This window comes from Amphiprion ocellaris, chromosome 19, assembly GCF_022539595.1.
Source record: "Amphiprion ocellaris isolate individual 3 ecotype Okinawa chromosome 19, ASM2253959v1, whole genome shotgun sequence".
Taxonomy (NCBI): Eukaryota; Metazoa; Chordata; class Actinopteri; family Pomacentridae; genus Amphiprion; species Amphiprion ocellaris.
The window spans coordinates 4,737,145-4,798,092 of NC_072784.1; the positions used below are offsets into that span (position 1 = coordinate 4,737,145).

A 60,948-nucleotide genomic window follows, 5' to 3' on the forward strand; every position below is an offset into this window, starting at 1 on the left:
TTGGAGGAAAATTAATAGTTTAGATTAGGAATGTCCGATATTGGTGCTATTTTTGCCAATAACCGATACGGCGACATTAACTCTCAATTTCTGATTCCGATATCAACCGATACAGATATATGTGGGCTATTTAACTAATTTTAGGGAACATCACATATCTCCTGTGGTGGAATTAACACATCAATGGTTAATTTTACTGTGATGCCCCATTGGATATATTCCCAAATGCAACAAGGTTTTCCAAATGTAAACATTGTCTGTGCAGAATAAGAAAACTACTTCAACTTAAGGTATGGAAAAAATGCCATATTTATGCCTTATTTATTTGTTTATTTGTTTATTTATTTATTTATTGTCTCAAACAACAGTTCACACTCCCTCTCTCTCTCCCTCTATGAGTCGGGTAAATACCGGCGAAATCCAGGCATTATTTTAGCAGTTTTCATGGTAAGCAAAAAACGATATTGACCGAAATTACACTTTTATGCCAATATCGGGCCGATATTATCGGACATCCCTAGTTTAGATAAAATACCTGATGAAATAATCAATAGAAAAAATGTTTTTGGCGGCAGTCCGAGATGAAAATGGTATAGAAGTGCTACTAATTCTGATCTAGTATCATTGCTGTAGCAGTTGTTATGGAAAGTAGACCAAGGTGCTCATTCAGACATGAAGCCGACGTGTTCAGATGCTGTCAACTTAACCGAAAAGAGTGCATTTAAATCCATGCATCACTTTCAGAGGTTGATTGTAGAAAACATAACCTAGCTAATACTGGGAAAGCATACTGTCCCAACTACATTTGAAGCATGCATTCTCCACTTCTAATGTGAAACCTGCCCCCCTAGAGCAGTAAAATATGAGTCACATACTGACAGTGGTGACAGAAGTGTTGCAAACAGCAGCAGGGCCTCAGCATCACTGCAGTTTACAGAGGAAAGGAGATATGGTGGGAGGGAAGAGGAGATAAACCTCTGAGAGGGGTCCCCCAGTGAGATAACTCAAATATGATCTGAAAGCAGAGAAGTTAAACTTCATTCTGTGGCCTGTTACATAACAAAGTACAAAAAGGACCTTTTGTGTTCTAATCCTCGGTGGCCTTTACATAGAAAAGAGAGATCAGACAGACAAATGCAAGACCTCAGAGGGGTTGTTTATATTGTGCTTGACTGGTTAAAGAGCGCTTCTATTGCTCTGCTGAAGCATTACATGTTTTTCTGCCGCCTCTTATTCAACTCTTGTGCATAGATAACACCGTGACCTCCATCCAGTGCACACATAACCTGGCAGCCCTGTTGACATACATCTTTTTCTCCCGTTGTCTGATTCCTTCTCTCACGTTGTCGTCAATCTCACTCACACATCCACTCCCACAGCTCCAGAGTGTGTCACGGTGTTACAGATGCTTCTTCCCACACACAAAGCCGCTGAACCTAATTTCTTATCCAGTTCGAGCTAGTTTGTCATAAAGCGGCAAGCGACAGGCCTCAGGTGAGCGAGACATGTGGGGATTGTGAGCAGACATCCCAGAGAGAGTCGTGGAAGATTGTTTCTATGATCAGATGTCAGAAAAATAAAGGCGGCCAGATTCAGGGGTCGAGGCTAACCCACACTGGGAGACAACCTGGCCAAAAAGAAGAGAAACACACAAATACAGAATGTACCGTTTGTGCTTTGTAGCGTCTCTATACTAAGAAATCATGGATGAAATTAGTCTGTGCTAAAACGCAATCTAGAGTTCAGCCAAATCTAACGACCCCAGGCCTCAGAAGTCTGAGTCAGACGAATCAGGTCAGTATCGCAATCAGAATCCTGTATTTTATCCACAGCTAACAGAATGTATCCTTCCTCTGCAGCTCAGCACAGAAACACAGAGACTTTTATATTAAAGCAATCTTGCCTCATGTAAACTTTGGATGAACTCCAGAATGTGTTCCCACTTCTGAACAGTGCAGTCGCGGCGTGCTGTCACAAGGATGAGACAGGAAAATATTAAAGCAACTGTTGATGGGAAGTAACATCTACTAAAATATTTAGGTAGAATTTAGAGGTACTTTACTTGAGTATTTACATTTTATATTACTTTATACTTCCACTCCACTATATTTCAGAGGGAAATATTGTACTTTTTAGTCCATAATATCTACCTGACAGCTTTAGTTACTTTAAGATGATTTTACGAAATTAATTACAACAAATTTATACAACGCATAAAGATTTAACCAGCAGGTTCAACCTTTTTGGCTTCTTCCAAAATCCGGTGTGTAATCTGTCTCACATGTCAGATGTCTGAGTTGGGAATCCCTCCATTTAATGAGCATTCTCTCTAAATTTCTCATATTTTCATTCTATTAAATGACTAAATTATGTAGTTTTTCTGCTGTCTCTGCATATAAAACTGAGCTACACAGGGATGAACATTTTAGGGAATATTATCTCAGTGCATTTTTTAAAAAAGATATTGTGATTTGCAGTATAAATCTTTAGAATTTCCGTTAAATATTTATTAGCTAATAGATTAAAAACATCTGATCGATCATTGCCACATGAGAGACAATCACAATATGAACCGCTCTGTATTTTAATGCAACTCCCGCAGGACAACACGAGGGTTGAAACTGTTATTTCAATTAGAAATACATTAAAGTTTCAGACCTAATATAAAGTAGCTCAAACTAGCTTCACCTGCCACAGCTACAACAGAACTCCAATTGTAATGTACACATGCTATGAGCTACTGAGCTCAATCCTAAAACAATCAACCATTGGTTTGTGGACTACCTTTTTAAGCCTTGAGTTTGGAATTTGGCCTCTGCCATCTTGGTCTAGTGGCAAGCGAAGAGTGGATCTGACAGAGAATTTGAGGACACTATACACACCAACATGATCTCCCTAAGAAATAGGCTGCTTTATCATCTATTTTACTTAACTGGCACCACAAATTGAACATCATGTTGTTTTCAAAAAGTCTTAAAACTAGCAACTGAGCCCATAAACTCTATTTTGCAACAAGAGGAGTCGCCCCCTGCTGGCTGGTAGAAAGAATGCAGGTTTAAGAGAACGCTGCATTGACTGATCTATCCTTTGCAGTCATGCTAGCTAATCTAGAAGCTCACATTTAGTCACTGCAGTGTTTAAAACCAGAAGCTGCTCAGAAGTAAAACACTATCATGCAGATGTTTTTGGGTATACGATTTGTCATCCTAACCTTTATAGTTTGACATTTTAGCATGCAAATATTGGCTAATTTGTACTACATGCAAAGGGCACAGAATACCAAAGTTATTGGAATTCATCTTGAAAGGAAACTTCATGGAAATTCAACCAGTAGTAAAACCACAAATGTCAATGTCATGGTGTTGAAAGATGACAAGCCTGCAAATTAAAGTCATGAGGCTTAATCCTCTGGGCTCTTTAAATGTCTATACAATAGCTTCTTGTGTGGATGTGCAGCTGTGCACGTCACGCCACTACAATGGCTAAAACCTTTTGTTGGGCTGTGATGAAAAAGTACAAGAAAAAGACGCCATTACCCTAAAAATATTTCTATTGCATCTAAGCATGGTGAGTCAGCCATCATTCCAAATACAGTGATTTTTCGGATGAATTTACAGATACTTGCAGGGATTTCCGACTTTGCTCATGAATCAAGTTTCCCTATCCTATAAACATATGATGGATGCAGGTGCACAGAGTGTTGTCTAGACTGGCATGTTTCAGGATGTTCCATCTCTCCCCTCAGTGGCGATAGCTTCCTGCCACAGACAAAGAACTTGACCATGAGTCTGGATTCCTCATAGGCCTCCATGCGGATCTGGTTCATTGTGCCAGCCGGTCACTTGCTCTCAGACAATGGCAGGCCTTGTATCTCAGTTTATGTCTCTGTTGGTCACCATCGTTTTCCATCACATCGCATCCCCACCAACACATCTTCCCCAGCAACACGTGAGTCCGTGAAGGTGAATGAAGGACTCACTGAGAAAACTGACAGAGCAAATTAAAAGGGATTTAATTGAAATAATGGCCTGCTCATATTAATAACACTTCTAAGAGTCAGTCAGTTTACTCAGCGGAGCAGTAACTGCAGTCGTCAGGGCCGATAGTAGAGCAGTGGAGGGGTAATCATATTCTGTTCACTGTTACAGAGAGACATTTACAGTTAAAGGCTTACAGCAGCAAAGTAGGACAGTACAGTGAGTTACAGCTTACATTAGGTACACTGGTATGCTGTTAGATCAAGCATTTAGGTCAGGGGTGTCAAACTCATCTTAGTTCAGGTTCCACATTCAGCCCAGTTTGATCTCAAGTGGGCCAGACCAGTAAAATCACAGCATAATAACCTATAAATAGCAAGAACTCCGAATGTTTCTTTTTGTTTTAGTGCAAAAAAGTACTTCTGAAAATGTTCATATTTAAGGAATTATCTTTTTGCAAAAAATTATGAACAACCTGAAATTTTTTTAAGTGCAATTTCAACAATGTTATGCCTCAGTTTATCATTTATACATTACATTCAGTCACAGGTATCTGGAACTGAACAATATAGTATTTTTCTATATGATCTAAATTACAAAAGTCAGACAAAAAAAGAAAAAAAAACAACAAAAACAAGACAAAATATTTCAAAAACAAGAAACAAAATGACAAAAAAATGAGACAAATGACACAGCAACACAAAAGAGACAAAAAATTTGGAAAAAAGTTACAAAGCAGCAAAAAATGGACAAAAACAAGACAAAAAATAACATAAATGAGACAAACAATTACAAAAAGAAACAAAACGACAAAAAATAGACAACACAAGTGAGACAAAAAAAACACAAAACGAGAAAAACGATACACAAAACAACGAATAAAGCAAAACATAAAATGACAAGAATAAGATCAAAAACACAGGCGAGACAAAAAGGAAAGAAAATGAGAAAAACGAGAAACAAAACAACAAAAATATGAGACAAAATCAGACAAAACAACAAAAACAAGACAAAATATTACAAAATATTATTCTTATAGTGCCTAGAGATAAAAAGTAATATACTCAAACATTTTTCGCTTTCATTTTAAAATTAACATATATAAAAACACATATAAGTCACATCGTTAAAGGTTAGTATCTATTTACATTTATCACACCTTCATATGCATCCAGTGGTTAGAAACTCCTCAAGGGGTGGAATCTGTCTATTTTAAACCCCTTATATGTAGGTCCTGCTGTTCTCTATGCTTTTTAAGTGTTTGGTGTCATAATGCCAAGATCTAATGAGTGTTCCAAGACCTTGAGAAAAAAGGATGTGTCTGAGTCTGCAATAGATTTAAAAAGATGCCAAAGTTATTTGAAATCAACCATTCCACTGTAAGGAAAACCATTTACAAAAGGTGTTCGCCCCAGCAAACGCCTTCCAAGACTTCAGCATCTGATGCAAAAGGAAGTCTCCAAGAAGCCCAAAATTTTATCACAGGATGTGCAGGTAACTCTAAAGCTCCGCGTCTACAATCAGAGACAGATTCTACAAATTTGACTTGAATGGGACGTGAGCCAAGAAAAAGCCTTCATTGTATAAAAAGAACATTAAAGCAAAACCACAGATTTCCAGTGAACACAGGCAAAGAGCAGGCCTTTTGGAATAATGTGCTCTGGAGACGTGGATCAAAGATAGAGCTGTTTGGCCACAGAGACAGCAGGCAGGAGAACGACCTCTTACTGTGAAGCATGGTGGTGGAAATGTTTTAGTTCGAGGCTGTTTCCTTCGGGGACTGAACAGCTTGCAGTCATTGATTCAACTATGAATTCGGCATCATATCAAAGAGTGCTTGAAGGTGGTGGAATTGAACCAAAAGTGGAGCTTTCAACAGGAAAACGATCCTCAGCACACAGCAAATACCTGAGGGAATAGCTCAAAAGCAAGAAATTGAGGATTATGAAATGGTCCGGTCAGACCCGCATGTGAATCCCGTTGAAATGTTGTAGAGGATTTAAAACAGGCAAATCATGCAAGAAAATCCCCCCGAAATCTTGCAGCTGAAGGAATATTGGAGGAATAAAGGTCAAAAGACTGATGGACAATTATACAAAACACCTACAAGGAGGCAAAAGTGGCTTCTGTTGCTAAGGGTGTTACTTTTCCACAGACAATTATAGCATCTTTTAATATTTTAAAAGCTAATTTTCAAAAATATAGCCTTTATCTGTAGGCACTGCTTAAAGAAGATTGAATGTCTGTCTGTATAAATACAGTCATGGAAAAATTATTTGACCACCTTTATATTCTTCAATTTCTTGTTCATTTTAATGCCTGGTACAACTAAAGGTACATTTGTTTGGAGAAATACAATGATCACAAAGAAATAGCTCAAAATAGTTTCATTTAAGAGCTGATATCGAGACATTTCCCATGGTTTTGGACACTCCTAATTATATAGCACGTGTATTTTCGTCTGTTCCTTGCTCTGCAGCAAGAATCTTAAAAAAAAAAAAAAAAAAGACACTGCAGCAAAAGGTCATTGTTCACAGATGTGTGCAGAACCTTGAAGAAGGGACACGAGTCACTGCTTTTAAAGAGAGAAAAAAAGAACAATGTAATACTAAGGGTGCAAGGACTTCTTGTGAAATATGCAAAAGATCTCGTAAATATCTGGTTTCCTAATTTTGTTTTCAGTAGGTCTGTTATGCAAAAGGCTTTTACAGCTGAAGTACAGCAAATGTGGGTTAAATGTCATCGCAGTGGCAATCAGTTGGAATATACAGTAAAACACGGCTGACATTTGAACATTGCTGTAAGGTGTTTATAATAGAATATCTCTAAATAAATATGTTAAGTTGACCACACTACAAATGGAGATCTTACACTTCTCTCTGTAGCTCACTTCAAATGTGAAAACAGTGAACTTGAGTGACCAGAAAGCATTAAAACAGACAATTTTTATGAGTTGTGGGTGATCAGAAATTAGATTAAAAGTAAAAATTGGACAGGTTTAGCCTTCCAACCAAGCAGCAACCACTAGGACCGAAAAATTAAGCCAAGGCAGAGGTGCCAAAACCAGTTGGCTCCAAAAGCCAGTCAGTCTCCACAGACACCCATGTTACAACCTGTAACTTCACAGCAGAACTAAACATGTTTACAGCCTGGTACAAAAACTTTCTTTTGTCCTCTATAGCTAACTTACTCAAGAGCCCAGAGATTTTTTCTTGGCCTGCCTCAGCTCCACTCTCACTCCACCATTTTGGTCATTTCTGATTATCCAGGAGGTAGGAGGAGTGAAGTAGTGCAGGATGGCGGCATCATCCTTACAGTCGATGCTTCGAAGCAGTGAGCTGGTGATCTACACCACTGATGCCAGATGATCTCCTGAACAGACACACTGCTCCTGAAATCTCACTTCATCACAACAGTCTGATGCATTTACATTTAGTGTAAAGTTCCTAAATAGTCTTGGAGCTGTGAGCTATACTTGCTTATTTTCCATCTTTGTTCTCCACATAGTTTGGATCACAAAAAAATGGTTCTGAAACATGGAACGAACACAGTGAAAAGTTGCAGATTTGCATTGTATGAAAGCCTTCATATATAATGAAATATCACTTCATTATAAATCAGCTTAAGGAGTAAAATACTATAATTTTCAGATGTTTGTCTTCTAAAGTTATTTCATTATTAGTTCTTTATAAACACAGACAATATTCCACCTGTTCTTTTTAATATTCCTTCTCTCTCTGAAAAACAACTGAATCTTTGCATCAAGGTCTTTCACACATCTGTGTGAACAATGAACACGTCGTATATGCATGATTGTTGGAACAACACAATAACCTCGGTGTTGTGATGCCAGTCATCGTTTTGTGAAGAAAACAAATAGAGTAAGTACTTTTTTATCAAATCGGGGAAAAAAAACTTCTCTGTCAGGTTAGACGGCTCTTATATGACAGTGGTATGGAAGTTTTCTATTGGTATGGTGTGGTTACATGGACATATGTAATTAAAGTAAAAAACTGGTGAGATGTCATTGGTTCAATCTCATTTACACTTGACATAAACATGTATTCTGGGCTGCACAGTGTCCTGGTGATTTAGGACTTTCGCCTTGCAGCTAGAAGATCCCTGGTCTGCGTCCCCACCTTCCATCTTTCTGCATGGAGTTTCCATGTTCTCCCTGTGCATGTGTGGGTTTTCTCCAGGTTCTCTGGCTTCCTCCCACAGTCCAAAAACATGCTGAGGTTAACTGGTAATTCTAAATTGTCCGTAGGTGTGAATGTGAGCGTCATTGTTTGTCTCTATGTGTCACCCTCTGATAGACTGTTACCTGTCCAGGTGTCTCCTGCCTTCACCCTCAGTCAGCTGGGATAGACTCCCGCCCACCGTGACCCTAAAGAGGATTAAGCGGTGTATAGATAATGGATGGATGGATTAACATTTAATCTGAATCTGGAGATCCAAATTCAAACAGAACAGACTGTGATTACAAAGTAAGCCAGAGGTGTTTCCCAGAGGCTAAATCCTACTTTGGTGGTCCTCTTTTTCATCTAGCGCCATCAGGAGGTCAAAATTTAACCAACTACAGTAGTCACCTGCCTAACTGAACTGTAAAACACAACAGACATTTGATTTTGAAATACACTAAAAAGCACTAATGTAGCTGTCCAGCATTCCAGGGTCCACAAATTATAATAATTGTAACTGTGACATTTAGCATCTTTCTAATATTGGAGACAGGCTGTTTTTTTGTAAAGTAATTCCTGATCAAATAAATCAATCTGAATATGCCTTACTTTGGTTCTATTGCAGCTTCCTCTCTACATCTGTGGTCTTGAGCAATGTCCCAGTTCTAGCACAATCTGATTGGTTACACATTGCAAATAATACTTCTCTTATACTTAACATACTGAAAATAAACAAAGGCATTTTAACAAATAACAAGTTCAACAAGTTTACATTATTCTAAATTTTGACAGCATAATTGTTACAGTGGAAAATATATCACAAAAATCAGTTATTGGTCTCCTTGGTTACATACCGTGGAGGTATAAATACATCAAGAAAAACACCAGTACATATTCACAGCAGATGTGTGAGCACTGTGCTACAACTTCCTGATGCAATCTTTGCTTCAGTATAAGTAAGACTAACTTCCTGTTCTGGGTTACTATTTATATATGCTACTCGGTTTATGAGCGACCTATATCCACAGTGGCTGGTAATAATCCCTGTCAGCCAGAGAGAGTTCATAACATGCTCATGACTCAGCAACCTCTTATCATCAGAAGCTAATGGTGGGCAACGTGGACAACCTTATATCAGAATAATTACAGCTGCACTGTCCTATTTCCATTATCAACAATATTCAGTTCTTTTTCTAAATATATTCCCTCATTTTTAAGAGCAAGATTTGAGTCCTGCTCTGAGTTTTGTTCATTAAGAACAAATGAATCACTGCATGAACTTACCAGCCCATCCACCCACACACAGACACACATACACCTAGAATGTATTAACATCATTTCAGTGTTTTATCTCAACAACAGGTAAACTGACAGCAGAAGCAGCAGTGTGACCATCACGCACACACTCACACACACTCATACAGGTAAACAAACACATTATTTTATGGTCCCTTAAGCTTCTGGGAAAGAAACATCAAGTGTGTGCGCTTGCTAGGGTGCCACGTGAGTTGCTGGTTAAGTAGGTCAGTCAGTAAGTCAGGAGTGGCAGAGAAGGAGTGCACAAACACAGGCTAACTCCATTACCTCATACAGTGGATTAGTGTCAACAGGCCCATCCATCTGTCTAGAGCCATCCTGGTTCAAGTGACCGTAAGAAGAGCAGCAGGGACTCGTGTTCCTGTCTTCTCGTTTGGCCCACATAAAGCCCCACGACTACATGGAGAACCTGTAAGCAATGCATGCAAACAAACGCCCAATCTACACATACGACATGTGCACACGGACCATGTGGTCAACAGCACACCGAGTCGAGTCAGTCAAGTTACACCTGTAGCTCTGAATGCTGCATTAGTGCAAACAGGCAGCAGACAAAAGGAGCACTTCCTGTTTCTCGTATAGTGTGCCAAAGGACCAAGTGAACTGGGAGAAAACAACAAAAGAGAAGTGGGGAGGTGGGGGCTTCCTGATGCAATAACCTCATAAACAACCCTTCAGGAGTGTTTCGACTGCTGATGAAAATATATACAGGAAGGGTCTGATTGCGGCTTCTCTATAGTTGAGCAGTAAAAGGAAACAAAGTTGTTTTTAATCTGCAGCAAACACTGCAATGAGGAAGTTCTCTGGTTTATAGTTTATTTTTTTATAACTTAGAGATAATTTGAATAAAATAAAATGCCCATCAGATTACTCTACTACTCCACATAGAGATAGCCTTTTCTTAACCTCAGGCACGGAAACAGGTAAGGGGTAAAAGAGGATAGAGGAAACCTCCCCACCTCATTCCACACTAGCCTAATGTCAAATGTAGCATATCCTGGGTGTGGTTTTTCAAAACCAAGGAACACGTTTATGTTGTCTGTCAACATATTTGGAGCTGACATTTTCACATTTCTCCACCACATCACCTCAGCAACACTGCGAGCTACACAGTTGGCCAGTTTCAGCTAACGACAGCTACTAGCTTTCTTTCATGCCCAGGGAATTTAAGAATAAGATTTTTTTTTTTAAATTGGAAAAGTAGGCAATAATATGTTAATTCCACTGTAGAAGAGACTTGATATATTTTGTAATTAGGTGTAAAAAGTATGTGCATATATTGGTATCTGCATTGGCAACATGCAATATTGTCAAGAGGTAAAAATGAGTGCTGTCAAACTATGAAAATTTTTAATCAGATTAATCACAGGGTTTCTTCTGTGGATTAATTTTGATTCATCACGATTAAATATCATTAATTTTTAATCTAAATTACTCACGCTTCATTTTGCATGAGCAAACAGACTCAAAAAAAAGGGAAATAAAGCAACTCGTGAAGACGTGAATCAGCACGTTGGCCGTCTTAACTCTGGTCTTCACGAGTTGCTTGGTTCTGCCACGACAGGATCAACTGTCCATTTGTGCATGTGGACGGTAAGTCTGCTTGGACAAACTGCCCAAAATGGGCTGCCAGAGGTGTTTCAGGGATTTTGAGTCATTCTGCGCTGCCATTGGGTTAATTGTGTTAAAATGTTTAATCAGATTAATCATGAATCTGCATTAACATGTTAATTTTGACAGCCGTAGTAAAAATATAAGCATTTTGAATACTGGCAAAAAATGGAATATCGTGCAACTTTAGTAAGAGCTATGAAGGCATGCATGGCAGTCTAGAGTGTTGGTAAATGGGGTGGGTAAGACCAAAATCAACTGTGATAATATTGAGAATTTTGTGAATTGAACTGCTTTGTAGCAAAAGTATGTCTGCCAACGTATGAATCTATACCAAAAATAACAGCACATGTCTTTAGTCATACTCATTCTGTATGTCAGTAAGACTTTCCAGCAAAGAACATTACACCCGTTTTTGAGAAATAGCTTGATCACCAATGACACATAATATGAAGCATTCATAATGTGTAATTAATGGCTTTGTGCGACTGATAAAGCTTTATCAATTCAAAAACATGACCTTTGAGTCACCAGGTTGTGAAATATCCCTTTATCTAACTGGGCCAAATTGGTCTGAAGAGGACGTAGACCAAAATCTACTTATTATAACAACTTATTCAACATTTATTAATGCATCAGGGAAGCTTATACCTGCAGTGATCCCAAATGTGTTCTTTTATAACTTTATGAAGGCAATAATTAAAACATATACATGTATAAAGCATGCCTGACTACACAGTGGTACTTGTGCAGGGTGTCTTTGACATTGCCTTGATGCTTTGACGACAGAAAAACACCAATCACTATGACATAACTTGAAAGACTGAATCCGTATTTCGATCTCAAATGAGCAGATGTTTACCATACGTTTGGAATAAACTGCTAGGGCACTGTGAGCTGCTTTTGAAGATGCTGATGCGTTTGGCAGCACCGGATCTCACTGGCTGTCGAGAAAAAGTGGGAGAACGCTCGAGGGCTCGCTCACAGTGTGAAGCAACAGATAGCAAAACAGCAGAAATAAAAGTCAGCGCGGCGGCACAAACTGCACATGTAATTCTCCTCAAGACAGACACCACACCACCGAGGGAAAGAGAAGGAAGCAAAGCAGCACAAGTGGGCTTTAAATGACAGCGGAGGAGTCAGTTTACAGTACGGGCCTCCCTTCTCCTCCCGCCACTCAACCCTTCCTCCTCTAATCCAAACACCTGGAGGGGGAGGGAGAGGGCGAGCGGCAGGCCCCATGTGAGCCGCTGCTCACATGCAGTCAGGACTCAACGTGTTACAGTAACACCTTTACTGGGGCCAACGCAGGCAGTTACATAAAGCAGCTCCACGCAAACACACACACACACACACACACACACACACACACACACACACACACACACACACACACACACACACACACACACACACACACACACACACACACACACACAAATACAAACAGACTTTGCCAAGGACATGGGACAGGCTGGGGTGGTCAGGTTAGCAGGTGGGTACAGCAGCTAACTGGACAGAGGGTATTTCAAACATCAGCTGTTGTTTGTGTTTCGCTGCCTACATGCCGTGTTGAAGTGTGCCACCATAAGCTCAGCCATTGTTAGCACGCCGAGCGGGCTGCCAGAGAAACATAATGTGTGAGCAGTTTACATTCAACAAGTTTATTGGAAGTGTGATGATAGCAGAGGAGGTGACAAATCCTCTTTACAAGATTTTAGCGCGGATAAAAAATAAAAACTGCGGCGACCCAATTATGAGTTTTTGAATAAATGGCTTTCATGTTGTACTATAATATGACCGACATGTCTGGAGTTGTGCAGTCCAGAGAGACAGGCTGCATTTCCATAAGGCTTCTACAAGAAAGATGGGTTAAGCTGGGATTTTACTTATGTGGGTCACTGAACCTGTAACACCAGGTTTTTTCAGACCCTCTCATGAAACGGGCGATGACAATTAACAGTTCAAACGTTTCATTTAAGAGCGGGCGTCAGCGACGAGCAAATTAGCAAATTAGAATAGCAAAACCAGACAGGTCTTTGTTATAGTTTGAACACTCAGTAGCTGATGTGAGTACACGGAGAACCTTTTCGTTCTTTACACGATGAAACTGGTTCCTAAGGTCACGCATGTGAGCTGGGCGAGAGGATTCTCAAATGTGATCTGACCTCCTATCCTGCCCTCACTCAACCACTTTTCTAAGAAGTCCTCCCACTTCCTAAAAACCCACTGGGATTCGTGGCAAAGTTTTTGCTTTCAGCTCTTAAGCAACTCCTGCATAGACAGATGCGTATTAATAGCAGCTACAGCAGGAACGGTTGGGACATGTTTACATTAAGCTCCAGAAAGACGGCTGCCAAGAGTTGCAACAGAGGCATTGAAAATTCTCCAGCGACAAGCTATAAGCTCATTAGGACGGCAAAAAATGTAAATGTATTTTTAAAAAAACAACAGCAAAACGGCACTGATGTGAAATGTAGAAGAAAAAAATCTCCTCTCTTGCTTGTTCAGCTTGTTTTTCAGGAGAAATTAGGTTATCAACATGTACTTAAATCAGGGAATAATAATGGTTGCCATTGTCTGTGGAGCAACAGGCAGAGCTGAGGAAATGGGTGGGTTCTTGGTAGAGCAGAAGGAAAAAAAAAAGCAAAGGCTCAAAGACCGAGTGGGAGAGCAGAAAGAAGAAGGGGGAAGGACAGCACGTGAAGGCAGGGAGTGTGTTGTCTGAGAGCCATGTGCTTGGGCCAGGCGTGTGAGTGACTGAAGCCGTTCACGTCACCGTATGACTCACACCGGAGGAGGCGACTGCTCCACACGTCTCATTCACATACGCACAAACACAGAAATGCATCTTACAAAGGTAACGTGTACAAGTACGCCTGCTGTTTAAAAATAGACAAACTCACACAGGAACAAAGACACAATAAGCAACGCTGGCAAATGCACTGAATACAACAAAACCAAAGAAGCAGGGGAAAGAGAATTACAAGGAACTCTGAGTGAATGAGGGAATAATGATGGGAAGCGTATCGGGGTCAAAGCCAAAATAAGAAAGACCTCCTAACCTCTGAGATGCAGCTTTTCGGTCTAAATAAAGACATTACGGCTGAACACTTCTCCGAAATACTGGTCAGTGTGGAGGTGCAAAAACCAAATCACAGGAGCTGCATTTTACCTTTTGATGAAGGTAACATGTGTCACAAAGTACGATTATAAATGACAAGAAGCACTGTGGTTTTGGTCACAGTTTCTCTGGACTATAAAAGATATTATCCAGATTAAAGATACATCAACATGTAAATATTTTTTTTGAAGAAAGCAGTGCAAAAATACGGTTTTCCAAGGTACAGGGAGGAGGACGGGCTTTGACACAGGTATATTACTGATTATTTAATATTTGTTTATTTATGTTATTTACTTTCTATTTGGGGTACTGAATGAGTGATGGTCAAGATGGAGAAGGGGAAGGAATAAATAAGCTTATGCTTCGCCCTATTTCTTTTTGGATATGTTGGGTTATTTTTTGTTGCTTTGTTTTGTTGATGTTTTGAATATTTTGATTTGCTGTTGTGCCTTTTTTATATTTCTCACATGTCCGAAATAAAAAATCCATTCATTTATTCAAGAAGAAATCTAAAAATATTCACTAAAATCGGATCATAATTGCTTTACTGGTAAAAAATAAGAAAAAAAAGCTCAATAGATTGAGTTTTTTGAATATCACGGAGCCCTAATATGCAAAAAAAGGTTAGAATTCAAAACTTTATCTGGCTCAAATTTTCTTATCGACTCCAGGTTTTGCCGAGATGTCATTACACTGACTCACATAATCGAAAACACTTCCACTTAATCACAGGCTTAAAAATGATCAGTGTGGGTTGCACCAAAGAGCAGCAGGTCTTATAGTATCATACACTGACTAGACGCTTCCATGATTCAGAGTTTTTTCTGGCTTAGAACCAGCCTTTAGTGGGTGACTGTGCACGTCAGTGATCATGCCACATAGCGTGAAGGTAATGAGTCTGTGTTATGTGAGTTATGTTACTTGACAGAAATCTATGGATGTTTCTGTTATTTCTAACCAGTTGATAAAGAATAGGGTTGATTGTGTTTGAGGAAATTAAACTCCAATTAATACAACTTCAAAACATTTATAAAAATTCATTCATGCAGGAAACTGGCAGATCATGATAAAATGAAAAGCAGAATATAAAATGTATTTCATAGTTCTCCATCTAAACTGAGCCTAAACACACATCTGGTTTTGCTCAGAGGTGACACATCATTTTGGGGTGGTAAGTGTGCTGCTAAACTAAAATAATATGCTCTCAATTTTGGTTTACTTTGTACTTTTTCTGACCATTTTCTTCATAATTTTCATAAAACCCAGGCCAAAAATAAGTCACTTTTTGTTTACATCAGATCCCTGCAGCGTAATTCAAACTGGATAGACACAACATTTAAAAAGCTGCGTGGAAGAATTGAAACCAACAAAGGTTAAACTTAACCACCGCCAGAACCCGACCAGCAGAATCTGACAGGAGTCTGATCCATGTTTGAGAAGTTAAGTGGGTTAACTTAATTGAAGCCTAAATATCTGTAACTCTCCCAGGACGAAATTACAAGACAACTGTACCAACATAAAACACAAATTTACTTTTGGATATTCAACACTTTCTAAACTGCATGATTTCTGTTCTCTCTATTTATCTTTCCTTGCCATTCACACGCCGACATTGTAAAACATTTATCATATTTTGAAGATCACGATACAGTCACTGAAGAAAGAAAAGCAGAAAGCAAACATCAAAAAGCCCAAAGCCAACATCTGCCTGCTGAACTTTAAAACTAACATCATGATTTACTTTCTGTAGAGAGAGCTGGAGAGAGAGAAGCAGCAGCAGCACGTTAAATATAAAAACTCATAAAACATGTGATCAAAAATCTCCTCAAAATAGAGCAATTTAACCATTCCAGCTCCGTATATGAGCCTCCAGTGGGTGGAAACGGAGCTGCTTGTAGCAACGTTTTCCACGGTGACGAAGAGGTTAACAATCCTGATCAACATCCTACGTTCAATTCAGAGGTGAGGGTGGGAAACTATGAATAACTCATGTGGGCGGCAAAACATCTGTATATGGGGCTAAACGTGCGTGCAATCACATAAACGTCTGCATCGAAGTAGGGAGTCATATTTAGCCTTTCATGCATATTCATGAGCATGTGCACATATGGCACGAGCAATCTGCGCCCTGCCAAGAATATCGAAGGGTGTATGGGTGCAAACAGGCACGACTGTCACTCACAGCGACACAATGTTTGTCTACATGGTGCGTCTGTGTGGATTTTTTCTCTCTCTTTGTATATACTATATAGACAAATGTATATGAGGTCATTACATGGGTTATGGTCAACCTCCTCCACCCTACTTCCTCTTCTGAGAATTGGGAACAGGGTTGTGTTTATCAACAGTGTGCAGCACCGGCACATGCGTTCAATCTCACTTTGTTACAGCTTTTAAAGCAGTGGTGTCATTTTAGTTTAGGGGCCACATTCAGCCCAATCTGATCTCAAGCGACCATTAAAATCACAGCATAATAACCTATACAAAACCACAACTCCAAATGTTTCCTTTGTTTTAGTGCAAAAAAGTCCCTTCTGAAAATGTTCACATTTTAGGAATTATCTTTTTATGAAACATCATGAACAACCTGAAATTTCTTAAGAAAAATAAGTTCAGTTTCAGCAACATTATGCCTCAGTTTATCATTTACACATTACAACTTCCAGATCACAGAGTTTCTCAAAGGAGTAAAACATTTAGGCACAGGTATCTGAAACTGATTTATATGGTGTTTTACTTTATGATCAAAACAACAGAAGTCAGACAAACAACCAACAAAACAAGACAAAATATTACAAAAATCAGACGCAAAATGACAAAAATGAGACACAAAACAACAAAAAATTCGACAAATGACACAAAAAGAGACAAAAAATTACACAAAAAAGCTACAAAAAAATGGAAAAACGACCAAAACGAGACAAAAAAAATACACAAATGACCCAAACAAGGCCAAAAATAACAAAAACGAGAAACAAAACAACAAAAAGGGAGACTAACAACACAACACCAAAAATGATACAAAACATCGCATAAAGCAAAACACTAAATGACAAAAATAAGACAAAAACATAAGTGGGACAAGAAGGAAACACAAAAGACAAAAACGAGAAACAAAAACATGAGACAAACAACAAAAGTCAGACAACAACAAAAAGATGACAAAATATTTTAAAAAATGAGACAAAATGACAAAAGAACAATGATCAATCACATATTAGATTAGAACAATAGAAATTATTTTAAATTATAATTATACAAATTGTAGTTGATGTCTTCTCTGTAATTTTCACACTTTACAAAGCTGTCCTCCGGGCCAGATTGGACCCTCTGGAGGGCCGGTTTTGGTCTGCGGGCCGCACGTTTGACACCCTTGTTTTACAGCGACATGTGTAACATCTATGTGGACGCTAAAAGCACGGCAGTAACTCGCTGACCTCTACACACAGGCTATATAATAGAAAAACTGCCAGCACATGCCTCCTTTGCTCTGGTTCTGAGCAGTAAAAGCAGCTGCTGTCCTCCACAGGGGAGAACGAGGCAGGTAAGGCAGGGGACAGCTGTCCGTCATCAGCAGAGATCAGAGGAGTGACATTTTCACAGCTTTCCCACCCTCACATGTGCCTGCTGCGGTCAGTATGGTTATGATACAACTAAAGCAGAACATGTTTTCACAGGGTGAGTGCAAGGCCTGCTGTCACGGATCAGGAGCTGCTAATACTGCAAGTAAAGCATCCTCCTGTTGTGTTACTATTTGTATGCCACACTTCCTTATTACCCCGTAAACAGGATGTGACATATCACACTTTGTGCAAACAAAGCAGAAGCTCTGGATGTTGCAGATGAATTCTAAAGAACACGCTGATTCTCCAGATTTCAAACTTCAGATTTATAAGCAAGGGAAAAGCAAACACATCATCGCCACATGTGGATCTGAAATCTAATTTATTTAAAGAACAAATGCACAGCAGGCCAGCAACTGAGGAAATGACTTCAGATTTCACACCTCAGGCTCGGCTTGTGAGCAGATGTGAAGTGAAACCCCTTCAACTTCCTCAAACGCTCTTAGGGCAACAGAGGTGATACTCGTCGATTTTATTGACAACTAAACTCCATATCTCATCAATCCTCATTACAGACCTGCTAATACCGATTTCCTGGACAAATCCAGATAAGGCTTTGTTCGTCTCATCCGGCCTGCAGCGAACAACTCCTAAGGCAGATGAATATCATTTTTGATCTGTCAGGGCTCAGGGCAGAACTGATACAATAAGCAGCCTCGTGTGCAGCTCTCACACACAGCTGGGCTCACAGCCGGACATCACACGCATACATAATACATGAGAAAGTATGAGATGAGGGGCAGTGTCCTGTTTCTCCTCCAGAACTGCTGACCTACGCATCAACCCCCCTACACACAGACACACATCGTGAGGCAAGTCCTCATCTAATGAATCCAAGCCCACATCCCTTTGCTGAGTGTGCATCTCCTGCAGCCAAGTGCTTTGAGATGGTAGAAGGTCTAACAGCACACAACAGAGGACGGAGGCTTTGCAGGTCTGTCCTGACCTGTCCTGAGTCCAGCTGAGCAGCTGCTGAGGTTCAAGGCTTGGTGATGTGGGAATGTTTTCTATTTAGGAGATAATAAATCCGCCTCCCTCAGCAAAAGTTAAGCAAAACCTGCTGTTTTTCACTATTAAAATATGTACAGACACAGCACCTCTGTGGTGGTTAAAGCGACAAGAGCACTTAATATTTCAAGAATCCAAATGCTCACACCCTGTGGAGAGAGCTGCAGCTGCCAAGACACGACTGCAGCCATGTGGGGTCTCCATGTCAGTGCAGCTTCCTGGTGAATGAGCTCACCGGTGTGTGAGTGTACAGCTCTCTGGCGCCACTTAGTGGTTACAATTTTATTTTATTTATTTATTTATTTGATCAGGGACCATGCAGTTAACATAGAAAACATCTGATGTCTTGCATGTAGAGTGTGTGGCATTAAGCTAATTTTCAACTCCCGTCCCTGGTTGGGCTTTTCAGTAAAAGTAGTCAGAGGACCAACAATACCGATAAACACAGCACAGACAACATTAATAAACCACGTTACACACACATACATAATGACACAATCCACAGTGAGTCAGACCTTATAGATGTCATAGGTGGGGATGTTCTTGTTTTTCATTAAGCCAATACTTAGCTTTTGCTGTAAAAGTTTTTAAATCTGCTAGCACATTAATTTCATTTGGTAATGCACTCCAGATGTGACAGCCTTTGATTGAAAAGTCTATCTGTCCAAATCATAGACTGTATATAAATATATATATTAATAATTTGATGAAACAAAGATCAATGAAGCTTTCAAGTCAACTCTTTCTATTAAGGACAGGCAGATTACTACAAACAGGTGACAAAATAAAGGAAAAATCGACATTAAGTGTCTTAAAGTGGGGACCCATTTGCTACCAGAGCTGCTTCAGTGCTTCTTTTTTATTTTTTTTTTAAGTTATTTTTTTGGCCTTTTTTCAGCTTTATTTAGGCACAGTGAGAGAGAGACAGGAAACAGGGGAGATGAGTGGGGGGAAGACGTGCAGCAAAGGGCCGTGAGCGGGAATCAAACCCGGACCGCTGCGTCGGGGACCAGCCCTGTACATGGGTCGCCTGCTTAACCCGTTGAGCTATACAGGAGCCCCCACTTCAGTGCTTCTTGACACTGATTCTCCAAGTCTGTAGAATTCTACTAGAGGGATGAACGCCTTTATTCCAAAAGATATTCTCCTGATTTGGTGCTTAGAAGATGGTGGTGAAGAATGCTGGATAACACATTCTCCTGAATATCCAGAGCCCAGAAATTGCTATTCAGACTAGTCTTAATCATAGGATAAAAATGATCACACAGAACACACTTTGTATTTATTTGCAGTGAGCCCTCCATCTAAGTGGACCCAAAACATGCCACAACATTCCCTCACTGTGGGGTAATAAATACGATGGATGACTAATCTGACCATATCACTAGTTTTCACGTCTCTGTGGATCTGTATGGCTTTAACACCGCTGCACTCTCAAATGTGCTGTCAACACACTGTTCTAGTTGACAGTCTGATCACATCCTACACTGACATTTTCAGTCCCACGAGGAAGAGTTCCTCCTCTGTTTTTAAAAAATATATTTCATATTAAAGCAGAAGCATCGCAGTCATCAAATATGTGATGTCAGCCGCAATTTCTGACCCTTTTCACTAATGTCTTCTCCACAGATCTAAATCAAATTTAATTTTAGTAGAACTGTAGTGTCTGGGTCAACTGGTCAGACATTCACTGGTGTTACTTTAATTGGTTAAAAAAAAACAAAACACTACATTATGTGGGATGAATCCACTATTTATTTGAGCAAAAGGACCAGGCTAAATGTGACCACCCTTGCCTTTGTACAAATTTGAACTCACCCAAGCTGTTGGAGACAGCTGGGATTGCTTAACCTTTATTTAATGTTTACGTTATGTTTACTCAACATTTACTCGCAGTCGGCTACAAACAAACTGACATCACGTCAAAGAAGTGGCCATTGCATTTGGTTCAATCGGATGGCCAAAAAATCAGAGCAGTAATTTATATATTAACCAACATGGCAGATCATCAAAAAACAGCAAGTTAATTTGTCTTCATAATTCCTCAATAGTTATTGTGCTGGAATTATGAGTTGATAGAGTTCTACTTTTAGAAATCTGACGAGCATTGGCAAGGTTTGTTCTTATCAGTTAAGTGCAAAATAATGACTTTAACATGATTTATCTAACTATCAACACTGTTTGTGTTTATTTATAATTTATTTAGGGAAAGAAGTCTAGCAAGGACAGAGCACTGATTCATGTAGACTTAATTCACCTGGGTATAATAGAATAATGATGCTTACGTGCAATCTTCTGCCCATATTTATACTATTTTATTGGTTTTTAATTTGATTTCATTTGCCTCCCACATCGTATTGCATATATATTGCCTTTTCTGTATATGTTGTAATTCTTAATATAGTCTTGTTTTATATATACATTTGATTTTATTGTTCTTAATTTAGCTTGTTATAAATGCACCGTCCAGTGGCAGCTATTTATATTTTCGTCATGCCCCCACGTATGATAACAATGCTATTCTATTCTATAAGATGCAGATTCAAGAGATTACAGAGTAGGTACTATTTCAGTCCACATGGATTTTTTTTTTTTTTTTTTTGGTTGACTTGTAGAACTGAAGAATCCTTTTTCATGAGCGACAAAATGTCTCCAGGAACCTTAAAAAAAAAAAGAGCCCAGTTGCTTTTCACTGAAACTTTAGGATTAACTTGACCTAGATGACTGAGAATCATAAGCAACAATCGCACATTTTGGTCACTATTCCAACTGAAACACCAACCAGTTGAACAGTCTCTGTGAGTGAAGCTCCTGCCATCTGTTCCACAACAATAAACGTCCCCTCAAAGTCTCCTAAATATTTTGCTCTTGTCACATTAATACAAAAATCAGAATCAGAAGCCCTGTTTAGCATCTTCACAGCTGCCACAGAGCGTGAGTGGATGGTAATTGTTTGATTGCACCATGGCATGCACCTGTGTGGAAGCATCTGCAGGAGGTGTCAGCTGGCTTGTTGAAAGTAGCTAAACTTACCGTTAGGGAGCAGCTTTCTTCTCTGTCTGGCTCGAAGACGCCGTTAGGACGCTACTGGGAAGGAGGACACCGTGGAGTAACTTCCAGTGTGTGGCAAAACTCCTACCACCTGAAGAAAACTGGCTTTGTGGGTTTTTTTTCGAGGTTTGAAAGGAGAAAAAAACGATTCCTTCAGTTACAAGACGTCAGCAGTGACGTAGTACGCACAAGGACCTCCAGCGGTCAGTGACGTCATGCGTAACAGGAACCGGATTAACGGTTAAAAAATTGTATGTATGGTTTCGTGTACGGATCTGGCAATTGGATTTTCCGTTCTGAAACGGGTATTGAAAAACAAAAAACGAGTGGTTATTGGATTTTCGTTTAAAATACAAAAATTAAAATGGAAATACAAGGCGTTTTTCCTTTTCATGATCAAAAAGGGATATACGATTTTTTTAAATGATTTGATTTTCGTTTTATATTTAGAATAACAAGAAAGTAAAATCAGTAAGAGACAGAAACGAAAAAAGGTCAGTTTTTTCATTTTCTGAGACCGGAAGTGGTCATCAGCAAGAGTGTAGCCAAACAGAGTACGGTGCATAAACTGTATATACATTTTTTTTCGTTAGTTTTCATGGTCAAAATGAGAGATAAGGTTGCCGATCTTAAAATAAATCAATATTGATTTTTTTATAGCGCGTTAAAGTTTTGCGAAGCCAGGGGGCGGGGCTACTTGATTGACTGTCCGGTCTGGAATGATTGACAGGTCCTATGGAGGAGGCAGCAGAGACTCTGCTCTCCTCGTTTGGATTAATTCTGATATAATAACTGTTGGTTTATTTATCGGTGGAGCAGCACAACATTTTCCACAGACAGTTTTCCCGCCCGTTGACTTGTTTTAACCAGTTTTCTACCTTCGGCTGATTCTACCAGCAGACACTGAAAGGACTCTGATAGTTCGGTAAGTAAATGTTTATTTTCGTATTGGTACCGCTTTTAATGCGCTTTATATGCATCTTTAGTGTCAGATGTAATGTGTGCCATGCACTCCAGATGTTGGTGGAGTTTGTTTCAGCGTGTGTTGACCAGAGAACAAAGTTAGCATAGTAAATATTAGCTTTAATGTTAGCGATGCTAACCGAGCTAGCTGCTCAGTCGTAGCCTGATTAAAGCTAACGTAGCATCAAGCTAACGATGTTTGTGTTGAGTTTCATGTCAACAGCCGAAGTGTGTTGTGTTCATGTAATGTGGTTCATTAAGTTCATAAAACTCTGTTTGGTTGACATTAATGTAACGTTCAGGAAATGTGATTAATGTAATTAAAACAGTAACATTAATCTTCTAGTTGTCAGTAATCAGCTTTAATTTGACACTAAAACAGACTGATAGTTTTAAATGACATCAGTTTCATTAATTTGTTGAAAATTGTCTCATTTGTTGTTGTGATGTTGCTGCTGATTCATTAAAACCAGATGATCCGTGTTGAAGATACGTTTCGTTCTAGTATCAGAAGCACAAGAAGGAAAATGGAAGTTTAGTTCTGCTACATCAAAGATTTCAGGAATAAAATAACTAAATGAGTCTTTATGCCTCAAACTTTATTTTACAATAAAGAAATAATGAAATAATCACAGATAATAAAAATATAAATAGCAGAGAAAACCTGAGAGAATAATTTCCTGAAAAGTCTGTGAAGGAAAAGCAGCTTTTTATCCTGAAAGATCAGAATCAGCTCCAACATCTGCATCTGACAGCATCAAGTCAACCAGAAAGAAAAGAAAAAAGAAAATGACTTCTTTCTGATCACATCTTTTCTGCTGCTCACAGGCTGCTGCTGCTGCTCACATTCTTCACATTTATAGTCTACTTTTAAAAGTTCAGCAGACAGGTGCTCTGCTTTGGAGTGTGACGATGTCGTTGGTGATGTGGAGAGTGAAGTTTCTGTTTCATCCACAGCGTGCTTTAGGACAGCCGGGTCGGACTTGATGTTTGAAATACTGACCGACAGCTCAGATATAACTGTCTGTAGTTCCGTTTTGATGGATGTTAAATTTTCACTCAAAGCCGCCAGGAGCTGGGTCTTTAAAATAACCGCCGTCTCGTTACAGAGTGAAAGTAGCAGTTCCTCCTGAAGGTCAGAGATTGCAGCATCTGAGGGCCTCTTCAAAAGAAGACGTAGTTGATGAAGGCGTTCTGGAGCAGGACCAGAAAGACCACGACCAAGCAGCCTTGAGATCTTAGGCAGCGTCTTCCTCAGGTGAGTGTCAACAGTGTTCATGGTCAGGTCTGTGGTAATACCGTCAAAAAACAAAACAGAAAAAAATCTAGATTATAAATCAACATGTAACCAAAGTACTCTGTGTATAATGCCACAGTATAGGATGTAGTTCAGAAAATGTTAAAGTATAGTATACTTTTCAAGAATAACATAGTATGGCCTGCAGTTCATAGTATAGCTTGGCAAAAAAAAAAAAAAGATTATTATGAGGTTCAAAAAGTACAAAATGATAGGATGTTGCCTCAAATTGTAATGTATGATATGTGGTTCAAAAAATGTCATAGTGCAGTATATTGTCAAAATAGTATGTTATTCAAGAAAACAGAGTATAATATGTCGTCTAAAAAATGCCATAGAATACTATTTCATTGCACAAGTAAAAGTATAGTAATTTTTAAAACTTTTTAAAACAAATTCTTATATGTTGCTGAAAAAAAACAAAAAAAAGCTAAAACAAAAAAGTCATAGTAATATGTCAATTTAAAAAGCCTATAGTATAGCATGTCGCTCTAAAAACATCATAGTATAGCATGTCACTCTAAAAACGTCATAGTATAGCATGTCGCTCTAAAAACGTCATAGTATGGCCTTTGGTCCAAAAAACGTCATAATATAGCATGTCGCTCTAAAATTGTCATAGTACAGCCTTTGATCCAACAAACATCAGGGTATAGCATGTCGCTCTAAAAACATCATAATATAACATGTCGCTCTAAAAACATCATAGTATAGCATGTCGCTCTAAAAACGTCATAGTATAGCATGTCGCCCAAAAAACATCATAGTATAGCATGTCGCCCAAAAACCGTCATAGTATAGCATGTGGCTCAAAAAAACATCATAGTATAGCATGTCGCTCTAGAAACGTCATAGTATAGCCTTTGGTCCACAAAACCTTGTTATGTCCTGGCTGTCTGAAGTAGGTGAGGAGCAACACAAAAACAGTCCAAACACTGGTTTCCAGAGGGTTAGAGGAGTATTTATTTGAAAGAGTAAGTTTACAACAACACAACATGTGAGGGGGTTAAAAGCAAATGGGTGTTAGTAAAATAAAAATAAACAGAACTAAAAGTGAACTTCATGTTGACATTGATGGGCATTCCAACCAGGAACAAAGTAAAAGATAATCAATACGAAAAAAAACCTCTTCCTGCTCACCTCTTAAAACCCAAAAACACACCGCAGTAGCACCCTAAACTAAAACTACCAATGGGTTCCCTGTTTTCCTTTCTGAACAATTCAAAGGTCCCTCTCTATCTCCCCACACATCCACCAACCACTGGAACACATCTCCAAAGTTCTGCTGGGCCAGCTCATCTTCCCCTCAGAAGAAGTGCTGCCACCTGCCAGATGAAGGAGCCTTTTGAGAGGCAGCTGGCATCGTGATTGGACTGTACTTTGGTCTGTTCCAATCCAGCTTCAGCTCCAGAGACGGCAGGCGGGACGAGTCAACGGAGGCCTGGTGGACGAAGGCATGAAGCTGAGTACAATCCAGAAAACAACAGAGGAGGAGTGCAGCGGTCCAGGGCCAGAACAACCAGAGTAGCATCATTTGTCTCCTAGAAAACATCATAGTATAGCCTTTGGTATGAAAAAAACGCCATCATATACATCGTATATTGTACAAATAACAAGTCAAAGGAAAGAGACATACATTGTAGAATTGTAGTAATTGTGGGCTGACTGATTTACTGATTATCAGTATTTTATTTTTTACCGATTTACGGTAATAAATACATTTAAAAATGGTGCTACTTTGGCTCTGAACCTTAATCTACCTGTGGTCGCTCTGTCTTCTGGAGTGATTTGATTGGTTATACGTCACGAATAAAACTCCTTTAACTTAACATCTGTAAACAAAACAAAAACGTATCAACAAAGTTTCCTGTTAGTTTGTGTTCTTTTGAGTTTAACTCCAAGATTTTAAATACTTTCATTTACTGCAAATGAATATCCAAATGAATATACCCCAAATGTCTCACTAATAATCATTATCAGCCTTAAAAACCCACAAAACACCCCTCTATACTCGACCACACTTAGTACAGTCCGGTTCCCCCTTCTATAAATCTGCTTGGAATCTTCCACTTCCTGTTTGTCAAAGTGGCCTTCTACCTGGACAGGTTTTGTTGGAGCTCATGCAACAAACATTTTGGGTAACTGCACTTTAATATGGATGGATGACACTGAATTAGAGTCTGTTTTAATGAGACTGAGTTAAGATGTGTAGCTCTGTCATTAAATAGGAAATTATTTCTCAGAATTCACAGAGAAAAGTCTGAAATGTTTGCTAGGTTAGCATCCCCCATGTTCTTTGGCTCAGCTAAAGCTAACTCTCTCCAACGTCGGATCTCTTGAGTTGCTTGTTGTTAAAATATTTTGCTAGAGGTGCTGAAGCTCAGAAAGTCTGGGATGTTTGTTCAGAATAAGCTCATTCTCACGTCTGATCTGAACTGTCCTCTTTTGTTTGAACTTAACCTAAACTTAGGAGTTAATGACAGAGCAGCACATCCAGACTCAGTCTCATTTATGTAGAGATTAAACTTCAGTGTCATTCATTGATGTTAAAGTGCAGTTTTTCAAATGTTTGTTGCACATGCTCCAGACCAAACCAGTTCAGGTGGAAGACGATGTGAAGAGAAAGCTCCAGAGGATGAATATCACACATTTACGTTGGAAATAAATGTCCTTTAATTTGACATTGTCATGCAAATGATGTTCAAATCTTTGTTGAGTGTTTTGTTGATGTTGGTTTCTAAATGTTTTCTGACACTCGGCCCCAAAGATTAAAACCTTCTACGGCTCACAAGCTGCAACAATTCACACATTATCAACTATCTTTCTGACTAAACTAAAAAAGTGAAAAACTGCCTGATTCCTGCATCATGAATGTAAATCTTTTTGGTTTTTATGACAGTAAATGAAATATATTAGGGTTTGACATTTTATAAACCAAAACAAGAAATGAATTACTGGAGAAAACAATCAACAGATTAATGGACAAGGAAAATGTGTTTTCCAACATATATGGCTGAATTACTCCAACATTACAAGATACATACAATTTGAATTCAATTTTATTTATGTAACGCCAAATACAGGTCAAATTGTCTCAAGACGCTTTATTTTTATATTTTTTTGTCATATCTAAAATATGATAAAGTAAGAAATTAAAACCTCTTGACTAATCAAATTTATTATTTGGTCTTAAAGAGACTAATGGAAAACAAAAATAACTTTCTCCACTAAAACTAATAAGCATGAGGTCAAATAGAAGGAAGAGTTTTAAATACTGCAGTCCCACAATGACAAGAATAAAGTTTGTCAACAAAAACTGAATCTGCTGGTGGATTCTATTAAAGTCCTAATAAATGATAATAAAGTGTGATACTAAAGGTTTGTGGTGCTAAAAATCTCCAAGTAAAGATATCAAGTTGAATATCTGGATGGAGGTTGATAAAAGTTGACCTCCCTTCATTTCTCTGGAGCCAACTCCATGGATTTTATGGATGGTGGTTAAAGACCTGCTCTTCTAGTGGTCTTCCTTCTCGTCGCTGTAAAAAGTCAGTCCATCCTGGCTGACTTCAACACCTCTTCATGACAACTTGTTCTGCCTCGGACCTGGTGGAAACTCCAGAAACTCGGGAAAACCTGTCGAGACTCGAAGAACTCGTGGAGACTCGAAAAACTCGTCGGGCGGGGGAAGGTGTGGTGGGTGGTGGGAGGAGGTGGGGGAGTAGAGGGGGGAGGCCGCCACCCACCTCCCCGCCTACTCTCCGCCCTGACTCCACCCAGACTCCGCCTTGGCTCCACCCATGTGGTCACTTCGGAAACTACGATGCCAAAGGGACGACGAATTTATTTCTTTTTATCTGATCTGTAGCTCAGTGAGTTAAGGATTTGCCTATGGAGCTGCAGGTCGCTGGTTCAAGACCAGACCCGTCTTAAATTTTCATCAAAATCCTGACAAAGACAAAGAAAGAACATTGCCGGTGGCAGGTCTTGAACCTGCGACCTTCCGCTTGGTAGTCTATCCTCTTATCCTCCTGAGCTACTCGCTCAGATACTAATTCTTCTTTTTTTTGCGCATTTATCATCTATTTTTTGTCGTTTTCGAGTTTTTTTTTTAACTCGAGTCTCGTCTGGACCGTTTTTCTCAGGAGGCTGGACTTCAGCCTTTGTGCTGGAGGGTTGAACCCTCAGTTCCAAGACTTTCCAAAGCCCCCACACCTCCCGAGTCCTCAGGACCTGAGCTTTCACACAGTCTGAGGGCTGAAAATTTCTAAGTCCCACAGTAGTTCTCTGTTAGATTGAACTTTCAGACAGTCCAAGGACTGATATCGTCTAAGTTCCTGAGTAGTTCTCTGTTAGTTTGAACCTTCAGACAGTCTGAGGACTGAAAACCTAAAACTTCTTGAGTAGTTCTCTGTTAGTTTGAACCTTTAGACAGTCTGAGGACTGAAATCTTAAAGTTTCTCAGTACTTCTCTGTTAGTTTGAACTTTCTTCTTAACAGAAGCCTTAAAACTTGTGACCATGAGTCTTGATTTCACATTTAGACCATCAAGCTGAGTTCTTCTCAGACCTTCACCTGTGGGTTTTTTAGAAATCCTCAACAAACTTTGATTCTCTTCACTGAACAGTGAAGTTTGTGGAGATCAGAAGGTAACATTAGTTTGATCGATGCCTTCAACTACTAGTAGACTTTATCTGGAAAGCAGTTTTCTGAAATGAGCACTTAGTAAATCTGTCCACAATCAAACCAAGAACATAGAAAGAGGAAATGTTTGAAGAAACAACTTGATGTTTTCATTTCAGACTAGAAAACACTTTAAGTCTTTTATCAGTTTTTGCTCTTTTTCATTGTTTTATTGTCTCTTCTGTTTAATTTGATCTTCTAAAGTTTAACTGGTGTCTTTTCAAAGGTTTTGTCTTTAGTTTGATTCTTCTTAAATGTTTAGTTTTGCTCTTTTCTCACCTTTTATTCTTTTCTAATGTCTGTTTTGATTTCCAAATGTTTTGTGTTTTTAATGTTTAATTGTTTTTTCAAATGTTTTATCGGCTTGTTTGAAAAATTTCCTTTTCTTTCCCAATGTTTAATTTTTCGATTAAATCTTTAAGGTTTGTCTTTTTAAATGTTTTACCACCTTTTAATGTTTAATTTTCTTTTTAAATGCTTCATTGTATGTTCTGTTTAATTCCTATTTAAAGTTTAGTCTTTAAGATTTAATTTTCTAACTAAACATTTATTTTTTTAATTAAATGTTTTGTTTTTTTTAAATGTTTACTATTCTTCTTGTTTAATTGTATTTTTTTAAATGTTTAATTATCTAAAATATTTCATCTTTAATGTTTAATATTTTGTTTAATAAATTTTGTTTAATTTCATAATTACATGTTTTGTGTCTTCTGTTTAATTATCTAATTCAATATTTTGTCTGTTTAATATCATTTAATTGTATTTGATATTTAATTTTCTTTTTAAAAGTTTTATTGTATTAAATGTTTTTTTCCTTTGATTTAATTGCTTTTTTTTAATGTAGTTTATTGCTTTAATCTTTTTTTTCTGTCAAGATTTTAATCCCAACATTAGAAACGATACAAACTCTTAAATCACAATGAAAATACTTCTGTTGTCACAATCATGAGTTAGTCAATTATTCAGTTTATCAATTCAACTTTATTTGTTTAGCACCTTTCACACAGATGACAAAACTAAACAAGCAAAGAGAAAAAAATGTCAAAACTATGATTAAAACTCAAAAACATATTTTAAAAAAAAGACTTAACATCGTAATACAATCTGGGGTTAGGGTCTTCTTGGGCTCACATGGGAAATCATTTAAAATATAAACTTGATATTCAGTCTAAGGAAATTGAAGAGCGACAGAAGAACCAACAATGTCTCCTGTTTTCTCCTTCAATGAGTCGACTCTTCTTGTGCTTTCAGACCAAAGAACTACAGACTTCACAACCTGCTCAAACTCTTGGTACAGGACCTCACCACACGGATCAAGAAGGTTTCCTTCTCATTTCTACTCTGAAGTTCACCTTCTCCTGCTCAAACTGCTGATAAATGTTTCTGCTGCTCTAAAGTCTGGTCTCCAGAACTTCCTAAAAACTCTAAGGGTCTCTTCTGCTGCAGGTTGCTTTGTAGAACTGTTACAGAAAACCTCACTAAACCACATGGAGGAGCCTCAAGATAGTCGTCCAAATGAAACTGTACAAAAACCAAACTAGTACAACCCAAACGCTAAAGTTTCCTGCAGCCTACCAGAGAACCTCTGAGAACAGAGAATCAGGACAGGAACTCTTACCTTCTGGACAACCAACGCTGGTTCTCAAACAAGAATACAGAATGTGTCTGACCAGAAACCTCTGAAGACTCACTACAGCCAAGATAAAGACACAACTCAGCTGCACCAAATCCACTAATCACTGCACACATTAGCACCATGTGCTAACTGTGGCTAAAGAACCACATTTACCAAGACAATTATCCAGTACAAAGCCCTAAAACACACCAAGAAACACATTAAAGACGATTTTACTGCTGGAAGCTGCAAGCCATTGCCTAAAGAACAAACGAAAGCAACGGAGCCAAACCCAGTTCAGTGGTGGAGAAGCAGAGGAAATGTTTGTCTGCAGCTAAATAAAACAGGAAGACACTGAGCTGCTCAGGTGTTCCTGATAACACCAAGCAGCCACCTGGACAGCCAATAGGAACACAGCCACCTGGACAGCCAATAGGAACAGAGCTTCCTGGACAGCCAATAGGAACACAGCCACCTGGACAGCCAATAGGAACAGAGCTTCCTGGAAGTCCAGAGGGCTGGGTTAGTGAAGGAAATTTAGTTTAAAGTTGAAGCAGAAAGTTAACAAAGGAAGTTGAAAACCACCTTCTGATACCTGAAATCTCTGAGTTTTCACACAAAGAACACCTGAACATGTCAAACTGGTTCCACAGTAGAACCATCATTCTAAAAACGTCATAGTATGGTGTGTTGCTGAAAAAACATTACGACCCGGCTGTCTAGGGTCGCCGAGGAGCAACACAAAAACAGGACAAACGCTGGTTTCCAGGGGGTTTGGCAGCTATTTATTTGAAAGAGGAAGTTTACAACAACACGTGAGCAGAAAAATCACAAAGTCTGTCTTTAGTTCAGCTGAAAATATTAGTTTTTGTCTTTTTTATTGACCAAACTTTTTAGGAAGTAGATGAAGAATAATTAAAGCTCTCATGTAGAAGTCCAACTTATTTTGGATCCTTGTGGAGAGTTTAATCTTAGAGTTTGTAAAGCTGTTGAGTTTTTAGAGTCAAATGGATTGTTTTGACATTTAATACCCGAGTCCTGAAATAAAATTACAGTTGTGGATTTCTGTCATTTAGTCTGGACTAAACAAATAACAGCAGCATAAATCTCAAATGTCATTATGAGGAGTCTGGATGGAGGTTTCTCACTTGATAATGATCAAAACATGAAATTTAGGTTGATTTAAAGGAATATTTCACCTTAAATCTTTGAATGTTGACCTAAAAGGTTGGTTTCAGGAAGTATTCCACCTACAAGGTCCTCACGCATCCACCTTAAAGGAACATTCCACCAAAAATTCTTGGACATGCATCTAAAATGTTGCTTTAACCGAGTATTCCATCCAAAATCCTAGACCACAAAATCTTGGTGTAAAGGAGTATTCCACCTTAAATGTAGACGTAAAGGATGGCTTGGAGTAATATTCTACTCTAAAATCTTCCAATGTAGACCTGAAAGGTTGATCTGATGGTATATTCTACCCAACATCCTGGAACATTTACCTAAAAGGTTGGTTTAATGGTATATTCCCAGAAGAACCCTTGAACATTAGGCTTAATGGTATATTCCACCCAAAATACTTGTACATATACCAAGAAGTGAGTGTAAAGGAAATGTAGACCTAAAAGGATTGTTTAAAGGAATATTTAAACAATTATTTTCATTATTTAATAATCTGTTATCAGTCAGAACCCTGACAAACTTATTTTCATCAGTTTTTTTAGTGGAAGTCACAAATAAAGGAGCTCTTGGTTTTTCCCGGCGTTACTGAGTCCAAAGCTGCTGTTTCAACACAGAACGTTCACATGCATCCACAAACCTCTCAGCACTCAAACACCCACAGACAGGCGGCCGGCTGGACCGAGGCTCGGCGGCGTCCTCAGACCCACGAGTCGGGGAGTCGCTGAACTTGTTGGTCCGGTTTGAAGGCCTCGATGTGGTCCAGTATAAGTCCACGTAGTCGGTGTTGGCTTTGAACCACAGCGACTGGCCACCATCAGGTGGACCGGCTCGTCCTCGTAGGGCTCCTCCTGTAGCCTTGAGGGAACCACAGGAACATTCAGTAGCTGTTGGAGTTCTTCCTGTCAGACTCGTGGTAGAACGGCTCTGAAGTATCTTGTATTTGTCTTATCTGGAACAATCTTAACAGCCTAAACTGTTAACAGCAGTGTAAAGAAGCAAACACACAGGCATAGATTAGGACTCAAACTAGATTTATTTTAGAAAACAAATCAGCTTAGAGGCATTTGTTCACATGTGGCTGAATAGGAGGCCGTCCAATCAGATTGGAGGTCTTCACTCTGTAGGTTGTTTGTTGGGTGAGACTCTTGGACCTCCATCAGCTGACGTGGATGTTTGATGGTCTTCCTCTCTAGTGCCAGATGATTCATCCATGAATTCAGCAGCTACAGACTGAAATGAAGCTCATGCTGCAGTTATTGAATTCCTGTTCCAGATCAAATGTTCAGAGCTCACCTTGAATGCAGCCGTCTGCTGTCTGATAGTTTTTCTCATTGTAGTCTTCAATAAAGTCTTTTTCCTCATGTCAGGATGTGGTGAGACTCTTTCTCAGTCTCTGCAGACGTCCCTCATTGTGCATCTCCAGAGAAGAAACAGAAAAACTGCTCACTGCTTCAGCATCACAAACGCTCTCCAGCATTGAGAGTGTTTTAGGAATTCATTCATTGTGTTGTGAACTTTGAAGGAGCAGAAACTTTATAGCTGCCAAAGATATGAGCTCAAATTGTGGATGTTTGAGGAAATGAAGTTCATCAAATGAACACTTGGTTATTGCTGATAACTCTCATTAAATTACTGAAGAAATGTAGCATAAAAACCTGTAAACTCTCAGGTAGCTTTTGTTAAATTTTGTCTATAATTCTATCATCATGTTCTGGAACTAGGACTCTACAGAAGTTCCTTCAATCAGATACTTGTGTGTTTCTATTTAAGGCCTGAGGTTTGAACATACAGCAGAGGATTAGAAAGGAGTGACTTTAATATTTAAATCAGTGCAGTAAATGTTTGGAATAAAAATGATGAAAATTTTGATTTAGATTAACATCTACTTCTAAATCAGGGGTGTCAAAGTCATTCTAGTTCAGGGGCCACATTCAGCCCAGTTTTATCTCAAACAGGCAGACCAGTAAAATCACAACATAATAACCTGTAAAAAAAAAACACAATTTTTCCAATTTTTCCCTTTGTTTTAGTGCAAAAAAGTCCATTGTGAAAATATTCACATTTAAGGAACTATCTTATTACAAAACATTATGAACAACATGAAATTTCTTAAGAAAAGTAAGTTAAATTTCAGCAACATTATGTGTCAGTTTATCAATCACATAAAATATATGACAAACATAAGACACAAAATGACAAAAAATTAGACAAACGACATGAAACAAAGCAACAAACAGACAAAAAATTCGAAAAAAATGTTACAAAGTGTCAAAAAAATGGTCAAAAGATAAAAGCGAGACAAACACATTACACATGAGATCAAACATTTCAAAAACGAGAGACAAAACAACAAAAAAATAGACAACACAACTGAGGCAAAAAAAACAGAAAATGACACAAATGATGCACAAAACAACTAATAAAGCAAAACAGAAAATAACAAAAATAAGCTAAAAAAACACAAGTGAGATAGAAAGGAAACCCAAAAATGGTGAGACAAATGACAAAAACAAGATAAAATATTACAAAAATGAGACACAAAATGACAAAAGAACAATGAACATTAAAGCTGCAAGCAGCGTTGGACGGGTCCTCACATCCTTGCTGGTCGTCGAATACACGCACGTCCACCAGGTGGCGCTGCGACCGAGAGTGCATGTCGGCCTATGGATGTGATCACGTCCGCACTCTGATGACACATAAAATTTCAGGCAGATCGGACCATGTACAGGCTAGTTATAGAGCTTTTCCTTCTATCCACCAGGTGGCGCTATGACTGTGGCTGTATTTCAGCATGTGAATGTCATCAGGGCGGGACTCTGATCATACATGTAAAGTTTGAGGCAGATTAGAGCATGTTTAGGGCAGTTACACAGCAGTTGATGTGTCATGTCGAAGCATCAAAGTTCAGGAGCCTGCCATGGCCACGCCCTCAGACTTTTGCGGAGCATTTTGATAACTTTTGATCACCCATGCCTGGAGTACATCCTGGCTGAATTTCATATCTGTCGGTGTTACCCTGTTTGAGTTGATAGCTTTTCAAAATGTCTAAAAATTAAAATTCTAGAAAGAAGAAGAAGATTAAAGAAAGAAAATACATAAAAAAGAAGCAATTAAAAAAATGGGAAAAAGTTAAGACAATTAAACTTTTATAAAGTATGGGGGGGGGAAAAGATGTAAGAAATTAAAGAATTGTATTTAATAAATAAACAGGAAATTTGTAAATAAGTGTTGTAGTCTTTTGCAGTTAATTGATGGATAGGCGTAGTGAGAGACAGCCAGACAATGGGGTAGAAATAAGAATGAGAACAACTAATATAGCACGGGGTTGCGAGCGGGAATCGAACCCGGGCTTCAACGTTGAGAACCTACTACATGCGTCAGAGGCTTAACCTGCAGAGCTATATGATCACACACATTAGCTGTCAGCAAAGGTGTATCAATCCAATAGATAGTCTAGGGGTAGGGTTAGGGTTGGAGAGGAAGGTCCTGACAGTAGTAATGTACCAAAAGAATGGATATAAAAATTAACATTTTTTCATAATTTAATTATAAACCACTCTAGCCAAAAAATTTTTAGAATAAATTTGGGGTTTTTCCTTCAGCATTGTCGATATAGCTAACCCTACGGTACTTTTTCAACCACAATGCTGAAGGAAAAACCGCAGATTAATTTCTCAGAATATTCGGCTGCTTAGTATTAAAATTAATAATATTTATGTGTAATAACAAATTTACCATATTTTTGCATTACAACTGTAAGGACCTTGCTCTGTAACCCTAACCCTACCTCTAGACTTTCTATTCGATCTATACATGTTTTCAAGGCCAGAACGTGTGTGCTCATGTAGCTCTACGAGTTACGCCTCTGACGTATGTACTAGGTCCCCGCCGCTGAGGCCCGGGTTCGACTCCCGCTTGTACACCCCATGCTGTATGAGCTGGCCTACCTCTTATTTCTAACCCCGTTGTCTGGCTGTCTCTCACTACGCCTATACAAACAAAAAGTGAAAGACACTACTACACTTATTTAAATAGTTACATGTTTGTTTACAAAATAACATCTTAAAGACAATAACACTTTCACTAGGAATTAAACACAATTTCCTATAAAAACTTTAAATATACAATTACACATTAAAATCTACTACAAGTTCTTAACATTACAAACTACAAGAGTTTAAACATTTAATATTGAAAATTATATTTTAACTCATCACATCCAATAATACTTTTCACTCAACAATTACACATTAAAAAGACAAAACAGTTGTACATCTAATCTAATATTATAAAATCATGAAGAATGACAAAAGACCAAAACTAAACTTTTAAGATTAATCTAAAAACAGACAAAAAATTGGAAAAACACCCGTGACACTTTTCAATATCTAATTACACAGAAGACACAATAACAAAATCCAAAAATAAAAAAAAAATTTACATATCTTAAAACGTTTTCTATTCTGAAACAAAAACATCTGGTTGTTTCTTCAAACACTTCCTCTTTCAATGTTCTGGGTTGCACTATGAATTGATTTACTAATAACTCTTTTCTCAAAACTGCTTCCCTCATAAAGTCTACTAATAGTTGAAATCATTCATCAAACTAATGTTACCTTCTGATCACCACTAACTATACTTTTCAGTGAATACAATCAAAGTTTCTGGACCATTTCTACATAGCACACAGGTGAACATCTCACCAAAACTCAAATGGATACTCTAAATGTGAAATCAAGACTCATGTTCACAACTTTTAAGGCTTCGATTAAACAGAAATTTCCAACTAACAGAGAAGTACTAAGACACTTTGCACATTTCAGTCCTCAGACTATCTGACATTTCAAACTAACAGACAACTACACATGGACATAGAAGACACGAGTCCTGGGACTATCTGAAGGTTCTAGTTTACAGACAACTACTGTGAAACTTCGAAAATTTCAGCCCTCAGACTGTGTGAAAGCTCATCTCCTCAGGACTCAAGAGGTCTGTACACTTAGAACATCTTGGAATTCAGGGTTCAACCCTCCAGCACAAAGCCTAAAGTCCAACCTCCTCACAAAAACTGTCGAGTCCAAACTCAAGTTAAAAATTAAAGCTGCAAGCAGCATTGGACGGGTCATCCGTCTTTCTCTACAAAACTCCTTTATGTCCCCAAACTGTGGCCATGAAAACCAAAAAAAAAAAAAAAAAAAAAAAGCTTTGCGCTCTTTGCAGGAACCACCCTTCAACTCCAATCCATTGACACTCCACACCACAACCTTTCCACTCCGCTATCATCCTCCGCAAGGTTCCCAGTGGGGATTCGAACCGTGACCCTCCACATGACAGACACACAACCTATGTGTGAGCTATCTTTCACACAAGGTCCTTCGTGGACTTTGTTGTAATGATGGTTGAAAGAGGTTGTCATACAGCCAAAGTATGTATATATTGTAAATAAAGCTGCTGTAACAATGTAAATTTCCCCTGGAGTGGGGAGAAATAAAGAACTTTATCTTATCTTTATCTTATCTTAAAAAGTGTCAAAAGAGCCCTGGGCTGGATTCGAACCAAAAACCTCCTGGCTGAGAGGCAGATAACTTACCACTGCGCTATCCTTCCGACTGGGTGTAACTGTTAGTTTTCGTAAATGATGGTACACAAAACTATTAAGGAGGTGAAGATAATAAAGGTACTAAGGTGGATTTCAACCGGGGACCTTCAACATGCCAGGCAAAAAACTTACCTCTACACCACCTGTCCTACAAGATGCTGCTCTAACTTTGCTTAAATGATGCTAGCAATTAGTACTGGAGCATCCAAAGGACACATAAAAAGTGTGAGTGGGGATTTGAACCATGGACCTTCAACATGTGAGGCACAGAACTTACCTCTGCACCACATTTCCTACAAGGTGTTGTTGTAAATTGGCTTAAATGATGGCATCAATCAGTACTGGAGCAATCAAAGGACAAATAAAAGGTGTGAGTGGAGATTTGAATCATGTGAGGTACAGAACTTACATTGTAGGTTTGTTTCTGAGACTGAATACACCCAATCTCATCTGATCTGCAAAGCTAAGCAGGGTTGGGCCTGGTTAGTATTTGGATGGGAGACTACCTGGGAATACCAGCTGCTGTAAGCTTTTTACTTCTCCTCACAACCTGAACAAGACACTGCTGGTCATTCACTAGAGACAGCTATCAACTAAAACCTCTTGGTTTCTTTATTATACACTCTATGAGGTGGATAAGCTGCAGCTCATGCTGATTTATTGCTGGTTCTGGTTGGAGCCAAAGAACAAAGGCTTCACCTGTTGGAGCAGCTGATGTCCTGCAGCCTCTTCACCACAGAAAGCCTCTGACAGCTTCAATTCTTTACACTCTGACTGCAAGACACCAATCACATAGGAACATATACATGTGTGGAACAAAGAGCTGAGCTGACACTCAACATGTGTTTGACCATTTATTGATAAAGACATTCAAACATGTCTAGAGATAGAACACCAACGCACGGTGTAAGAAAGGTCAGAACAGACTTCACCTGCTCAGGAAACTGAGGTCCTTCGGGGTGCAGGGAGCAATTCTGAGAACCTTTTATGGTTGTGTGGTGGTATCAGCCATCCTGTATGGAGTGGTCTGCTGGAGCAGCAGCATCACGGCTGCAGACAGGAAGAGACTAAAGAAACTGGTTAAGAAAGCAAGCTCTGTCCTGGGCTGGTGTTAGACAGGAGGATGATGACAAAGCTGTTGTCTATCATGGAGGACATCTCCCACCCCCTGCAGGAAACAGGACCATCACCGGCAGCTCCTTCAGGGACAGACTGCTTCACCCACGATGTTTGAAGGAGGTCCTTCCTTCCTGCAGCAGTCAGACTGTGTTCAATCAAGCCTGCTCCCAGTAGTTCAGATCACCCATGAAGTAACTGCAATAAAATGTAAATAAGTCAGTATGTGTAATTTCACAGGGTTTTTTTTTACAAGCATTTCTATTTCTTCTCTAAGGAGAAAGCATCTATTTAAGCAAGCAGCGTTGGACGGGTCCTCGCATCCGAGCGGCCCGACTGGCCCACACATATCCACCAGGAGGCGCTGCAACTGAGAGAGTAAAGTTTCAGGCAGATTGGAGCATGTACAGGCTACTTACACAGCACTTCCTGTTTCATGGCGAGAAATCCAAAATGGCCGCCAAGTGGTGCAAAGATGTGATTAGGGCCGGACTCTGATCATACATGTAAAATTTCAGGCAGATTGGAGCATGTACAGGCTGGTTACACAGCACTTCCTGTTTCATGGCGAGAAATCCAAAATGGCGGCCAAGTGGCACAAAGATGTGATTAGGGCTGGACTCTGATCATACATGTAAAATTTCAGACAAATTGGAGCATGTACAGGCTAGTAAGACAGCACTTCCTGTTTAATGGCGAGGAATCCAAAATGGCCACCAAGTGCCACAAAGATGTGATTAGGGCCGGACTCTGATCATACATGTAAAATTTCAGACAAATTGGAGCATGTACAGGCTAGTTAGACAATACTTCCTGTTTCATGGCGAAGGATCAGTATTATCGCGAGTCGCCATGGCCACGCCCTTTGACTTTTGCAGAGCATTTTGATAACTTTTCATCAGGGATGACTGTTGCATATATTTGCCAAATTTGACGTCTCCCGGACTTACCCCCGATGAGTTATTAGTCAGAAAAAAATATCACAGTTAATTCAAGATGGCCGACTTCCTGTTGGGTTTAGGGCATAGCCATGATTGACTTTTTCGTGTGTCCTGATGGGCTGAATATGCATGCAAAATTTTGTAGCTGTAGATGAAACACCCTGCCAGTTGGCCTAATGACCAAATTTTGAATTTTGCAGGGGGCGCTATAGAGCCATTTTTCCACACACATGCGCAACTCCCATAAAATATCAAATTTTTCGCCAGTCCTGATGAGCATGCCAAGTCTCACACGTTTTGGGGTATGATAAGGCCGCCAAAAATGCAATTCAAAAGACGGGAAAAGAATGAATAATAATAAATAATTCCTTGCATTCCAATAGGGTCTTCGCACCATTCGGTGCTCGGACCCTAATAATTCCTTGCATTCCAACAGGGTCTTCGCACCGTTGGTGCTCGGACCCTAAATATAGTATTTTACTTTATGATGAAAAAAACTTGTTATGGTCTAGGAATTGTATTAAATTTATAGTTTTGCAAATGTACAATCTGGAGTTAATGTCTCCTCTGAAATTTTTACACTTTTCAAAGTCGTCCCACGGGCTGGATTGGACCCTCTCGAGGGTCGGTTTTGGCCCACGGGCCGCATGTTTGACACCCCTGCTCTAAATGGTTACTTTACTCAATGATACTGATTTTTTTTAAAACTCTGGTTGAAGAATTTCTCAGCAGAATTCAGCCAATAAAGTGAAAGAAAGATTACTGACGAACAGAAAATCGACTTTTTGGAATAATTGTGACATATTCCATCAGTTAATTTTTTTGTGGCGTTAGTTTGTTTTGATTTATGGCAAGAAAATGTATTAATTAATTAACAAAAGTCTTTAAAAATAGCATTAAATCCATGTTTATTAATAAAATAGACCCCAAGACATAATATTTGTTCCAAATAATGAGGCTGAAGAAAGCCACTGGATGGTTGAAACACCTAGAAAAAGTTAATGCATGAATCTTGAGTTAATTCGTCCAGTCTGAACTACATATTTTGAATTTTCATGACTGCTTTTATTGATGTATATATCCATTTCAGTGACTAAATTTTATTTATTTTATACTGTATTATTATATTAAAATAAATAATAAAGAGTGCATTTGTTTAAGTATTCTCAGAGCTTTTACAATTAGTGTTGGCTTGCTTTTGGAAGAGAAGTGGGATCTTTAGCTCTTATATTATTCACAAAACCCTGAACATATTTAACAATGAGTCTCCACAGAGAGGATAGGGAGAGAAAAAGAAGTTATGCTTGCTCTATGAATAGTGAACCTTTCTAACTTGTATTTTTTTTTTTAGCTTTGAAAAGGGAACAACTGCAATATGGAAACTCCAGTGGAAATGCCAAACTCACAGAAATGGAAGGAATATGGATGGAAATTGTTGATAAGATACTTTATCACTCCATGTCAAAAAAAACACACTACGCTGAAACTCGTCCTATCTGTTGGAGAAAGTGTGGAGACCAAACCATTTTCATACCCTGTGTAACTGCCCACTTATTAGACAGTATTGGAATGATGTTAACCCTCGTGTCATCCTGTGGGTCAAAATTGACCCATTTTAAAGTTTGAAATGTGGGAAAAAATATATATTTTCACAGTGAAACTTCTGATGTCCATATTTTCAACATTTTTGGGAAATCTTTGAACATTTTTTGGTGGAAAAAAAGAAATGTTAAAAATGTTTCTTAAGAACATTGACAAAAAAAAAAAATTAAACAAACTCCAGCGAAATTCACTGGATTTTGGTTGATTTTTTTTGTGAATGTTCTTAAAGAAAATATTAGAAGTTTTACTGATATATATGGAATCACTTTAGATATGTTTAGGATTTTTTTTGGAAGATTTTTACTCATTTTTTTGAAGATATTTACAAGAATTTTCTTGCCAAATTTGTGGGATTTAAGGGAAACTTTTAAAGAATTGTTGGAATTTTCTTCCTGGAGGTTTTGCAAATTTTTGGAAATTTGTGGAATTTTTTTGCTGATTTTTTGGATTATTTTCAGACAAGGAAACAATATTTTTTGGTGCCCGTAAATGAGGACAACAGGAGGGTTAGTGGAGTACTGCAAGACATTTTTAAATGTGTAATTCCATTTGGAATAAAAACTGTTTATTTTGGTTGATAAGCACGGGACTGGAGAAAAAAGGATAAATATTTATTGAGTGCTTTGTTGGTTGCAAGTAAGAAATCAATAACTAAAAAAATGGCTATTGTGGGACATAACACTGGATATTTCTAAAATGGAAGCGATGACAGAGTTTGCAAATCAAAAACAAAACTGGTTTGTAGCATGTTGGGAAAAATGGCTTGCGTATATAAAAAGTAAAAAGCCCAATTTAATCTTGAGTTTAAAAATTTAAAGATGATGTAATGGTCACTCCCTAATGTTCATAAAAATGTTCACGTTTCTGTTTATTTTAATGCATTTCATTTTATTGGATGGGAAATTGTCTTCCGGAAAAAGAACAATGATAACATTGTGCACGTGCTGGCACATGTGAATTGTACCCATCCCTAAAAATCTGATAAAGCTGAAAAAAAAAGAATTGAAAAAAGAAAAAAGGGAACAACATTAACTTATAATCATAATGTTTCCCTACGTTAAGGTTAATAGCAGAAAGAGAGGGCATATTAGGAAGGCTCAGATGCATTCATATCAAATTGTAGATTAGAAATAGTTTATTCCTTTTTGTTTTACAACTGTGACGTTATTTTCGATAATTACAAAAGTGAACAAACGGCAGTTTTTATACGCCAAGATAAACTATTCATTCAGTTCTCATGTGTCAAACAAGGGGCTACCGCAGTGTCAGGAGAAGTGAGTTGTTCAGACAGTTTCCAGAGATAATGTGGGCAGAACAGGTCAATAAGATGTCTGTTCATTCTCTCAAAGGCCATATGTGCCCTTGAGCAAGGTTCTCCACTCCCAGACCTTCCAAGTAGACCTCTTAGTGATGAAACTAGCGAGTCTACTCCTTGTGTAACTCCTCTTCCGTAGTTTTGACCGTCTGAACATATGATCATTATCGACCATCTCACCAGAATCTTGACATCAGCTGACTGAAATGATTACATCTGCACTGAACCCCTCGTGAGGCTTTCAATCAAGCATTCGAGCAGTTAGTTACATCCGGGCTTCACAAGTCAGAGCCAAATTTGTTTAATACTATTACAAAAGGGAAAAAAAGGAAAAAAAAGAAAATTGTGCTGTTAACATCTTAGATATTCTCAGGATACATCAGGAAATAAAACATCACTAAAATATTTAAAATCACACTAATGGGAGATGTTTCAAAAAAACAGTGCGTTCAGATTTTTAAAATTTTCCTACGGATAAAAAGGTGCTGTCGAAAGTGAATCACAGTGGAGTGAAATAAATACTAAACATTACGAAATCTACACTCTAAAAGCACAACACTAACACTGAAAGTACACTGAAAGTACAGTCCGCATATAGAGCAGCCGTGTGCACATCAACTGCAGTCAATCAAAGTCCCTGCCGCTGCCGCTGCTGCTGTCGCCATGGTTACCCGGCCTCAGGAATGCCATCCTTCCAGTCGGGGCTGCCAGCCGCACACGGCGAGTATCACAGCAACGCAGGAGAAACCAGGCTGAAGCTCCCAGGGTACGCAGCGATCTCTGGTGAGAACGTTCCTGCCCACTCCTCGGATGGCAGCGACACACAAGCACACCGGGCGGTTTCGTCTGTCGGCCTCCCCGTGAGTTCATCACGCCCCGCCGCACGCAGCAGCTGACCTCCATTCCCTTTTTAACACGCGAGTTTATTAAAGGCGCCCAGCTGCGTTGGGAAGCCGCCAGTCGTTTGTCAATGTCCACGGAGAAACAGGTCACTGATGTGGGCACGTGTCGCGTCCTGGGAGGGAGCCGGTTCTCTGTGACTTCCACAGAATTAGTGGCAGTGACTAGTACCAGTCATTATTTACCAGCACACTACTGGGAAAGGAATGACTTTTTTTGTACATCTGAGGCTCGTGTTTTTATGCTCTATTAGTCCCTGTTGAGATAAGTATTCCTCTTCATAAAGTGCTTTTGCAACATTTCAGCAGTTTCCATAAAAACCTCATGTTTTCAGCCCTTGTAGGATCCAATAAAGGATCACAGAAAACAACTGCTAAAAATAAAGTCTCTTTTCCAGAAGCATCTTATGTCCTCGGTTCATCTCGCAGTCAAAGCATTTCTAAATCAGAGGTGTTACTTTGTGAATCGTCCCAGACTAGAAGTAGCCCTCAGCGGTTTCTTCTGGCCTTTGTGGTACTTGCGCAGGACAAAGTCAAAGTTTGCCGTTGTGGACATGGCATAGAAGACGTTCGCTTTGTCTGGTATGAGCAGCTCTGCAAACAGAAAAGTTAGGATGAACTGTCAGAAGCATGCTCCCTTTTATTGGCAATACTTATGCAGTGATTTGCTATGAGAGTTGTCCTGTTCTGACCTCTTTCCTGGGAGATGACCTGAGTCAGGGTGAAGTCCTGCCAGTTCATGTCTTCAAGGTGATGCTTCTCCAACGCCCTCTGAACCACGTGAGCAGTTTTGTCCTGACTGGTCAACTGTGAAACACATAGAAGCCTAACTGCTGTTAAGACACACCTTAATCAAGATGGAACTTCTCGGTTTACCCTTTGGTGTATTTAAAACACAGTGGAGAAAGTATTCTAATCCTTATATTAAAGTGAGGTATTTTATGCAAATATGTATTTTATTCTTTCATACATCTTAAAATGTCTGGAGGAGATTTTTCAATAAAAGTACAAACAAGTATACTGCATTTCCTGAGTATGAACTGACTTTTTTCAGCACACACACAAAAAAATGGACAGCTAGAAGTCCGTGACAAGGTATTCACTGAATTTAACAATGAGTGTCCGGGATGATAACCATATTCTATACCTTTAGAAGTATAAATTCTATGTAGAAAAATTGTTACCAAAACAAAACTACACATATTCAATTAGCAAAATGTTGCAAAAAGTAGAAAAAAATACAAAAATAGAAAACATAGGATGCAGAATTCTCAAAAATCTTGATGAATTAATGATTGATGCCTTTATATTTATCATAATGTACGATAATGTACATATTTTAATACATATTATAGCAGTGTAGTCCATAAGCGTTAATCATATTTCATATGATTGTTTTTACATGTATCTAAAAACTAAAACAGTCAAATAGTGCTGCAAAAATTACAGTATTTCCATAAGATTGCCTTCAGTTGACTGAAGTATTTTGTAGCATAAAATGGAAACAGTCAAATAAAAAACAGAAATTTAAAATTTTGTTGATGAGTAAATGTATTTATATTACACCATGACAGTCTTTACAACGAATGCTCGCTCTTTTACCTTATATACAGCTAATATTTTTATAGTATCCTTCTGTAACTATAAAATACAAAACAAAAAAACTGGGATCAAATGATTTGAATGACTCCTCCAGGAAGAACTCACCAGGATGCTTTTGTACATGTTGCCGTTGTTGTGTCCCAGGTCCACGCTCACCCTGACGATGCAGGAGTCGGCCACCTGGCGGTTATAAACGGGGAGGGAGGTCATGGATACGGAGCGTTTGTGTTGGGAGGCCAGAGGAGGCTTCGGATGTGCACCGCCACAGGACGACGCTCCGGAGCACAGGTCGGGAACGCAGTCGGAGGACGAGCTGGACGAGACGTGGGAGTCTGGAGAGGAATCGGCTGAGGAGCAGGGCGAGGATGAGGAGGAAGAGAAGGCCTCGGACACGTTGGTGAAAGAGCTGTGAAAGGACTGCAGGAGAGAAGAGAAACAGAAACAGGCGTAAGAGCACCGACGAGTGCTACTGGGCATTTTTACAGAAAGAGTCTCCGAAATACTATACATATAACTGAGAAAAATTTAAATTGAAAGTTATTTCTAAAGATATTGCAGTAAAACTGCTGACATGCAATAAATCCACACTATTTCATTATATATAATAATACTGCCAAAAAAAGATTAGAAGAAGAAGGAGTAGAAGGTGGTTGGTATTAAATTTGGACGGTTATTTAGTTGACGTTTTAGTGATATCCAGTCATTTTTTATTAATAAGTGATTGTTTCCATAATAAATAATTATGGAATTTGTAAAGACGTGATCATAATGAATGTATGCAAGATATATCCTATAGAATTCAAAAGTCCCTCAATCATATATTGACCTTTGTAGTGTTTCAGGAGTGATTGGTCTGCAGGCAGCAGCTCAGCTATTCAGCCACTGTGAAGCACTAAGAGCTCTGTAGCACCAAACCTTCAGTTAAGGACCTGCTCAATTGAAATTCCACTTGTGGAGAGCTCACACTAGTTTCGATGACCCTTTAAAAAGGATCTTTTGTGGAGGAAGATTATGTAAGTTTTAAAAGCCATTCAGTGCATTTTACTTCTCATTCGAAACGCTTCGGGTTTTCTTTGACTGCCTCCAATGGGACGATTGTTTGTGTAAATGGTGAATGTTACTCTGAATACAGAGACCCACTTTGATGACGGTACAGCATGACAAAGCTTTTAACAAAGACACTGCTGTTGACAACAAAGGACAGACAGAAAACCACAATAAGAGACAATGGGAGTGCAACATGCACATGAACACACACGGCTGTTTACCTGCAGTCTGATGGAACAGGCTGAGTTTGGAGAGGAGAGATCCTCCATCTCAGATCCACTGGATCCAGAGGAGGAAACGCTGATCTGGTCTGCAGGGACCTTCTTGGATCCATCAGTCACTGAGAGGAGACTGAGGACGGAAATGTAACGTGAGTTTGTGTCAGAGATGCCACAACAAATTCATTTTATTATCAGAATAATGCAGTTTATATAGAATTATGTAATACGATTGAATGGAGTTTCATTTTACTGCATGCAACTTAACATTCTTTTCACGTAGAGGCAAAAAAGTGGCACAACAAATCCTGTTTGTTCCAGCTCTGTGCTGTGTGTACAAAGTGCATGTAATGCGTCTGAATATGCACAGCAGACAATCCAGAGCATGATACTCACGAGGAGAGCTTCTTAGTGAGTGTGCGGTGGCTCCAGGCAGTTGGTGAGCATAAATCCACGGGAGGCTCCAGCTGCCTCGACAGTTCGTAGCTGCAACAAAACACACATAAGTACTGCAATCCTCACTTACAGCCTCGAATGTACAGAGAAAAATGTTGTTCTTGTTACTGATATGTCGGCCTAGAAGCACTACATACAGAGACAGTGTCTGTGATAATGTTTGTTTTTTACATTTTTGTAACTTTTTTCAATAGGTAGGACATTATTTGTTATTTGTTGGCTACCAGGGATCATGGTAGCTGCTCATTTTTCCCTCATTCAGGTTATTTCCAAACATAAATCTTCATTATGGAGACCCTAAGAGTCCAATAATACACTTTCTTGTGTGCTTAGAAATATGCACAACTCTTTAAAAACAAGACAAAACAAGCACATTTTCTCTGGTTGCTCCTACTAGAAATAAAAAAGCTCCTGTAGCAGTCTACAGCAGTGGTGGAAGAGTGATTCAGATCATTTAATTTAAGTAAAAGTACCGGTACAGCAAAGTAAAAATACCCCATTACAAGGTATAGTCCTGCATAAAGAATTCCATGACAGCAAAAGCACATTAGAAGAGAAATTTAGTTAAAATATCAACATAAAATTACTGGTTTGGGCCCTCTGACTGATATATTATTATATATACCGTCATTATATTAATACGAGTGAAGCATTGGTGTGTCAGCAGCATGTTACTGTTGTAGCTGCTGGGGGAGCTAGTTCGAGGAACAGCACATAAGCAACACAATCTACAGCTAGTTGGACAGCTAGATAGATTCCATGAAGCTAAATAAAGCCAGAGGTTTTGTTATTTTTTCTGTGTGCTCGTATGCAGTTGATGTTGGCGTTAGCTCTGGCTAATGGGAGCTAACTGAAGGGTTAAACGGACGCCACTGTTGTAAAAAGTGACTCTATAAAGTCTAACATAATGAAGAATGATGGTATAACTTTTCAATATCAAAAGTTGAGTTTTATTAATTTCTTAAATCCATACACCTTAATTCCCAAATGATTAGTTTACATTAGATTTTACTAAATACGGGGGTCATCAACTTACATCAGAGTTTCGATTTTCGTTGTAAGTTGAAACTCCAACGAAAATGTAAACAAAGCCGTTAGTTGCATCACAATATCAATCAGTTCTTCAGAAAAGTCATGAATACCAATGACTTTCATGCATGTATGAATCATTTTACTAGACGATAACAGAATATTGTAACGGACTGATGTTGTTGATGTTGAGGTTTCATGTTTATTGTTCAGTTCCAGATTTACTTAATGCCAGTGAATGTGCCATATTTAACTAGCTCACCTCTGATTGGCTGAGAGTCAGCAGTAGAGAGAGCTGGGAACGGTGGCTAATTCTGGAGCTAAGTTATGGGGTTTTTCTAGTTATTCTGGCGTTGGCTACGGCCCACAGTAGCCTGTATGAAGGTTCAATAAACCAGCAGAGAACCAGATAAAGTCTCACTCATTCATCACAGAGGGTCACTACAATATGTTGACCTGTTTTTACAACTTGACCCATGTTGGTCCGTGTTTCACCCTGTTCCTAGCGTTTTATTATATCTAATTTCACTTCCATGGAGATGGCTTTCTTTTTCTTCAAAGCACTGCCATCAGAAGAGTCTGACTTACGCTGGGAGCCATAATGAAGGACAAAAACTTAGTGAATGTAGCACAACCCAAGGTGGCGTACAACCAGAGAATGTAAACAAAGCCGTATTATAGCGCCGCATGACGACGTATTCGTCCGCTCCACTCGCCAACTAGTTCCACGTAACCAGTTCTGACACAACGATGAAATGCTGTAGGTCGAGGACGTCATAAACCGAGGACCCCTGTATGTTCTTTTAATTGTACACCTCATCACTGTGTGTTAATTGATTGCTTATACTCCACCTATCCAACCTCTACCATTTAAAACAGGATTAGAGTTTATGAACTACGAATGTGTAATAATTGCCAGGGTTTGGTCATATAACTCACACAAATTACAAATTATTGTCCTATGAATGTCAAACAAACGTTTCCATTATTACTTCCATGTCTCGGCTGACAGCAGGAGCTGATTAACTGCAGCCAGTTTAACTGCACATTTTGATAAATTATGGGGCATATTTCACCTAACAACGTAACCCTGAGAGGAATACTATTAAAGCAGCACACCTTTATTGATCTCCATGGAGACTGTACTCCTCCGTGACAGAAGGAAAGCTTTTACAATGCAGCTTTTAAGATTTCGCAACCACCAGACTTTATCAGCCTGTCGGCATAACTCCCTCTACGTGACACCGTGTGTGTTAAAGGTAGGGGAATAAAAGACTTTCTGGAGCTCACCTCTCCTGATCAGAGAGCAGCCGGTGTCCCTGCATCCAGGCAGCGACTCTGGGGTGGTGGGGGAGGTTGTACTGGGAACAGGACGCCTGCAGCACTCGGATCTGTGACAGAACGTCAAACTCCTGCAGGCAGGGAGATGTGGATGGAGAAACGGGTAAGAATGAGCGTCACACCGCTGCAACATGTCCTGACTCCTGCTGTTTGTGTGGTTGCATAACTATCCTGGAGCAACAAGGTGATACAACACAAGATACAAAGCCACAGTGTTCCCTGAACATGTGTTAATGTCTAAAAAGCACAACACGACTAGGTTCTAGCCTGACATGTCCTGAGGAATGTGTTTACTTTGACGGAACACATGTACTGAACACACCCGACCATGTAGTGCTGACAGATTGGACACTTTGTTTTACACAGCGGTGGAAATAAAAGGCAAATAAAAATGGATGCATAAAAGATGACATAAGAGGAAGCACTTACCCTCCTCCTCTTCTCAAAGTTTATGAGTCCACCCTGTCAAAACAAGAGATTGTTAGAGCAAAAACGCAACAAAATGTCCATTTATGTCTCTAATAAGTGGCTAATAATGCAGAAGCAACTAAATTCATCATCATTTATTTGGGCTTTTTTCACTTAATTTGTCACCCATCTGATTTTGGGGTTGGTTAGATGAAACCAATTAGAGGACCAGACAGAAATCAGTTTGTTGTGGCTGAAAAAGATGCTCCCCAATAATTTTACAAAATTCCAGTCTAGTTCTTCTTGTGGGGGTTTTTTATTTTCAAACATTTGATACTTGTTGATTTATTCAGTGTCCCTTCAGGAGCCAAAAATGAGATCTTGAGAGTAAAAACAACAGACAGAGTGTTGTATTCCCAGCAAGCTTAGGATATTTGTTGCCGACATCTATAATCCATTTCTTCCTATTTAAAATGAGCATTTCAGATATCTAAATGTCATCAATCTGGAAAGGACAAATTAGGTCACATCATGTTGCCCTTCATGTATTTCTCATTATTAATAAACACAATCAAGACTAGTTGTATTTAAAATTTCATTAATTTGAAGTTAAGTTGTGACTAGTCAAAAGTCTAGTTAAAATATCTTTGATTCCTTTCAATTGAAGATATCTACATTGTTTTGTTCAGATATCTTCTATTCACTTCAAACAAATTAGAATCATCTAAATTATGTAGTTATCGCATATTGAAATTCTCCCAAGTCACTATGCGACCACAGATGTCTTCAATAAGTGTTTTCAATGGGTGAAATGACATTGCAGATATTTGTAGTTGTGCAAGAAACAACGGCAAGTGGGAGACAGCTTGTTTTTCAGACATACTAGAACACAAACTGCTTTACCATCAGGTCAGAACAACTTAGTTTTAGTAATTTTCCTTCTGCTGATGCTCTCAAATGCTTTGCTGGATCAATATCCAGTAAGAAGCTTTGTATGTGCAGCATCACACACAACAATCCAGACTAATCAATATTTATCCCAAACTAAGCTAAAGGTATTCCTAACTGTTTAAATGATGTTATAGACATCAGGATTTTATATGTAATTTTAGTTTTTGATAGTCAAATTTTGCTATTAAATGTTCAAATAGTCTGTCATGAGTATCTGTATTTTTCTTTAAAATTACCTCCTTAAAGGCTCTTTCAAATTTTGACAGTTAATGCACTGCTTATGAATGTTAATGGGGGGTTAAAGTAAACTTCTCAATACCAAGTAGTGGAGTAGAATGAGTTTTTACTGCATGCTGTACCTCCACAGTGTCTGGCAGTGCAGTGTCCAGCATGGTGAGGACGGTCAGGTAGGTGCCCAGGTAAGGAATCACTCCACTGGAGGTGCTCTGCAAAACAGACAGCGTGTAAATACATGAGTGTTACAGCGATATCTTCCTGTGCCACTGGATCTAGTTATTTACCTCCTCTCAATCTAGTCATTAGCTTTTTTTACACAAGTGGGACGCGGTTAGCAGCACTGTGGCTTCACATTACAGCCCAGGAGAATGTGCGTATGACTCATAAAAGACCCCGGTCGGGTCTATTATTACTGTCCTATAATCCTGGTGATCTGTGGCCATTTGAAACTCGTTCAGCAATGAGCGGGTCTAAAGATAGGTTTGGGTCTCTGCCATGCCAGAGACACTCCGCCCACACTCAGGGAAATCAGCTCTCTTGTGGCATTCAGACTCATTGAATATGAAAAGCATTTTTGCATGCTTTGAAAAGCAAACTCTGACTCAGATGAAAATTACTCAGAGACAATAACAACACGATGTGCTTTGGTGGTTTGAAGTCGGTGATATACGGCACCGACTTCATGTTGTGTCTTCAAAATGCATCATGTCCTTTCTCCTCCTGATGTACTGCTTACCATCTGTCTGGGGAGTGGACACCTCTTGGATATCTTTGGAGAAACGTTATCCACAGTCGCTTGGCTTCCATCCTGTTAAAGAGTCAGACGGAGTCAAGTCAGTTGAAAGGTTTTAGTCACATACATTAGCCTGTTATTGAAAAAACATCTCAAAGTAACAGGATTTTCTCTTGTGTTTGCTTTAAATAAAGCATGTGTGCAAACTGTGAACTGACTTATTAAGCAAAATAGAACCTCAACCTTTTCTTCCAATTAAACATTAACTTGGATATCCTGGTAATAGTTCTGTTTTCAAAGGAAGGGAGGCCACATCCGCGCCTTTAAGTCTTTGTATTGACTATGTGTCTACAGGGATAGCAAACAGGCTTAGGTACTGTATATGTATGAGAGATTGTGTTTACACAGATAAAAGCTTCCATCATAAAAAGGCAGCGGCTGAATACTGCACTGAAAAGTGAAAAGCGAGGAAATCTTTCCCGGAGAAGAATCTCTATGACTGCTGTTGTAGAGCAGAAAACGCTCATGTAAGCTAACTGGATGTCGTGTGTGCAAAGCGCTGGTGATCTATTGACTCGAGTCCTTTCACTGTAACTAGAAACAAGACGCCTGTGACGCAGTTGCCTGAAGGAGGCCGCACAGAAGAAGAAAAAGGGAACACAATGTGCTCGAGGCCTCTCGTTTCGCATTAACACTCTGTAAACATTAACTCTAAAAGCAATCTTTTTAATAATTAAAAAGGAATTCCACTTCAGAAGATTTAAGCGTGTGGAACAACCTTTGGACTTTTTTCTTAGTCTAAACTTCACATAATGCTGGAATTCAGGGTATTGAAGGCAGAATTTAGGTTTTATTTGTGATTTATTTAGCTTGAACTTTAACTGCAGCGGGTGGACTTGTTTGCAGTGGTAAACATTAACCCTTAGATGCATAATTTGGGTGAAAAATGAGCAATATGCCCTTCCTGTGGAAATTTATAGGAATGCTTCCACCTTGTCAGGTTTGTGTGACTGATAAGTAACTATCAGGATGTCTTCAAACTAAATCTAATGCCATCTGTGGTGGAAAAAAGTTTTCAGACACCCCCAAAGTATTGTGAAATACTGCATTAACCCTCCTGTTGTTCTCATTTACGGGCACCAAAAGTATTGTTTCCTTGTCTGGAAAAAATCCAAAAAGTCAGCAAAAAAAATTCCACAAATTTCTGAAAATTCGCAAAACTTTCAGGAAGAAAATCCCAATAATTCCTGAAAAGTTTCCCTTTAAAGTTTTATTTTTAAAAAATCCCCCAAATTTGACAAGAAAATTCTTGTCAATATTTTCAAAAAATGAGCAAAAATCTTCCAAAAAATCCTAAAAATATCTAAAGTGATTCCATATATATCAGTAGAACTTCTAAAATTTTCTTTAAGAACATTCACATAAAAATCAACCAAAATCCAGCAAAAACTTTTTTCCACCACTGTCCAGCTGAGTACTGTGTATGTAACATAATTCATCTGGGTAAAAAACAGATTTTCAGATTAGAATCAATGCTGGAAACACCCTTAACATGGCAGTTTTTCCACAAATCATATAGTCATAAACATGTCCAGATCTCTCACCAAGCAACTGGTTTCATTTATGGTATTAATGTTTAGCCGTATTTGCAGAGGGCTGGCATGATTTAAAAATGACCACCTTATGTTTGTGATTGAGATTTCACTCTTCTGATGGATTTGAGCTAAATGTGAACAAGTTTTGACGCCATGTAGCAACCTGAGCCTCCTGACTGGAGGCTGGTTTTTCACTGGACTAAGATCACGTAAAACTTCCTCAATCCTTAAAATATACAAGAGGTCCAAAGGTAGTACTAGACTTGTGCAAATAGGGCTTTTGTGGTATTTTGCAGTATATTTAGTGATTATAAAGTCTCTCTCACTTTCTCCTGAAGCTGTCCGTTGTGTAACAGGTATTTATTGACACATGGGTCATTTTTGTTTGCTCACCTCCACCAGAAGCTCTCTGTTAGTCAAAACACAATTCTCATCAGGAAAGGTCTCACAGAGGTTATCAAACGTGGCCATGCTATCCCTGCAATCAAAACACAAACAATGCAGAGTAAACACACAGCTGTTTAATCCAATGCCAGATATTATAATAATTAACTCCCATTAAACACAACAACTGGTGTTAAAATGTCACATATTACTGCTTTATTGCAAAAATCTTACACCATAAAGAGAACAACATGAAGTTAACCTTCACTTATCCTTGAATTTTTGATGACTTCCTGCAATCTTTCTGACATGACACAGAATTTAGGTCAACCAAAAGTGAGACATTTGCTGACTTTGCCTCGTCAGTGTCACTGAATTGCAGTTGATTGGGGTTCAACGCCCTCGTTAAAACATGATTATGTAGAAAAACACATAACTGCAACCATAGAGACAGAAAGTAAAAAGTGGCCTTTAAACTGCTATAATCAACCCTACCTGCTGACGGCAGCCCAAGTCTTCCTCAGCCTGTAAACGGCATTAGACTGAAGGGCCGACAGGATGGCCTTGAGAGAGGAGAAGTTCTTCAGCCGACGACAGTCCTGTAGGAGAAACAACATGCAGTCAGTGGATTTGGATCATTTTAAAATATTGCAGTGTGCATGCTTTGTGTTAATAAATACACCTCGGGAGTCTTATCTTGGGAACGTTGAAACACCTAAACATTGTTCAGAACCTGGATGCAGCCAAATCATTCCACCACACTCCGGTATCAACTGACCTGTGCTACTTTGATCCACTTCTCTATGATCCGAGCCCTTTGTTGTGGTGAGGTGGGGGGAAACCTGGAGGAGGTGGGACTGGCGTCTGCAGGCTGGCAGAGCAGGGACATGATGACCTGGTTGGTGACGGCATTGAACTGCGCAATTGTGGCTCGAATGGTGGGAGACATGTTTTCCTTCTTGTCCCTTTGCGACCACACACAACCCAGACACTGGTACGGGACCACTTTGACAAACAGAGCCTGAAATGTCAAGAAAATCAAACATTTGTCTTTAATCATCCATGTTATATGATACAACAATGGAAAAGAGGATAGTAAATATAACATTTAACATACAGAGTCTATTCGGGTGAGCTCTTCAGCAATGGCTGCAGCAACGAAATCCATTACACCACCTTGATCCAAAGGGCTTTCACATCCTGAATCCTCATCACCGGACCCCTCCTCATCTTGCTCAAGATCTGTCGAACCAGAATTTGATGCCATTTCTGCAGAAGCACAAATGGAAATCATCAGAATTTTTCCTTCTGATTTTGGTCTTATGGTGTTACGATGATATGTGGACAAAGGCCTTCGTGCTCAGGTTGTGTAAAGTGGTGGAGGGTCACCTTCTTTCTGCAAACTCTTGAGCAGCGCCTCAGCTTGCTCGGCCAGCGAACAGAAGTTGGGTTGGCTGCGCATGTTGTCATGCACCGCGGAGCTGATCCTCAGGTGATCCAAGAGCAGCCTGAGCGCCGGGTGGAGGGGAGGGTCCCTGAAGTCCTCGCTGTACTCATCCAACCATATCTGGACAAAGGCCAACAGGGGGCTGGGGAGGCAGTGGAGATGCTTGAAACATTTACAAGACACTTTAAACCGGATATGAAACATGTAGTATTCTATTTCTTCAACAGTTTTATTTCATCCATCCACCTACCTCCTGTAGCATTCACTATTATCCAGATCTGAGGAAACACTGTCTCTGTAAACACCAAAAAAAAGAACAAAATCATTCATAAAATCAAAATTACAAAGTCACAGTGCACAAAGTCATATGCCTCATGCATTTTTTTTCCTATGTCTATTTGTTAATCATTATTTGTCCCTGCTCAGCAGCCGTCCTAAGCCTGACCTCCAATCCCACTAACCACAGTCTAAAAGTTCTCTGTGCATAATTGTTGTTGTTGGAAGCCTCTGGATAATGAGCACCTGCCAGGTACTTATTATTACATCAAAGCTGGCAGGAGATGGTTGCTTTGTCAGGGAAACGGCTAATGAAGGAATCCTTACACAACATGGTGACTCTGCAAAAGTTGTTTTCTGAGAATCAAGAAGAAATTAGATGTTCCATAGATCTTTACATTCTCTTCAGGAAGCCACTATAAAAAAAACAGACAAAAACAGGCATACACTGATTGGTATAAAAGAAAGTGGCCGTACCTCTGGAAGAGCATCTCTATGAGCTTTGTGGTGCTGGTGAAGGTTCTGTACGTGGACAGGAAGATCCTGCTGTAATCCTGCTCCTGACAGCCACAGTCAAAGAGGTGATTCACCAGCAGGTTCAGGCTGGCGGCCTTCAGACGCCGCACCTTGCAGGTTCGGTACTGGACGAACCCAGAGCATGGACTCGTCTCATTGGGTTTGGGGGAGGAAGGGACGGGCTCACGACGTAGGGTGACCCCGTAAACTGCACCATCCTCAACCTCCTCACCCCACTCCTGCACTGGGTTCTGGAAAAAGGAAAGGTCGGAAACAATGTTTGAGGTTTATGCAAGGACACACAGTAAGAGAGTAGCCGTCATGTATGTTGAGACTAGACAGATACGGGGCACATGCACATACGTATCGTAATGTATCTGGTCAAAACATTAGAAATGGAGGTAAAAATAGCAGCAAGCCTTTATGGCCATGTGAACCTGCAGACAAACAGGTGACACAACATCCGACTGATCCTATACGAACCACAACAAATACGTAATACTTACTCATGCTCATCATCATCATTAGTCCAAGTCTACAATGACTGCCTAAACAGGTTGGTGTGCAATAACAATAATTGTTCAGGTTATGTAATTTTCAATTTATCCCCTACAAAACAGGAACCAGAAATTTCAGAGGAATTTTGTAGGTACAGGGAAGTGTTTATAGGCAAATACAGGATTATCAAAAGGTTAGTACATCCGATACTACATGAAAGCAAAACAGCAAAACAAATGTAAAATGTCACAGAGTTCCAAGTTTCCATCCAATGACCAGTGAAAGAATAGGACACTGGAGGTTGTTAGCTCAGCAGCTGGTGTCAGGAATTTATTAAACCCACTGGTTTGTCATTAAATATTCACACAAGAGATCAGACCTTGTTTGATCTCATTGAGAGCCATCAGTCACTTTTATACCGACAGGGTTCAACAGCCCTTGACACAATGTACTCAGGGATTTATCAGATGTGAACACTGAGCATGTTGTTTCAGGCTCTCAGACCATCTGTACTATGAAAACGCAACAGCTGTGTCGTACTTGAGAGGGCTAATAAATTATAAAGACAATACATTAGATACAATTCTCTTTTCCATGAAGGCTGGACATTCATTTGCGATAGGAGGACACTTGTTTAAATCAACAAAAATTAACCCATTTTGTTTTCCTAGTTCATCTTTTCATTACTAGAATGAAATTCAAGTGGATCTCCTCTACCTGTTCACTCAGCGTATCCATTGTCAATGCAAAAGATTCAGTGAATTAGTTGTTACCAACATCAATAGTTGCTCTCTTTATCCACCATGAACCCTCCTGTTGTCTTCATTTACAGGCACCCAAAAATATTGTTTCCTTGTCTGAAAAAAATCCAGAAAAAAAATTCCACAAATTTCTGAAAATTTGCAAAACCTTCAGGAAGAAAATTCCAATAATTCCTTAAAAGTTTCCCATAAAAGTTTTATTTATTTAAAAAAAAAAAAAAAAAAAAATCCCTCAAATTTGGCAAGAAAATTCTGGTAAATATTTTCGAAAAATGAGTAAAAATCTTCCCAAAAAAAAATCCTAAAAATATCTAAAGTGATTACATATATATATATATATATCAGTAAAACTTCTAATATTTTCTTTAAGAAAATCGCTAGATTTTAGTTGATTTTATTGTGAATGTTCTTCAGAAACATTTTTAACATTTGTTTTTTTACACCAAAAATGTTCAAAGATTTCCCAGAAATGTTGAAAATGTGGACATCAGAAGTTTCGCTGTGAAAATACATATTTTTTCCCCACATTTTCAAATTTTAAACCGGGTCAATTTTGATCCGCAGGGCAACACGAGGGTTAAAGGGCTGCTCGAGTCATTTGGCATTGCACCTTTTTATGGTCACAACTGACCCAGTTGAGGCTGAATATCCAGAGTTCTAGGCTGTATAAAGGTATAAAATATACTGGATCTTACATTGCAACTTAATTGCATCCTTGACTACACTTCCTCCTACCTGTTAAATTACCCTGCTCCTCAAACTCCATGACCCAGTTTAAAACCCAGACATTTAAAGACTCCACACACAATCAGATATCAGGTTGATTTCCCTAAACTTCACGAACATTTGTTTTCACATTCTGACTAAACTTTAAGAGTAATCTCCGCGGACTGCCCCTTTAAATGCCAAATGCAGCTCAGAACAACCCCAGTCGTCAGTACCAGCCCTTGCATGACTCCTGTCGAGTCCATTCGGGTGATATGAATGCAACCGGCTCAAAAATCCATACAGCTGCCCTTGAATGAAATCAATAACTTAATTAAGTTCTCCTCGCCAGAGAAAACAACTAATGTTATCAGCTTTTACATCTGAATTGCTCCACACAGCTGCACATTTTCTGAGAGAACCTCTTCACAACAATCATTTCTAATCTGAGCAGTGGGTGTCTCATGCTGTTATGCAAATGATTGTTCAAACCGTGTAAAGCACAACATTTAGCCTTTTTGTTTGCTCATCAGCGTCGCACAAACGCCTATTGTTTTCCATAGAAAGTGCAATCATGTAGTGGCTGCACAAACAGAAAAGTGGTGGGCATTGTGTGCTGCTAAGGCATGGTACTAAGCACCGCTAACAGGGAATGTAAATCAGAATAGGGAAAATGTTTTATCAGTTAACTGGATGATTATACTGTGGATTCAGTAAACAGATTATGGGGCATCATCTGTCCTCAGAGAGTCAAAGAGGTCGATGCAGACGGTCTCCCTCCCTGAGCCTGGTTCTGCTGGAGGTCGAGTCTTAACATTTAAAATAGTCACATCAATATCTCCAATATATATGTAAATCTGCACTGCTGTAATGTTAATATCAACATTTGTGCTGTGAATTTGTATTATAAATAGCATTGGATACGATCTTAACAGCAGTATTTCATTTAATCAGGTAAATATACATAACAAATATAATAGGTGTTAACCCTTTTAGGTAAATTTACACTTTCTCCACAGTGTCTGCTGTATAAGTAGCGATTACTCGACTTGGTTTGACTTAAACACAAGGATGCAGATACTTAGAATCCTACTCTTGATGTGGCTTCTCATGTATTAACATCACATTCGAGTCACACAAACATGCAGAGGCCCGACTAATAAAGACTGGCAGCTCACATATCTCATGGTTAATTTGCACGATTGAAAAGTGAAACTTTAATTACAATGATATGTTGATTTATGTCTCTTTGTTGGGTGACATATTTTCACCCAAATTAGAAAACCACTAGATCTACATACTGTTTGGCACAAATAGTGTTTATTTTCTAGGAAAAAAACTGCATATCTGTGTGATTTAAAGCAATGTGAGGCACCAACTGAGCCTGCAGCTTCAATACAAGCAAGCCTGTCTCCCATAAGTAACTTATTTAATCTCAGTTAATATCAAACTCACCATGGTTAACTCCCATTTTCCCATCTCGTCTGCTGGTTTAAGGAGTGTAGCTTTCCATGTTGACAGGAGTTGCACTGAAAATTAATTTCCCACGATGTGAAGCATCAAGTTTAAGGCTGCATGTTGATTTAATTTAAAAAACTGTTTGATTCTCTGGTCTGGAGCTACATTCACGCGTCTGTATAATAATTAGGAAACTGGTTTCTCCCCGCAGTCTTTGCTACATTTCACGCCCGTATAGCAAAATACAGGTTTGTTCCCATGAGACGATCTGAAGCAGAGCAGAAATAAGAGAGATCTAAAACTGCTCCGACTTGTTTTCTTCCCCCATAACAGAGAAGTGATGTGGATCCACCGAAACCCGCCGCTGGATTCCCTCCGACTCGGTGCACGGAGCGACTGGAGCTCCTTCAGCTTTATAGTGGGAGGTGACTGGAGCGGTACTGGGAGGAGGCGTGTCCGAAGAAAGAAACATACACCAAGAAATAGTCCTGTCAAACAAGTGAACATTCATATCAAATAAATCTTTAAATCAATTATTCTGAAGTTGCGGAGTAAAAAAACAAAAATTCAAAAAATTCATGTCAAAATGATACGGTTCACCAAAAAAATTTACAATTGTATATTTATATAATTTATATATATTTTTATCTCATTTATTTATTTAATTTAGATGTATTTGTTCATTATTTTTTTAAAAGATGATTATTTAATAATTTTCAAAGTAAAATGCCAGCTTTAACTTTGCATTTACCTGCATAGGTAGGTGTGGTAAGATGGAGGTTTTTTGCTTATTCTATGAGAAAATAAGCAAAAAAAAATAAGTGGAAATATATAATAAAAATGACTAATATTGCTATATAAACAAATATTAGTCAAAAATGAATTAATATGCAAATACTTTTTTTAAAGAATAAATTAAGCTTTTAAGCATTAAGCTGACGGCTGCTAGTTGTAGTTGTGAAAAAAACTGCTGATGAAATAAATAAATCGAAGTATATTTTGTAAACTGTCAAACTATGCCTGTTTAAACAGTTTTAGCTGTTCCACGGTCTGCAGGGATCAGCCTAATGTGTGATATCTGCTTGGCTAAATCCTTCTCATTTAATAATGTATGATGATTAAGATTAATAAATAACAACTAAATGAGTTGGTAAAACATGATACATTATGTATTGCATGATACAGTATAATAATAAAGCCCTGTTTAACATCAAGAATTGTTCTGCATACTGAGTAGTTTTAATTTTGTATTGCATTTTGGCTTAGTATTTTTTATAGTGTGCTAATTTAGTCAGGTCACATCAGCACACTGAAATTTCAACACCACTCAGTGTGTAGGTAGATGTGATGATGTCACTAAACTACAAACCCAAAAATACACATTTTAAAGTCAGATTTAAGGTGAGTAGCGGTGACATACTTTCCTCTCTGCTTCAAGCACATGAATGTCAGCACAGTCTTCTAATGTAACTCTGCACATCCATCATTCTGAACAGTGACGCGAAAACATCTGTGCAGGACTTTTAACCTATTGGTGATTGGTCTAAGGGGTTTCTTCATGCAGCAACAAGTTCCTAGTGATTTTCAGGATCTCATGACTGTCCCCTGTAGTGATGTATCACACTGATAAGATGACAGCAGTGCATAAGTGGGATCACGGGGACAGCAGATTTCTATCTCTTACTCGTGATTCCAGTGCTGTGTTGTTGCTCAAAAACAGAAAAATAAACATTTAATTTGTAGATTTCTAAATTACAGTTTTAAAAAAAGCATTAGTTTTCATATTTGGTGTGACTTCTGCAAGACAGAAGCCATAAACAAGATTATATAATTTAAATACCAGCATGCCAATGTCATTTTTAAATACATATTGTTGACGTCAAAGTCTTACATCATCAAGTTCTAACTGTCTTAACAATCTGTGAAATCCAGATAAAAATGGATAGAATCTTAGGTAGTAGAGTTCTTGTCCTTACCTTATTGGTGACTTACAGTCTAAAAAGTAATTCTGCTGACCTTTTTCCACCTTTTAAATTCAAAAATATCAAATTTCCTGATTATGATAAACCTTCTAGTATTATTTTGGAGGGTTGAGCTGATATAATAATGTTGATAAATACAATCACTCAATATTGTGTCTGATTTAAGCTCAAATTTGGCTTGATGACTTCATATTTTAGGG

General features: G+C 38.8%; 1 protein-coding gene and 1 long non-coding RNA gene across 2 annotated transcripts; one reads left to right on the forward strand and one right to left on the reverse strand.

Annotated features, from left to right (window-relative positions):
• The first annotated feature begins 22,763 nt into the window (after positions 1-22,763).
• On the forward strand, positions 22,764-26,433 carry LOC129347653 (uncharacterized). Its single transcript, XR_008599852.1, has 3 exons — positions 22,764-22,817; positions 23,965-24,113; positions 25,380-26,433. It is a non-coding gene; the product is annotated as an uncharacterized LOC129347653 (long non-coding RNA).
• A 15,569-nt stretch (positions 26,434-42,002) lies between these two features.
• Positions 42,003-59,157, reverse strand: LOC111570607 (ral guanine nucleotide dissociation stimulator-like 1). Its single transcript, XM_023273462.3, has 17 exons — positions 58,764-59,157; positions 55,306-55,595; positions 54,803-54,847; positions 54,495-54,694; positions 54,223-54,374; positions 53,884-54,126; positions 53,601-53,704; positions 53,115-53,199; positions 51,130-51,201; positions 50,516-50,602; positions 49,227-49,259; positions 48,747-48,868; positions 46,368-46,457; positions 45,975-46,104; positions 44,812-45,123; positions 43,797-43,911; positions 42,003-43,698 (listed from the first exon to the last, which is right to left on the reverse strand). Exons 1-17 carry the CDS (start codon positions 58,785-58,787, stop codon positions 43,559-43,561), a joined length of 2,244 nt encoding a protein of 747 aa, XP_023129230.2. The 5' UTR covers positions 58,788-59,157; the 3' UTR covers positions 42,003-43,558.
• Positions 59,158-60,948: the final 1,791 nt, after the last annotated feature.

Excerpts from the sequence above, each read along its gene's own strand:
- LOC111570607 (XM_023273462.3), bottom strand. The coding sequence starts at position 58,787 with ATGGGAAAATGGGAGTTAACCATG. Across the intron at positions 54,848-55,305 it reads ATAGAGATGCTCTTCCAGAG|AGACAGTGTTTCCTCAGATC; the intron begins GTACGGCCACTT and ends TGGTGTTTACAG. Across the intron at positions 49,260-50,515 it reads CACTGCCAGACACTGTGGAG|GGTGGACTCATAAACTTTGA; the intron begins GTACAGCATGCA and ends TTGTTTTGACAG.